At 39.9% G+C, this 72,089-nt stretch overlaps 1 protein-coding gene across 8 annotated transcripts; it reads left to right on the top strand.

Annotated features, from left to right (window-relative positions):
- Positions 1–6,259: 6,259 nt before the first annotated feature.
- Positions 6,260–46,056, top strand: SLC35B3 (solute carrier family 35 member B3). Of its 8 annotated transcripts, none has more exons than XR_012157333.1 (11): positions 7,059–7,138; positions 12,104–14,437; positions 16,382–16,663; positions 18,652–18,773; positions 21,148–21,302; positions 23,103–23,210; positions 29,137–29,234; positions 33,644–33,736; positions 34,142–34,253; positions 34,410–34,565; positions 39,124–39,199. XR_012157333.1 is itself a non-coding variant. In XM_073332079.2 (11 exons), the coding sequence occupies exons 3-11, from the start codon at positions 16,463–16,465 to the stop codon at positions 40,080–40,082; spliced, it is 1,110 nt and encodes a 369-aa protein (XP_073188180.1). In that variant the 5' UTR covers positions 7,059–7,138; positions 12,104–14,437; positions 16,382–16,462; the 3' UTR covers positions 40,083–46,056. The 8 variants fall into 8 exon arrangements, 7 of the variants coding, with proteins under 7 accessions (XP_073188186.1, XP_073188185.1, XP_073188180.1 ...); XM_073332079.2 differs by lacking the exon at positions 34,410–34,565 and adding an exon at positions 39,932–46,056 and having other exon boundaries at positions 39,124–39,193; XM_073332080.2 differs by lacking the exons at positions 7,059–7,138; positions 34,410–34,565 and adding exons at positions 7,156–7,233; positions 39,932–46,056 and having other exon boundaries at positions 39,124–39,193.
- The last annotated feature ends 26,033 nt before the right edge of the window (positions 46,057–72,089 follow it).

Here is a 72,089-nt window from a genome sequence, read left to right on the forward strand (position 1 = left end):
AACAGTGCATATGTAATGCCGACAGACCCCAGTCGTCGCAGGCAGGATCGAACCGGGGACCTCTAGAGCTTAGTGCATGAGCCTCTACCACATGAACTAAAAGACAACTCCCTGTTAGTTAAGGCTGTAGAGCAGACTCATTTTATTTCTCTCTCTCAGTGGTCTCAATACCGCTAGATGGGATAGAACACCACACCCAGGTGGTGTGTGGGTTACACACACACTTGTAATCAAAAATAAATATAAAGTGAGCACTGTACACTTTGTATTCTGTGTTGTAATTGAACTCAATATATTTGAAAATGTAGAAAACATCCAAAAATATGTAAATAAATTGTATTCTATTATTTTTTAACAGTGCGACTAATCGCAATTAATTTTTTTAATCGCTTGACAGCCCTACAACAAACCAATAGCAGCTTTGCTTTGCCTTATTTGCTACCTGTTGAATAGGGTGTGTGCAGTTGATGAGTTTATACCGTTTTATAACCAAGGAATTAGAAACACACAAGCAATGAGAAATATGAGTGAATGGTTTTGAATCTCAGTACTCTGTCATTTAATCCCTTGTAAATTACATTTTAGGTATCAATTTCTCTCCTTAAATGCAAGTAATTTAGAAACATATTTCATTCAGAAACATTCACTCACACTTTTCATTGCTTATCTGTTTCTAATCCCTCAGTTATAACATGGTATGAACCCATCAACTGCATACACTGTATTCAATGGGTAGCAAACTAACTAAAGCAAAGCAATTATTGGTTTTCTCAACCATAGGCATATACAGAATGTTCATATCAAGCCAATGATATTCACAAGTTAAGATCTGGCCCAGGCCATGTGAATTTGGCATTCTCTATCCTAACCTAATGGACAAAAATTCATATCACTAATGCCACCTTCTCCGTTAGCACCCCTGCTAGCAATTTCAGCAGGGAGACCAAGAAATGAACGTGCACAGAGACTGAGCTAACCACTTATCTCTGGAGTTGGCATTTCCAAGCCAAGAATGAGGTACACTGGTTGACAGTGTGGGAACTTGCAGAGCTTTAATACTTCCACTGCCGTTGCTGGTGCTGTACAATATCCATTTTACAGATAAAAAGAGAACTTTGCTCTCCAGAGGTGTGAATACAGTGACTTTCATAAACCCTAACTTCGTTTTAAAAAACTATAAGAGAAAATGTAATTTGCTTTCTGGCTTTATCAGTACTCTATATCTGTGTTCATATTGCAGACAGCAAAAGCATCTGTGAGATCAATAACAAACATCCTACTTGTGGTTCACACTTGGACTCCGTTTAAAGAAAACATCCTCCAGCATATGCCTATTTTACCTTACAATTTCCAGTTTGGGTAAAATGTTCAGAGTGAAAAAACAGCATGTTCCTAAAAGATAGACAAGGCACCGAAGGTTTGTTCTTATAGGACAATGAACAATCAGCCTAATTTGTACATTTTGTCTAAAGTTTACATTAAAAGAATGTTAAGATGGCAAAGTCAAACACTGAAAAGTTGGGAAATACCAGAATTTAGCTTGCCTGTGCATCCCTCCTCATCCCAGTCTCCCTCTTCTGCACCAGGCTCCTAGTTCTAATCCGAGCCTCCTGGCCTAGCCAGTCCCAGTCTCTAGCCCCCTCAAGGCTTCTCATCCCAGTCCAGCCACTCCCAGTTCCCCCACAACGTGCTCCACCAGCTCCCAGTCTGCCCCCACAGGTTTCTTCTCCCAATCTGTCACCCATCCTAGGTCTGGCTCTTGTCCCCTCTCCAATTGAGTGAGAGTTTCCTCTCCTATGCTGCATGAGTGGCAAAAGCGGGAGAATTGAGAGCATAGGCTAGTCTCCCTGCTCAGCACCTGCACCAGCACACTCTGGATAAAGCATGATCAATAAAGATTAAATCTTTGGAGTCATAGTACAAAGTGTCAGACAACCTTAACTATAGGGGTGGGGAAGAGTCACTACCAGTTCCACATAAAATACACATTGATTTATTAGACTTGTTTGATTCAAAAGAAAAAGCGCCTTTAAAACATTTTAAATATAAAAAATTAGAAAAATATTTTCCAAGCAGTACAGCAGTTAGCTACATAATTTCTAAAAACAAATTAATTTCACACATTTGAAAATGTACACCTAATCTCTTTCTCAAATCAGTTTACTATCGTAGATTGACAGCTCAGAGACATATTCTATGCAACTCTGCAGCAACTACTAAACTAGCAAACAAAAGCCTCTATACTACTATTATAGTACTTTAATAACAGTTTAGGTTGAGTCCGGTCACACAACATCCACCCAATATCTGAAAAGCATAGAAGTAAGTAAAGGGGAAAGACATGTGCGCTCTCTTCTACTTCCATAATACCTACAATGCTTTTAATAATGTACTTCAACCCTCCATAAGGCTTTTGCTTCCACCTCCAGCAGTATATACCCCAATTTCATCAATCTTGCACTTTGGTGCAAATCCTTAACAGTTCTCATGTGCTCAAATTAATTATATCAGATCAGCACATCTGTTAGACATTCCATGCATTTGGGAAGTTCTTCTGTTTTCACACTGCTGAAGTCACTAAACCTTCCCCTAGGCCAGTGCTTTTCAAGCTATCTGATGTGCGGGACCAGCAATTTTTTTTCCCCAATGTGTGCGCAGACCGGCAGATGATGGCTCGCGGACCAGCACCAGTCCACAGATCACCACTTTGAGTAGCACTGCCCTAGGCTACAAGAGTATTTGCCCAGAGTCCACATCTCTCTCTTACTGAGAGTCCATCTTGGTGCCCAACCTTACAATTATGGCTAAAAGGTCATAAAATACTCTGTAGACAAAGAATACCTACATATAACTGATAGAGCAATCAGCACACAAGAAGTAACAATGTGGACAAAGCACAGATCCGAGAGTGTTTCAGGTTTCTTCCAAAGGGGTTATAAAAAAAAAAAAAAGAGAGAGAGAGAGAGAGACAATCCCATAAAAAAATTGCCAAATGCAGGGATTTTTTTAACTCTTATTAGTCTCTCTGCATTTTTTCATTTTTCATTAAATTGGTTTTTAAAAAACTGATTATTCTAGTTGTATTAAGGCTAGCCAGCAAGGGTTTGTGCAGGTTTGAATCCCAAAGCAGAAAAACAACTAAGATGAAAGAGAAATGAAGATGTTTCTTCACCCGAATGTTGCATAGCTTTCCATGGCAAAGGAGAAGACTATGTGATCCTCTGTAAAACAATTACTAATAAACACTGTTTAAACACAAATTCAGTAATAACTTTATATGGATATTTCCTATTCATGTATTTTGTAATTCCTTGCTCTCTACCATGTTAACAGCTCTCTTAAGTTATCACAAGTCTTGTGATTTTTGGGAGTTTGCTGGAATTAGCTTAACTGGGAATCTCACCTTTCATTAAAATAAATAAATCCTAGTGCTTGCAGAGAAAAGCTTGAAAAAGTAAACCCTAAATGCTCCAACACAAGCAAACAAATAAAAAAATCCAGAATTTATTATTTTTAAATCTCATGATTTTTCAAGTCAATTTTAGTATGTTTTTTTGAATGCTTAGGGTTACCAATACTGTCTTCATGAAACTTTTAGGACTCCCTCCTGTGGAGCATTAATAACCTTGGGGACAGCATTAATTAAAATGTATTTAACGTGAGCAACACCCAAACTACCTTATATTCTCCTTAACTCCCTGGTTCCTATTAATCTATGCCCAAAACAGGCTTGCTTGATGATAAGAACATTTTCCCCCCTGCATGCATCTGGAGCTAATCCTTTAAATTTGGCATAGCTCAACAACTTCAGCCTAAACTAGCTCTTGTGTAACTAGCAACATCTTTCTTTCAGCCAGTAAAAACCAAACTTGTTTGTTTTTAAGATAAAATAGCACATTGTCACAGACCTCCTGCAGAATCCCATCTTGATATGGATTATTAATATTTACTTTGTGTATTAATTTTAAAGTAATTCTATCTAATCCATATTTCCCCATGACAGTGTTTCTAGATATCGTTTTGCTTTTTTGTGACTAAGGTAATTCTTCTAAGCAGGTATTTATCAGTTGTTTTTTTTGTTTTTGTATCCTCAAATGTATGTGCTCATTCGTTTGCCTTTTGGTACCTTCATTAAACTGCTTTTCAAAGTTTGTGCTGCTTTACTGTTTTTTGTTTCATGTAATAGCAGAGAAGTCTGATGTTCTCTGAACAGCTAATTACATCCTGTGACTTTTGTAAAAACAACCTCATGTTGGTGATCTATTATCTGTAATAGAATCCTCTGCCCCTCTTCAATGTATTCAAATCTCAAGGGGGAAAAAAAAATCTAGTTAATCATAACAAAACACTGCTTTAACTTTACTGAAAAGCGCCTGTGGCAGATAGGTCATAAGTAACTTAACATTTTCCCTCATCCTACCTTCAAAGCTCTGTAGGAGTCTCAGAGCTATTATTTATTTCTGGTGGCATCCACAGCATATTTACACACAGTAAGGGAAGACCCATTCTCACCATCAGGAGCTCACAGTTTAAAGCCAGATAAATAGAGGAAAAGTGGCACAAGATGAGTTCACTGTGTTGACTAGCTGTTCTAGTGATACCTTATGTTAATACAACATTTCAATCAGGAGATATAATCTATTCCCCATTAGCTTTAAAAAGCCACATCTGAGGCTTCTTTCCTCCTCCAGCAACACCTCTCAACTAATGAGCGTGGCTGTCTTGACTTTTTCTGCAATGTTGTAGCCATGTTGGTCTCAGGATATGAGAGAGAGAAGGTGGATGAGGTAATATCTTTTATTGGATTAACTTCTGTTGGTGACCTGAAGAGTTCCAGGGAGCTTGAAAGCTTGTCTTTGACCAGCAGAAGATGATCCAATAAAAGATATTACACCTCACCCACCTTTTCTTTCTAGGAAAAGTAGCTAAAATTAGGCAGGTTTTAGCTAAAGTGCTAGCAAAATCTGAGCTTAAACTAGACCTTTTTTCTACGATAGGTGCAGGGTTAACAGCTGCTTATCTTGTATGCTAGAATTGAGCTGAAGATGTTACTCTGCACCTATGCTAGGGGTATGTCTTTGCCAGAAAAGGGAGGTTTTACAATAGCTATAGTAAAATCCTAGTCTAGAGAAGGAAACATGGATGTAATGGTAGTTTTACAGCAGACCCTCTATTTCAGGGGTTCTCAAACTGGGAGTCTGGACCACCCAGGGGGTCACGAGGTTATTGCATGAGGGTTTGCAAGCTATCAGTCTCCACCCCAAACCCCACTTTGCCTCCAGCGTTTATAATGGTGTTAAATATATAAACAAGTGTTTTTAATTGATAAGGGGGGGGGTCGCACTCAGAGGTTTGCTATGTGAAAGGGGTCACCAGTACAAAACTTTGAGAACCACTACTTTATTTTATGAACTAATTGGGGATCACGAAATTCATAAAATGAAAATTACAATAGGTACAGTGCAGAACTTGCAGTACAGTACCCAGCTTTGCAAAATTCTCATCCTGCACAATACTGCGAAGCAATTTCTGATGTACTGAAGGAATCAGGAGGTAAAGGGCTGTGAACATGTTTCTCATCAACATCGCTTTTGTTATGGGCATAGGCTTGACCCCGCCCCCTCTTGCCCTGCCCTGCCCCCATTCCAACCCCTTCCCCAAAGTCCCCACCCCAACTCCGCCCCCTCCCTGCCCCTATTCAACTCCTTCCCCAAATCCCTGCCCGGGCCCTGCCTCTTCCCCATCTCCTCCCGAGTGCGCCACGTTCCTGCTCCTCCTCCCTCCCTCAGGGAGCTTGTTATGCCGCGAGACAGCTGTTTTGCAGCAGCAAGAGCTGGGAGGTAGGCGGAGGAGCGTGGACCTGGCACGCTCGGGGAGGAGGCTGAGGTGGGGCGAGGAGGGGAGCTTGGCTGCTGGTGGGTGAAGAGTACCCACTAATTTTTCCCCATGGGTGCTCCAGCCCCAGAGCACCCATGGAGTCGGCGCCTCTAGTTATGGGATATTCCCCATCCTCCCCTGCAGTTTGGAAGAATGGTTCATATAATTAGTGGTTTGTAAGACTGGTGTTTTTAAACTCAATTACCTAACTGGGTGCGGTAAACCCTAGGCCTTCCCACCATATATATTCACCTTGGCTCCTACATTAAACTGAACCTGTGCTGGGATTATACAAGGAGGTGGATCTCAGTTGAAAAACAAATGAACCACCCCTTGCCTCCCTAGTCCAGACAAAGGGGAGGGGGGGGGGGGAGGAGCCTTACCTGCGTGTGGAGGCACAGCCAGAGCAAAGGTCTGAGGGTCCTGCACAGGTAGGGTGACCAGATGTCCCAATTTTATAGGGACAGTCCCAATATTTGGGACTTTATCTTATATAGGCACCTATTGCCCCCCACCCTTTGTCCCGATTTTTCACACTTGCTGTCTGATCACTCTATGCACAGATAACACTGTGCGGCACAGCCAGACACGAGGCTGTGTGTCCAGGTACAGTGCTAGGGCACTCCCCCGCCATATGTGTGTGTGCGTGTGGGAGGGGGTCTCCTTACCTGGTGGGTGTTCCTATATGGGGGTTCCCCCATTTGTGAGGTCACCTCTCTTGGGGGTTCCTGTCTGGGGTTCCCCCCAGGTGTAAGGGTCTGCTCTTCTAGGGGGTGTTCCCATATAGGTCCTCTCTCTTGGATGGGGTGTCCCTAGATGGGGTGAGGGGTCTCCTGTTCTGGAGGGGTTCCTATATGGGGGCCCCTGTATGTGTGCGGTGGTCTCCTGTCCTGGGGGGGTTTCCTAGACGGGGATCTCCTCTCCCGGAGGGGGGTTTCCTCTGTGGGGGCTCCCCTGTGCGCGGGGCTCCTCTGCGGGAGGGTTTCCCGTAAGGGGAGAGTCCCCCTGTGTGCGGGGGAGGGGTGGGGGGGGCTGCTCTCCCCTGCGCCGGCCGGGGCGGGGACAATGACACGGGGCCCAGTCCCGGCAGGAGAGCGCCGAGCAGACGGATCTCATTGGCTCGATGCGCTCGGCGCGCGCACACCCCCCCCCATTCCCATCCCCCGCCATTTTCGGCGCCGAGGGGAGAGCGGCGGCAGGCGGAGGAAGACGAGAGCAGCCGCCGCCGCCGCCCCCGCCCCCTCTGCCGGGGCGCGAGCAGGTACTGCCCCCTCCCCCCCACCGGGGCGTGGGCGGGGCCAGGCTGCTTCCCGGGAGGTGGCGTGGGCCGCAGCCGCGCGCTGGGGGCCCTGAGCGGTGAGACGCGGCTGGGGAAGGGGTGCGGCCCCGCCTGGGGGGGGTGGGTCCGCTGGGCAGTTGCCCCCCCCCAGCCCCCTCGGAGCGCCGGGCGGGACGAGCCCCTGCGCAATGAGACGTGGCCGGCTCCGGGTCCCCAAGAGGGCGGGCGCGTCTCCCTGGGCGGGGCCCTTGGGCCTCCCCGCGTCGGGTCCCCGCAGCAGCAGCGTCCCCAGGTGACACCTCCCACCAAATTACTGAGCTTACTGCTGGGGGGGCTGAGCTGGGCTGGCCCTGGCGGGGGGGGTCTCTCGGTCCAGGCGTTGCACCGCCTCTGTAAAGGCTTCATCTACTCGTGAGCCACAAGTACCGCCCCCCACGTCCGAGAACTAAAAGAAATTGGAGGCAATAAGTGTTTTTGGTTTCCTTGGGTCCTTTCTGGATTTGACTCCACTTTGCATATGAGTTTCAGTGTTTCCCCTGTAAAGTCGGGCCGTTTCGTCTGCGCTGTAACCATCTTTCACATAGCAACCAGGGAGGGAAAAGAACACTTTGAAGAATGAGGAACCTGTGACTTAAAACATACACAGACAGGAGGGGAGTGAGGGGCAGGTATATTAATTGAAACTGCTTTTGAGGTTTTTTTCTATATTGGACTACAGCTATGTCTACACTAGAGACCTTACAGTTGTACCTATGCAGCTTGAGCACAGTAAGATCTCTCCTGTGTAGCTGCTCTATGCCAATGGGGGAGAGAGAGCTCCCCCCTTGACATACTTAATCCACCCCCAGCGAGCAGCAGTAGCTGTGTCCGTGGGGGTGGCTCACCTGCTGACAAAGCGCTGTGTACGCTAGCATTTATGCTCATGTAATTTATGTTGTTCAAGGGGGTGGTATATTCGCACACCTGAGCGTCATAAGTGGTAGTGTAGACATAGCCTAACTGTCAAGTTGATAGTGTCCTTTTAATGGTGTTGTAGTCATGTTGGTCCCAGGATTTTAGAGAGACAAGGTGGGTGAGGTATGTCTTGTGTTGGACAGAATTCTGTTGGTGAGAAAGAGAAGCTTTTGAGCCACACGGAGCTCTTGAACCTGGACGTGAAGAAGAGCTCTGAGTGGCTTAAAAGCTTTTCTTTCTCACCAACAGAATCATAGGGTCAGAAGGGACCAAAAGAGTAAACAGAAGATGGTCCAATAAGAGAGATTACCTCACCCACCTTGTGTCGCTACTGTCTCTCTAAGGTAGACACTTTCAAAAATGGTATGCTGCCCCTCCCTCTGATCCACCAAGACACAGAGAAGATGATAAATGTCTTCTGGCCCCCCTGCCTGCATAGATATAGGAAAAGAAACATCATTTCTATATTGATTTTTATTTTCAATAGGTGCTCCAGACATGTGGTTCTCTCTAACTACAGTTGCTAATGTTAATTATGCGCTGGAGCTTAGTTTAAGGTCTCTTATTTTTAGAAGGTTTAGCTCAGCTTTGCTTCTGGCAAAAACTTTCCTGAGGATATTTTATTTTAGCAAACCATTTGTGCAAGAGGAAGCATTTCAGTCATTTTAAATAAAATTAATTTATTTGAGCATAAGCTTTTGTGAGCTACAGCTCAGTTCATCGGATGCATACTGTGGAAAATACAGAAGATGTTTTTATACACACAAACCATGAAAAAATGGGTGTTTATCACTACAAAAGGTTTTCTCTCCCCCAGCCCACTCTCCTGCTGGTAATAGCTTACCTAAAGTGATCACTCTCCTTACAATGTGTATGATAATCAAGGTGAGCTGTAGCTCACGAAAGCTTATGCTCAGATAAATTGGTTAGTCTCTAAAGTGCCACAAGTACTCCTTTTCTTTTTGCGAATACAGACTAACACGGCTGTTACTCTGAAACCTGTTAAATAAAATTAAGAGTCAAAAAATGAAATGTTAAACATGTAGTTTGGGAAAGCTTTTACTCCGGAGAGAATTCTGTGCCAAAAAAATAAAAATTCTGCGGACAGTATTTTAAAATTCTGCGTATTTTATTTTACAATAAATGTGGAGGCTCCAGCATGGCAATAGGGAACACAGGCCTCCACAGAGGTAGGAGACCACCCTCCACTCCCAGGACACGGACTTAATGGTGTGGCTGCACCAGACCCTGACACAGCCCAAGGGTTGGTCCTGCCCCTCTGTGCCGGGTGCACCAAGATAGTGAAAGAGAGGAACACAGTCTCACATGCGTGTCTAGCCCTGATCCAGGTGTGGGGCAAGCAGGCTCAGCCTGGCAGGATCTAAGTGTGGAGGCGATGGGGGAAAATACAGGTGTGGGATGGGAGGGTTCTGTGTGGGACAATCTGGGTGTGAGGGGTGGGGGTAGATCTATGGGGGGGATCTGGATGCTCAGGGGCTTGTTGCAGGTTCCAGGTGCAGCAGGAATGGGACTCTGTGAGGGGGTCCAGGTGAAGGTGGTTTGGGCTCAGTAAGGAGGGTCAGGGTGTGAGGGTCTGGGTGCAGCTGGTTGAGGCTCAGTGGGGTGGGGGTATCTGGGTGCAGGAGGCTTAGTGGTCTGGGTGCTGGCATGGGGGTCAGGATTCAGGGGGAGGGGGTGAGACTTGATGGGGTGGGAGTCCGGATGCACAGGGAGTGGGCAGGGGGGAGCAGCTCCCTGTACAGTGACCCTTCCCTCCGCAGCTGAGGAGCAATGGGGGCAGAAAGTAGGGGTGGGGAACAGAGCTTTCTTCAGCAGGGAGAGGTTTCTCCTGGCCCCGACCAATTCTTGCAGGGGAAGAGGAAGTCCCATCCTTCCCAGTGCAGTTGGGACTAGCAGCTGAGCCTAGCACAGGGTAAAAGCCAGCAGCCGTGGCATCCCCATCTGGGGGCCTCCTCTCGCCCTCCCCCTCCCCCTGCAGTGATTTACTTCTCCATCACCTGTGCTAGGCGTCCAAAACAACACTCCTGTGCTGCTGAGGAGGGGTGCATGATTGTTCTTGGGGCTTTCCTTTGCTTCCCTGTCAGAAGTCATTTTTCTGTAGAGAAGCAAAGAATTCTGCCGGGGACATAAATTCTGCATGCACGCAGTGGTGCAGATTTCCCCCAGAAGTAAGCACCTCTTAAGTTTATAAGTGGCATTTGTAAAATTGCAGTTCTGTTGCTCATTAGTACATAAGGTGGATCAGTTACTTTGAGTATTTTGAGTAAATGATGAAGAATGACACCTCTGATATTTTGCTTAGAAAAACAGTTGCTGTGCATGTTTTTAGAGAAATATATTTCAGAAGAGTCCCGTTGTCTATAATAATAGTATTTGGTAGAGAATTTGTTTCAAATATTTACTGCATTTACTGTTTCTCATTTTAGTGTTAGGCACTGTAGAATATTCCTTTATGATAACATGTTCTCAAGCAAATAATTTAACACAGAAAAGGGAATTTTACACAATCTTCTTTTAAATACTGTATGTGAGTGGAACAAACGCTTTTTCACTGTAACTCTGGTATCCTTCGTGAAAGTTTGTTGTTTTAAAGTAGTATTTTAATCTTTAAATCCAAAACTCAGTAACAGAATACATATTGCCTTAAATTATTAGAAAATAAAATATTTTAAAAACAGCTCCTCTTCTATTTCCTTTTTGTGACCTAATTTCAGGGTTCTGTTTCTCTGCTAGTGCAATTGCTGTTAATATCTAAAGCAGTAAAGGATGTAGTTTCTGTATTGTTAGAAACATCATAGCTAGCATGAGATTTGCAGAAAATAGTCTTTCTTATGGTCCCCTGCACCTCTGAAATTCTTTAAGGCAAAATCATGCTTGTTCTAGTACTCTTTAACATCGTGCAGCACATGCCTGAATAGCAGCAGTAAGTGTGATTAGTCATAACTCTGTTTGGATTGGGCCAGACAGGAAGCTTTCTGTACAAAAGTAGACATTTATGCAGTCCACTACTGTTCGCTGAGAGACTTAAGGAAAAGAGACAAATTGAAAATTGGACTCCTTGAACTAGTCTAGTATCCTGGCTCTGTCTGGACATATCACATCCTCTGTGGTCCAGTTTGGGCAGGGAAATGAAACTAGGTGGGATTAGTTTGGCAGCTGCTGCTCTTGCTGGGAAAGAGCAATGTACACGTATGGAATCTATAGAAATGTAGGACTGGAAGAGATCTCAATAGGTCATCTAGTCCAGTTCATACACTGAGGTAGGACTAATTATTATCTAAACCATCCCTAACAGGTGTTTGTCTAACCTGTTTGTAAAGACCTCGAGTGACAGAGGTTCCACAACCTCTAGGTCCGCAGTTGTCAAACATCATTGCACTGCGACTACCTTCTGACAACAAAAATTACTGTACAACCCCAGGAGGCGAGACCGATGCCTCAGCCCGCATGAGCACTGCCACCCTGGGTGGAGGGGGCTAAAGCTCAAGCCTCACCACCCTATGCAGGGGCTGGGGGGATAAAGCCGAAGCTCAGGTCTTCAGCCCAAGCAGGGGGCCTGTAACCTGAGCCCCACCACCCAGGGCTGAAGCCCTTGGCTTGGCTTCAGCCCCAGGTGGTAGGGCTCGGGCTTTGGCCCCGGGCCCCAGCAAGTCTCACACCAGCCCTGGTGACCCCATTAAAACAGGGTTGTGACCCGCTTTGGGGTCCCAACCCACAGTTTGAGAACCCCTGCTCTTTGTAATTTGTTCCAATGCTTAACTACCCTTACAGTTAAGAAGTTTTTCCTAATGTCTAACCTAAATCTCCTTTTTTTCAATTTAAGCCCATTACTTCTTTTCCTGTCCTTCATGGATAAGAATAATAGTTACCCTCCTGTTTATAATAACCTTGTACATACTTGAAGACTGTTACCTCCCACCTCAGTATTCTTGTTTCCAGACTAAAACCCAATTTTTCAATATTTTCTTGTAGGTCACGTTTTCTTGACTTTGAATCATTCTTATTGCTCCCCTCTGGACTTCCTCCAATTCATCCACATCTTTCCTGAAGAGTGTTGCCCAGAACTGGACCCAATACTCCAGTTATCAATGCTGAGTAGAGTGGAAGAATTACTGCTTATGTCTTTCTTACAGAATTCCTGCTAATGCATCCCAGAATGTTGTTTGTTTGTTTGTTTTAGCTTAATGGTATTACATTGGTGACTCATTCAGTTTGTGATCCACTTTAATCCCCAAGATCCTTTTCTGCAGTGCTCCTTCCTAGGCAATCATTTCCCATTTTGTAAATGAGTATTCCTTCTTAAGTGTAGTATTTTGCATTTGTCCTTATTGAATTTCATCCTATATATTTCAGACCATTTCTCCAGTTTGTCAAGATCATTTTGAATTCTAATCCTGTCCCCTGAAGTGCTTGCATCCCCTCACCACTTGGTATCATCTGCAGATTTTATACGTGTACTCTCTGCCATAATCCAAATCATTTGTGAAGATATTGCATAGAACCAGACAGAGGACTGATCCCTGCAGGACCCCACTCAATATGCCCTTCCAGCTTGACTGAACCATTAATAACTACTCTGAATAGTTTTCCAAGCATTTGTGTACCCACCTGATAATAGATTCATCTAGGCTATATTTCCCTAGTTTGTTTATAAGGTCATATGAGACAGTATCATAAGCCATACTAAAGTTGAGATATCTCACATTGTTACCCGCACAATCTAGGGCACCCACTCCTACCCTTCCGTGGGCTCAGGGCATAACCGTCTTCAGGTTGGCCGGACCTTTTCTCAGCTAAAAGAGCCTTTACACAGTAAATTCTTAACTTGAATTTATTAGCACTTGATCAACAGAACACACACACCAAGCATACAATGGTCACCACTCCTGATAAAGCAGGCGATCTCTTCCTGCTGGTCAGTCGGAATCGGATAGTCTGTGGCTCCAACTTGCACAGAATGGTTGTGCAGGGTATTGAGTTTTGGCAGCTTTGATCTTGGGCTGTGTCCTGGAATTAGGTTCCAAAGAATTTCTTCTTGGAGCCCAGTTTATATAGTCAAACTTTGGTTGAGGTATAGATAAACAGGACCTATCATTTAAACTAAAGTATTACGAAATAATGTTCTTCACTAGTCTTAATACACTACCTTTTACATACTAGAGTCAATTTAAATTTTGCTAAATCAGTTATGCAACAAACAAAGGACAGAACCAATTAAAGGTCAAACAAAAGGGAAGTATAGATTTCCCAACTGAAACTGCTGATAAGAGGTTCTGCCAGACAGTGTTATCTTGCAAAGTTTTCCTTTAAACATCGTAATGTCTTTCTGTTTATCTGGTCACTGTTTCTGCTATACTTCCCTAGGGCTAGAACTCTTTCTTAACAACCTGATATTACATTGTTTTGGTGTCATTTAGGGGGAACATGACTCCTTACTTTTAGCTAATGGCCGCTGCTCCTTACTGCAGAAAGGCCTTAGACTACAACATCTACCACTTTCCCCTTATCCACAAGGCTTGTTATACTGTACTGGTGTCATGGGGGAGGGAGTGGGAAGCAAGAGAGATTGACAAAAAGAGGCTAACAAAGACAGTGGCAGTGAATATTAGTTTATAAATGCCTTCACATTAAATTGCTGCCTGGGCATGAAGTTTAGACTGAGTACTACTATATAGCACACTATTCCTCTTCTGGTGAAGGTAGTACCTCTCATAACTCATTAATTATTGGTCTGTGTAGTTAAATGAGCAGCATTGACTGACTCCTGGAGGGAGTCTCATTCAGTTTCCTTTAGCAGGATAAATGATTGCCATAAAGGAGCACTGGGAAGATGAGTTTTGGTAGATACTCTGGTGAGAAAAAATACCGTTGGGCTGGAATAACCAAAACACCAGTTTAGATCAATAAAAATGTAATTACTGACCCTGGGCTGAACTAGCTGTTGACCTGCACTTAAAAAGTACAGCAATTGACTAGGAGCAGCAATTGACCAGTGGAGTTAGCTTGAGACCAAAAAATGCAAAATTAGCCTCAAACATCAGTTATCACATATTTCACTGAAGTGAAGAAATGGATGATTTGCCTGCCCACGCCCATACTCTGCTAAATTCCTTCTCTTTGGCTGTACTCATCCAGTTATGCCTCATCCTACAATTGGAGATGAATGCATGTGACTGATAGTGGTTATAAAACTTTGGGACCACCATATTCTTGTCATGTGACCATATTTGAGACCTTGATTGTTCCTGGACAGTCACTAAGGTTTTTTTTCCTAGTCTGCACACCCTTTTTCCTGAACATTAACAGGTAATCTCAAGCAAAAGTGAGAGTTAGAAGCAAAGGGTAGAGGGGAAGATTCTTTCCAGTTTCACAGTTAGGCTCTGCATATAGAAATGGATGTGTTGAGTGTGGTGCACCTTGCCATGCAAATAAAGTAGGCTGGCCATAATCATAGTACCTCTGCACCAGTACTTTCAGTGTGATCACAGTAATGGGATCATCCCATGACAGCATATTCTGTTTTCATGCCTGTGAACATTGGTATAAGAGGGCTGGGTTTGGCCCTGTGCTGACTGCTTAACCATAGCACTGTGACACTGATGTGACAGATTTGTGCAGCATTGCTTTCTGTAGGCAGTAGAACAGGGGTGGGCAAACTACAGCCCATGGGCCGGATCCGGCCCGTCAGGGCTTTGGATCCGGCCCATGGGGCTTGCCACCCCGTGGAGTCGAAGGCCCCGCGCCGCCACTAGAAGCGGCTGGCACCATGTCCCTGCAGCCCCTGTGGGAGGCAGGGGCAGAGGGCTCCACGCGCTGCACTTGCCTGCAAGCACCACCCCCCGCAGCTCCCATTGGCCAGGAACGGGGAACTGTGGCCAAGGGGAGCTTCAAGGGAGGAACCCGCAAGCGAGGGCAGCACAGGGAACCCTCTGCCCTGTCCTCCCCCGGCGCTGCAGGGCCACTTCCAGGAGCAGCGGAGCGCAGGGTCAGGGCAGGCAGGGAGCCTGTCTTAGCCCCGCTGCATGCCGCTGCCACCCCGGAGCCACTCCAGGTAAGCGGCTCCAGGCTGGAGCCCACACCCCGAACCCCTCCTGCACCGAACCCCCTGCCCTGAGCCCCCTGCCACACCCCACCCCCTCCCGCACCCCACCCCAACCTCCTGCCCTGAGACCCCTTGTACACCCTGAACCCCAACCCCTTGCCCTGAGCCCCTTCCTGCACACTGCACCCCACTCCCACACCCTGCTTCCTGTCCCAGCCCTACATTCATGGCCGTGCATGCAATTTCCCCACCCACATGTGGCCCTTGGGCTGAAAAGTTTGTCCACCCCTGCAGTAGAAGGATTGATCCCCACTTTAAGCAAACTATTTTTGAAGGATTTTAAAGGGTATTTAACTTTTTATATGTTTCAGAAAAGTAAAATATACTAATAAAAAGTCAGGCTTAATATTTGTCCAGATCAGATTTTCCATCTCTGTGTATGTCTGAACTATGAAGGCTATACTAACAAAGCCCCATAGTGGAGACACAACCTACAGTGACAAAAGGGTTTTTTTGTCAGTGCTGAAACACCACCTCCCCAAATGACAGTAGCTAGGTCAAGGGAAGCATTCTTCCGTCAACATAATCCCCAGTGTAGGCACAGCTGTGTCAGCATAGCTACATTGGTCAGGGGTGTGCCAACAGCATTTGTAAGTGTAGACCAAGCCTCTGTATAAAGTACTCATGCACTAATTCTTAGCACTAGTGCCATAATGTTATCATTGATTCTACCTCTTGCATTAGATCTGTTATGCAGGCAGTAGTATCATAGGGGAGACACATGTACTGCACTATTGTGATTTTTAGGAATTCCCATTAAGTTTTGAAATTGAGTTGTAAAATGTTTCCATGTGCAATTTTTTGTCTGAAGCAATTTCATTAAGTTTCATATTTGTATACTGTTTTAATTTTGGGTTTCAGAGTAGCAGCCATGTTAGTCTGTATTCGCAAAAAGAAAAGGAGTACTTGTGGCACCTTAGAGGCTAACACATTTATTTGAGCATAAGCTTTCGTGAGCTACAGCTCACTTCGTTGGATGCATTCAGTGGAAATTGAATGCATCCGATGAAGTGAGCTGTAGCTCACGAAAACTTATGCTCAAATAAATGTGTTAGCCTCTAAGGTGCCACAAGTACTCCTTTTCTTTTTGTTTTAATTTTGGAATTCCATACTCAAGTGGCCTCTCTCACTTTTTTGATTTCTTTCAGCTTCCAAACAAAGGACACAAAAAGAGAGAGGAAGAAAAAGGAGAAGATTCCATTGACACTGAATGCAGCAAACTAGGAAACATGGATCTGAAATTCAACTCCTCAAGGAAATATATTTCGATCAGCGTACCTTCCAAATCGCAAGCCATGTCACCTCATATCAAATCAGTAGATGACATAATCGTTCTTGGCATGAATCTCAGCAAATTTAACAAACCCACTCAGTTTTTTATTTGTGTTTCTGGAGTTTTTATGTTTTATCTAATCTATGGATATTTACAGGTAAATTCTGTATTTATGTTTTATGCTAGTACCTCTGTTTCTTTTGTTGAACAATATTCAGCAATGTGTAGCTTGATTGGTCTAAAAATCTGTCCTAATCTATACCTTTTAAAAAAACTACATTAAAAGAACATTAAGATCAAAGTCTAACACTGAAGTTAGGGAAAAAATAGTACATGACCATATAATTAAAAACTATAATCATAATGCATCTACAAAAGAGGACCTAATTAAGGATGCTTGTGCTACCTTAATTATTTTCTTTACTTATCTTTTGAGTGCATGACTTTGCATCTTTAATTTTCTTAACAGTTGTATGTGATTTTTCTAAGTTTTTACAAAAACAAACTGAAAAAACAAAAGTTACATTGTATGGGACCATAATGACCACATGTGTCATCATCAGGGTTGAAATCTTTAGGTCTACAGTATGGACTTCTGCCACTTCAGCTAACTATTAGTAGGCTGTTATCCTTTCTGCACATTCACTAGAGGGGGATGAGATGCATGGTGTGCTAGTGGGCTTCACAGCTGTTTTCTAAACGGCAGAGGAATTTTAGGACTCCTGTATCCTGGGTTTTGTTCCCGCTTCTGTAGGTGAATGTTCTCTAGTGGTTACATACCTTTCTGCTCCTGTCTTCCATCTGCCAACCTGACTCCTGGGAGGAGGGGTTTTGTTTGTTTTTTAAATCTCCTTCCTCTGAAGCATCAGGAATGGCTACAGCTGGAGATAGGACATTGGGCAAGCTGAGACTGGGCTCTGAGGTGACACCAACCATTCTCTCTCAAGTGCTTGCCTGGCTGGTTCTTGTTCATATGCTCAGGGTCTAACTGGTTGCCATATGTGGGGTTGGGAAGGAATTTTTCCCCAGGTCAGATTGGCAGTGACTTTAGGGGTCTCTTGCTGTCCCTTGCAGTGTGGGGGTTTGGGTTACTTGCCAGGATTATCTCCTATAGCTTACTTAATTTCCCTGCCATTATGGGGTTCTCAAGCACTTGTGCTCCTTTGCCCTCCTGTTTTCTGTCTGTGGCACATAGTAGTCTAGCCTTTTATAGGCTATAATAGTTTGGTCTCATTTCAGTTGTTGGATTTAGTGTGCGGGTGCTGGGGATGGTGTAGATGGCCTGTGATATACTCTAGGTCAGACTGATGATCTAGTGGTTCCTCCTGGCTTTAAACTCTGACTGCATATTTTTAATTCCTGCTCCAAAGTGTGAAGGTGCTAGAGCTTCTCACCAAAATAACAGTAGAATTTTTTATTTTTTTTAAAACATTGGCAAAACATTTTTCCCAACCTTATTCTCATAGATAATGGGAGAACGTCTGCTGAAACTTAAATGGTCTGAAGAAACACCTGACATGGAAAGTTGCAGCCCAAATAGTTAAACTTGGCGAAGTTATTAGTAATTGAAAACAGGGCCTTATAATGGAAGGTATCAGTCTTGCTGCCAGCTCTGGCTAAAATGGATACATCTGCATAATTCTTTAGACAGTGTGTATGTTTTTCCATAACAAATGACTCCCTTGTTTTAAATGCCTGTAGATTCCTAAGAAATTAGAATTACCAGTAAATTTGTCTTTTAAATAAGTTAATGTTAACAATTTGTACTTAATCTTTTATGGGTCATTTGAGAGTGCTGTCTAGAAACAGTCAAATGAAGTAAAATGAGTAAAATGAATTGAAAACCAAGTTAAAAGCAGACACAAAGCCCTCTCTAATTTGAGATGAATGTTTATGGGCCAAATGCCAATCACTGATGAATCACTTTAATTCAGAGGAATTACACCAGCAATAAATGTGGCCTTCTTTTTTCAGTCTTTAAATGCTGCCTCTCTAATACTTCTAAGTTATGTATACTGCGTGTACTCTCTACTTATTGCTTTGCAACTTAAAAGCATGAGAATTGCATTTTCACATTGAGAAAATAGGTCTGCTAATTAAGTTTTGATTTAACAGTTGGTATGTGTGTGTTTTTTGTTTTTATAGGAACTGATATTTTCAGTGGAGGGCTTTAAGCCCTTTGGTTGGTACCTTACTTTAGTGCAATTTGGGTTTTATTCCATTTTTGGACTAATAGAACTGCAGCTTATTCAGGATAAAAGGAGACGGTAAGTGATATATCCTTTTACACATTTAACCTAGCATGAGGCAATCAGTTTGATAAATCTGACTTCCATAATTTGTGTATGAATATTGCTGTTATTTCACAGATAATTGAGTAGATTTGTATGGATAGTGATAAGATAAAATGTAGTATGATTTGATGAGTGGATTTGCAATTGAAGATATACATCACTGTTTGTTTTCAACCATATACTTGTGTCCTTTGTTCCTGTTTATTATGCCTGACTTCTGTTGTAATAGTGAAATGGAACGCTAGCACCAGTGGTTGACTTAAAAAAATTATATATATACACACACAAGTTGAAAAGTTTTAGGTATTCTTGATGCTTTGTTAGGTACCTTTTAAATTGACACTCCCATGTTAATGACTATCAGGATATGATGCTACATATTTAAGTGTCCAGGTTAATATACTATATTATTGTGCTACATACATTTATTTCAGAGGTTGCAGAACAAGTACACTAGTATTATATTGTATGCACTGTACTATGTAAGCAGAAGGCTAGTGTTTCAGGTTTAGGCCTTGATGCTGCAAGAAAGTATGGACATGCACATGCTTAATTTAAAGAACTGTAAGTATTCCTATTGAAGTCAGTGGGAGAACACACAGTGCTTAAAGCTAAGCAGATGCGTAAGTTTCTATGGGATCAGGATCTTGGGAATTTTGAAGTTGGTTGGAGATGCAGCTGTTTAGGCTAGTCCCTTTCACTTAGCTTACCTTTTTTTTTATTGTACTTTTCAGATTCATTTCATTTTTTTCAGAAGTGCATTACACACACTTACAATAATTTATTAAATATAATTTATGGAAGTATTGATAGTGACTCCATAGTTAGTTATGTTCAGATTTGCACTTAAAGCAGGACTGAAATCTGTTTCACACTTTTCTGGCTGAACTGAGTATCCAAATTTGGCACAATAACTCTTTATTAGGACAATTGTATTTTCTTTATAGTTGTTTAGGAAAATATTTACTAACTTTTTTTTTAAAGAGAATATTTAAAAATAAATCCTCTTCCAAATTTTGCTCTTTTTTCCCCCTTCAGAATTCTTTGGGTTCTGTAGTATACAACCAGAGTCTCCATATATTTCTCACTTACACACACACTCTCTCTCACATCTCAGAACAGTCCGCTTTTTGACTTTTAAAATTAAACAGGAGTTATTTTCCTCCCCAATTTTTCCCACCAATAGTGATCCTCAGCTGAGATCCAATATATTAAATTTGTGTTCATGGTATACTTTTCAGTTAAACATGCATTATATTTTACATGCTGACATTCTAAATTATAGAAAATCTATTTCTAAAATGAAGTCAGATTTATCAGGTTACACAGAACTGTTAATTTGTTAAGCTTATTTTTAAAGAGACAATATATTTGACAAAAAAGTAACCACCTGTAAAAACTGGTGAAATATTCTTATAACTATGGTACAGAATGTATTGTGAATAAGGCAAGGGTTCCAGCAAGACCACTCTTTATTCACTGCTCCCCGTAGCTGCATACAAAAAATTCAGTAAAGTTAGCTGCATGTGTTTGTGCAGCATGGCCTTTGGTGCTCACTTCAAACTTAGTGCTATAATGGTTTAAAATGTACATGTGCAAAGTGTAATTGTCAGCAGGTGATAACGCGCCACATCAAAAGCAGTATTCACCACGATACTCAAAGGCACTTCTCAGTTAGGGTATTTCAAGGCCAAATCTCAACTTTGTCTTCATCCATTTCTCCAGAGTTATAAAAAGGCACCAGAATTACTTTGTAAACAGAGGATATGTATTTTTCCCCCATTTTCTGCACATACAGAAATGGGAAAGTGTTTAGTTTAAACTTCACAAAGAAATTCATAGTCAAACAGATTTCAAAAAGTTACAAACAACTAAAAATGGAGGTGGCTGCAAGAAGAACTGTTATACAGTCATGAGAGAAAGGTGGTTAAGAACAAACAGATTCAGGAGATATGGTATTGTTCCCAGCTTCCGGTGTGTTCTTTTATAAGTCACTTAACTCCTTTGTGACTATTTCCTTTCTGTGAAATAGGGATAATTCTTGATGGGTAATGTTGAGTTAAGTCCTGTAACAGTTGTGATATGCTTTGTAATCCTTAAATAGAAGGCACTATAAAAGACTAAAGCATTATTCATTAGACCCAGTTGAAAATGGAAAATTTCACTGAAATTAACAATTACTATAAAAACTGTTGGAGATGAAATTTTAGTGAAAGTTTGACCCATTTTTTCAACCAGTTCTATTATTAGTGTACACTTTCTTCTAGCTTCTCCCAGTATGAAAGTCTCACCTATTAAAAATACAATATGCTTATAATACCAAGATTCATACATTTATATTTTGCAGAATCCCAGGGAAAACCTACATGATAATAGCCTTTCTAACTGTAGGGACTATGGGTTTATCAAATACCTCCCTTGGATATCTGAATTATCCTACTCAAGTCATCTTTAAGTGCTGTAAACTGATTCCCGTTATGATAGGAGGAGTCTTTATACAAGGTATGCACTGTTCTTACTATTAAATGTTCTTATTAGAAGATAACCACATAAGGGCCAAATCCTGTATTCCATTGACTTAATGGAAGTTTTGGGTAGAGCTGGCCAGGAAACAGTTTGGGTAGAGGCGGGGCAGGGCAGAAACTGCCCATAAAATGTAGCTTGTATCAAAACTGTTTTTTTCAGTATTGACCTTTTTAAACAAAAGGTTTTACTATAAATTAACTTAAGTTTCTAAACAATGTAATTTTGAACCCAAAAAACCCAGAACTTCTCATGTTGAAAATGCCTAAATAGGATATTTTGACAAATTTAAAAAAATCATTTGAAATGGGAAATTTGTCAAAAGAGAACTTTTCCCACAGAAAGTTTCGGTTTCAACAAATCAACAATTTTGACCTCCCAAAAAATGAAATTCCCAACCAGCTCTGGTTTGGGTTGCTCAGAGAATATAGGATTACCTCTAAAATTGTATCTAATGCTTGATATACCAGAAGAGGGATGGTGAATCTGACTGAAGCTCATAACTCTGAGCATGTAAATAAAATACATAGCATATTTCAATATTTTGATAATCCTTATAATATATATTATGAAAAATTCTCACTTGTACCTGTAGATTTGTTGCTACTCAAAGTCAGTAAGGGTACATCTGTACAGCAAGCGCCAGTGAGCCTGAGTCAAACAGATTCGGGCTCACACTGTGGCACTGAAAGAGCTGTGTAGATGTTGTGGCTCAGGCTCTGAAGCCTTGGGAGAACGGGGGAGAGTTTCTGCATGGCTATTTTTAATGCTGTTATGCGAACCCGAATCTGTCGACCCAGGCCCTGACATTTGCTGGCACTCACAGTGTAAACGTACCCTAAGATTCTCCACATGGCAAAGGACTACAGAACTGAGCCCAGAATGTAGTATTCCTATTACTGTAGTTCTGTCTTGTAGTTACAGTGGAATATTACACTTTTCAGTATTGAGACTGAAGCAATAAGAAGCCAGTTTAAAGAAGAAAATCAAATATGCAAATTTATACTAAAAAGTAAATGTGTGTGCAACTAACAACTCAGGTCTGTCTCACAATTAAATCCTCTTGTCATTTAAATTTGGAGCTTTCAGGTCTCTGTAGGTAATATTTGTATAGTGCCTTTGGATTATATAGTGCTAGGTTCTTGAAAGCTGAGAACATAGTTTAAAATGTACGTGTTAAACAGTTATTTCTGGCCGCTTATATGGTGCACACAACTCCTTGGGAAGCAATGGAATATGTTATTCAAATCACATTCTCAGGACCCCCCAAAATACAGCTGGCTGCATTGCTAAGTTCTAGACCAACAGTTCCCAAACTGGTCTGCTGAGCCTTCGCTGATGTTCTACAGATAACTGGCTGACTAAATGGTACTGGCTCTCCTTGTTTCCTCTGTGATGTTACAGATGTATTTTAGTTATCTTTAATGTAAATCTACTTTTCCGTGTAAATAATTGCTGTAGTTGCCAAAGAGGTGTATAGTCACTTTAGGGGAGGAGATGTGGCCTGTACCATTGTGAATGGTAACAGCTATTGCTCACAAGATTTCTCTGTGGAGATGTGGTATGTACTATGAAAAAGTTTTTGAGAACTGCTATTGTGGAGAGTTGCAGCCGGGCCTTCTACTCAAATATTGGGAGGGAGAACATTAGGTCCATATGTTTTGGTGGCGTACTGAATGGGAGTTTTTTTTCCTTTGTCTGCCATTCCCTCCTTAATAAAGGGGAGTTAAAATTAAGACTATTACATGGCCTTATTTTTTTGTTTGTATTTTTGTATAGGAAAACGTTATAATATTGCAGACGTGTCTGCTGCAATGTGTATGAGTCTTGGCCTAATATGGTTTACTTTAGCTGACAGCACAATCGCACCAAATTTCAACTTGACAGGTAAAGCAGCATTTATTTTACTTTATGGTTTAATCATTCTTATGTTGCCTAGAATGAGCATTGCATAAAAGCGGGAGCCTTTGGTGGTACTGCCTTGGAATGTCATAGTAAAAAGGTAAATTTTGTTATCATTTTACCAGCAGCACTACAGTTATAATAAAAGAGACACTATCATTCTAAGCTTTAGTTCTCAAGCACTTAAAACTTCCCCAGATATTACCCTTGGAGCTGAAATATCTCTGGTGGATCTCAGTGCAAAAGTAAATATATCTTGAGATGTTTCATAAAATTCCATTTGAAATACTTTAAATAGAATAAAAAGTGGTGGTTTTTTGTTTTTTGTTTTAACTTTTTCAGACTTATTTCTTGCAGCTGGTAACTAACTTTTTTCTTTACCTCATATTTGCTATAGAATTAGTCCTCAGTGAGAACTAGTGTTCTTGACATACAATTTCTTCATGTAAGTTAGAAATAGCAGAAGATATTTTAACTGATGTGATACTTCATAAATTCCTATCTAAAATTAAAAAGGAAAAAGATCACTATGCATTCATTTTTTATAAATTAGTGAAATCAAAAGGAACTTTCACTGGCCCACCAAAAAGTACAACAGATCTAACCTTGGGACTAATTTCAAGTTTCTGCCTCTTTCCCCAGAGGTACTAGAACTGTCCAAAAAAGCCAGTTTTTTTAAATAAAGACAAATTTACTTATTTTCATTACGTTCTTACTCAGAAATGGCTTAACCATTTTTGCACTGACACTCAAACTGGAAAAATGTCACCTGAAAGTTGAATAAAGTTATAAGTGACTGAAAAAGGCTCTTTAACTGGAAACAGTCAACTTTAATTCAGTGCTTCATCTACAATATCTTGAATGTATATATTTGAATAAGCAGTCATCTCAGTTTGCACTTGGTGTATTACAGGGCTTCAGACTTTGAAATCAGCATTAGCAAACTCCAACAGAAAGGTAGGGCCTCTTCAGATTCCATCTTAAAGTGGAATGGACTATAGACTTTGATATCCATCACCATTCAAATCCCTTGAGGCCAGCAAGTCTGTCAGCCTTTCTGTTACTCTACATGCTGCTACTTTAAAACTGTATATGCTTTCTAAAGAGTACACCTCTGGAAAGCATACCTCACAGTGGAACTGCACATATGTTCTTAGGGTTATGTAAACACACTGCTTCATATTTTACTAATTTACCAGTGACATTAAAACAATTTTAGTGCAAGATTGTTTGGTGTTACACATACTTAATGCCCACATCGTGCAATTTCAAGTTGTTTCATGCAGTAACCATGAATTATGTGCTATATAATAAGGCACTGGAGTTAATGTAATAGTAACATGTATGTACAATGTAGAAATTTAGAGCTGTCCATATTGAAGCTGTTTTTATTTCAAGAGATTCAGATGAGACATAGTAATTGTTTGTCAATTCATTGTGGGACCTTCATTCATTCTAGCTTTGATTGATCCTTAAACAAAATGAGCCCTTTTTTAGGGAAGAAACCTTTCCTTTTCAGAAATGTTATCCATCTAGTGTTGAGTGGTGCTCAAATAGTAGTGATGTCTAAACTCAGATGTTTATTTAGTCTTGTCATTGTTTTGCTATGTTGGCTTTATAATGCTTGTCACTTTAGTGGTATTACAACTGGAAAAAATGACTTGCTACCTATCTAAATTATAGGATCTACTGTATACATGTACATAGTGGAACAAGAGACTAGATGTGTAGTTGAACAAAGAGACATGTATTTGGAGTACAACATGTGGGTATGTTCTTTTTGGCACCCACCAAATAAGTATATCCCAGGAAAAACACATCTAGGCATACGTTCTTACTGAGGTTTTTAATGGTTAAAAGCTATTTTTAAATGACGTTCTTTAAAATCAGATTTTAAAATGTCAGATTTTTATTTTTAAATTTGTGTGAAAATATCTTTCTACAAACTGAAGGACTGAGGACCATGTTGGTCCTAACACCTTCAGTAATTTGATGCAAGTACATCTTCTGTATGTAGTCTGAGTATTATCTATATAGGACAACAAACAGCACTGCTTTTTTCCTTTTTAAGGCATTTAGGACCCATTTCAACCAAAGATCTATCTTGACACATAAGATACAAAAGGATAAAGAAAGACAGGTTTGAAGGGTTAGGGCACAGGACTGGGGCTCAAAAGAGAGTCTTCTTTCAGAAGACTGGGTCGGAGTTCTTTCCTGCTCTATTGTTTACCTGCTGTGTAAGTTGAGCAAGTTACCTCTCTGCACCTTCCTCCCATTCTGTATCTGTCCAGGTCATAGAATCTAGTCTGAATTGGGGCTTCTGCAGTTTAGAAGCTGGATATATTTTATTTTATTTTAGCTGAATGATGGCGGTAGGAGGCAGCTTAGTATATTTCCTAAAAAGTGGGCTTACTTCTGACATTACACCAGTATAAATCAAGAGTAACTCGACTGAAGCCAGTGGAATTAACCTAAGAATTTTCTCACTATGTAGTTTGATGTACCTTGTCCTTTAATAATTTTATGTAATTTTTTTCTCTGCAAAGGGACAGCAAACAGAAGAAAAGCATAGTAATGGTGCCTCTATGAAACAGAATATATATTGACATTTGAAGTGTATGCAGATCAGAGTGAAAAGAAAAGTGAACTATAGACTTAAGCTTCTTGAGGCATTCAAAACAATGACAGGTTTCAGAGTAACAGCCGTGTTAGTCTGTATTCGCAAAAAGAAAGAGTACTTGTGGCACCTGAGAGACTAACCAATTTATTTGAGCATAAGCTTTCATGAAGTGAGCTGTAGCTCACGAAAGCTTATGCTCAAATAAATTGGTTAGTCTCTCAGGTGCCACAAGTACTCTTTTTCTTTTCTCAAAACAATGTTAACTTTTTACTCTACAGTGTAACTTTAAAATGACAAATTCCTAAGAATTCATTGTCTTATCACTTCACCAAGTTGCTAGTCACTAAATAATGTCACATTTCCTCCTTTATAGTGGTTTATAATAATGCATTTTTTAGAAGCATTTACACACAAACTAGTAAGATTTTGATATGGAGCTTTTCTTTTTACATTCATGATTTAATCAAAATTCTTTAAACGTGCACATTGTCAAGGGCAAATCTATTTACATGTCACAGTTTTGCCTAAGGAAGCAAAACTATGCTGAGAGGTTAAACGGAACAAGTAATCTTTGCTGTCTGATATGAATGTTACAAACATAAAACCTGAGTGGATTTAAAGCATCAGCTGGATGAACAATTTTGCCCGTATTGTGCCATCAGAATTTTGTAAATTAGATTTAAGGCTCTTGAATAGCAGTGGAGTCCAGGATCAGCATTGCTGTACAAAAGCAGCAAATAGACTTAATGAAACATACCTCACGCAGTGTTCCATTCGTGTACTAAAGATGTTGGCAAAGGAAACAGACGTTTACTTTTCCCAGTGCAGTCTTGTACCAAGGAAGGAAATATTTTTTAAAAGTAGAATTCATATTTAGGGCTCAGTAATGGCTTTGGCATTGTCTGACTGAGTAGCGCTTGGAAGTATCATGCCTTTTAAAGGCCTAATATCTAGAGTGACTGGCTGGGAGGATGCATGGAAGCGGCACATCATGATACGTCTGTGCAACAAACTCTTCCTCCTCTGGCCACTCTACTGGCAGTACTATCTATCCACACTCCAGTGATGGGAACCTTATCATGGTTGGTCCCTGCATGGAAGGAATATGGGATACAAATTTCCTGCACACGCATCCCCTCAAGCCTACATCTGCAATGGGAGACACAGTTTAGCCCAGAGCTTAATTAATGGTGTTTGGCTGAGTAACTTTAGTGTGTTCTGCTAATCACCTGTAGTGTGGACTTTTAAAATACATTATAAAGCATTTGAATTTGAAGGTAATTTTGTTAGTTATTCATTAACTTTAAATAACCCATTTTGGAAGCAAGTGTGTTTTTTCTTAAATGCAAGGTGTGTGGTTTAGAAACTTTGTGTGGACTAAAACTTTGCACTATCTTAATATAGCAAAGAATTTTTTTTAAAATGGTGTGTGCAAAATCTCCCCTGGCCCCCCGAATCTGTGAAGTACAAAGGAAATGGTCCATTTGATTCAAATTATGTTTGCCCTGCTAGGTCTTAAGCCTTTGGACCAGGTTCAGATCTTACCGTTTACCATCATTGATTTCAGTGGAGTTATTGCTGATTTATATTGATGTAAAGTGAAATCAAAATCAGGCCCTTTGTGTTGTTTTGGGTTTGGTGTTTTTTAAGAAAACTTTTTTCAGATTCTGTCAGTAGTATGGATTGGATTTTTGTGCCTTTAAATAAAACTATCAAATTATGAGATTAAACTGGTTTATGTGCATTATCTTATTTTATACTGGTACACCCATATTGGCATTGTAATGGATTCAAGCTACAGATTGATACAGTATGTGAAAAAGTATAGTTTAAAAGTCATATAATGGGTGTGATGTAAAAATGTAGGAAATACAACTGACTCAAAACTTCCTTGACCAGCTACTATGTGCTCCTCTCACTAAGGGAGAAAAGAGTGCTTTTTATTTAAAAAAAAACAAAAACAAAAAAAATACACACACACCCTCACCCCCCCACACACACACACTCACCCCCACAAGTTATAAACACACTAATGAAGTCCCATAGGGCCTGTTTTTCCATCAATGCATTTCACTCAGGCATCAGGTGTTTCTACAGGCTTATTACTCCTGTTCTGGCTTCTGCTGCAGAATATGAAGTCTTTTTTGGCATATACAATGCCATTGTTGTAACAGTGCCCCTAGATACCTGATTGAATAGATTATAGATTCTTCCCCCTCTGCTTGCTTCCTGGTGGTTAGAAAATGGAATAGGCCCAAAATTGTAGCATGGAGGCAACTTTATAACTAAATTTAAGGAAATTAGGGACTTAAAAGGTTCTCCAATTCAAACAGTCCCAAGGATCAATCATTTCTCTTTCTGATAGGAAAAATTTATTCCTTCCTTAAAGTATTTGTACTAGTCCAACAAAATCTCTACCAGTGAAATATGAAATCTTAAGTAATGTCATGCTGATTAACCTACTTATTTCCTGTTTTTGCTCTCACCATTCAATTATGGTGGTCATGGTATAAGAAACAAAATAGAAAATGGACATTACTAACTTTTGACATCTTGTGTGCTGCTAATTAATTTAATGTTATACTTTTATCAAAGCTGGGATTCCAACATGTTTTCATACAGTATTCAGCGTTAATCCTAACTCTTGGAATGGCAGAGATACTGGTTGGTAAAATAGTGAAAGAATCAAAGTTTAGAAATTAATTGACTTGTGATGGATAAAGAGTTATTCATTTTTGTTATTGTTAAGCTGATAACATTACCTGCCATGCAGTGAGTTTATTGTGGCCAAGTAGTGCAGCATATACATAAAGGCGTACATTCATCTTGTACCTGAACAGCATCTAGGCAAATAAAGTAGTTCAGAAAACTGAAAACTTTTCACTGTGATTCCTCTTGCTTTTGTTGTTTTGTCGTTTTGTCAGTATTTCTGTGTTTTTCCTTTTTTGTGTTTGTTAAATATACTGCTTTTGCTTTTTATTTTCTTTCCAACAGGACATACCTATTTTATATAAATAATATTCAGCATTAATTTGATCTTAAAGTTTAATCATTATTACTTATTTGTAGTGCATGAGAGCCCAGATGCCTATATCAGGATTTGGTGCACTATGGTGCTGATCTGTGTAAAATAAGACAATTCCTGCCTTCTAGAACTTAAGGTCTAAACCAGTATAAGCACAGTGAAAATTGTTTGAGTTAGCATCTTACACTACACCTATCGCTACAGGGCGAGTGGAGAGTGGCATTTGTCTTATTAATTAATACTGTTTTTCCCCCTTTTCTTTGCAGGTGTGGTCCTTATATCCCTTGCTCTCTGTGCAGATGCTGTTATAGGAAACGTGCAGGAAAAAGCTATGAAGTTGCACAATGGTTCCAATTCAGAAATGGTAAATACCTGACTCTTTAATCTAGTGTTCTGTCACACAGACCAGTGGCTCTCAACTTTCCCAGACTACAGTACCCCTTTCAGGAGTCTGATTTGTCTTGTTTATCCCCCAAGTGTCACCTTACTTAAAAAGTGCTTGTTTACAAAATGTGAGAAAAATACAAAGGTATCTCAGGACACTATTACTGAAAAATTGCTTACTTCCTCATTTTACCATATAATTATAGTATAAATCAATTAGAATATAAATATTGCACTTTTCAGTGTATAGTATATAGAGCAGTATAAACTAGTCATATGAAATTTTAGTTTGTACTGACTTTAGTGCTTTTTATGTAGCCTGTTGTAAAACTAGGCAGATATCTAGATGAGTTGATGTACCCCCGGAAGACCTCTGCGTACCCTCAGAGATACTTACCCCGGTTGAGAATCACTGACAGACTATACCAATACATATGGAGTTGGAATTCTCTCATGTTTTTAAGAGATATTCTACATAAAGTCAAGATATACCGATCATGTAATGGCAAACCAAAACTTAATCTATTTATCATGCATATAAAAAGAAAGTGCTTGTGCTGCTCTACTCATTTTTTACCGTCAAAAGGTACACATGTGTGTACATTATTAAATGAAACAAGTTTTGAAGTTGCAATAATCTCTCCTGTCTATACAAAGGATTTACTTCCTATTTTTGTATAATCTTTGTTTATGCATCCTTCCTGTATAACTGAAATCAATGGAGGGTGTTCCATATAATTAATGTACTCCAGGTTTAATAAAAATATAATATGTTCCCTTAGTTTGAATTATTTTGTATTTTGTCCATTGATTTCAATGTTTTTAAAAATCCCACTCAGCACCTAAATACTTCTAAAAATCTGGCGCCATTAGCAACCATCCATATTATAGTGCTGTAGATGTAACTAAGAAAAACAACTGTGGGACTAGTAGCATAACAGTGAAATCTGAAATTGTATTGGCAAATTACATTTATAGGGGAGAGCAAGTAGACAGGGGATATCAAACCCCAAAAAACACTGGGCAGTGAGTTGACACTACTGCATAATTGCCCCAGATAATAATATGGGAAAGTAGTCCAACATTTAATATTTGTATTGCATATATACATATGCAGTTTCTAACACCTGCTGTAGTCAAGATTGTCCAGAACTGCTGAAAAAACTGATAGAATCCTAATGGACTTAACATTGTAACTGATTTAAAAAAAAAAAATCCAGAACTTGGAGTTAAACTACCTTTTCCATAAGCAGTGTAATAAAACAGACTAAACATCAAGAGTGACTGACTGCTGTTAAAGTGAAACCACAACGGTACCGACACCCTTTTTATTTAAAAAAAAAAAAAAACAACTTCTGAAATAGTTAATTTTCTAAAGAGCAGTGACAAAATCTTCAGATTGACTTGACAAATGTTATTTAGTTCCAAAAGATACAAAATGTGATGCATAAAGCTTAGAATAAAAGAACCAGCAGATGTGGCTGAAAAGTTTAAAATGATTGGAGAACTCCTCTGAATTTTGATAAAATTTACATTATATATAGATATCAATAGAGGCACATCCATTAAAACTTTACCTCATCAGAGTTTAGTAATCTATCCTCAGTACAGAACAGAGGCACTATGACTAACCCCATTAGAAATTACTTTAGAAAATAATCAGAGCTTGAAAATTAAGTGCCTTTATAATAATGAGCAGTATGGGATTTTGAAATTCTTCTGAAGCCCAGAAGCTCTTCATCACTTTTTGAAGCAGTAATCAGCTCTTTTTAAAATCCTTGTCCTCCTAAGTGCCAACAAGATTTGAGGAAAGAATGATTCGCAATTCAAAACATTGGTAAAGATTAAACAATTTTGGTAATTTTACCATTATATACACTTACTGTCTTGTTGAAGACCATAGCAGAAAGGGAAAAATAAAACCACCAGGGATATGAACAAGTTCTACCAAGTAAAAGAACCTGCAGCTAATCAAAACAACAAATGTCTAGTACTAATGAAGTGAAAGTGTGAAGTAACTTCAATGCCCGTGAGCTCAAAAAAAGAGTTGATGTTCGTTGGAATAAATACACATTAATAGCCAATCCCTTAATCTGTTAGTCAAAATGAAAATGTTAAATATGGTTCTGAGAACTCTGTGGGCTTTCTTCCCTTAGTGGAATTAATACAATTTTCATAGTAGACAACAAGGCCAGAGTAAGTGGACACATTTTTTGGAGTTAACCTAATTAAAAAATATTGCTATTGCTGGATTTTATTCAAACTGATAATTACAATGCCAAAGTCACAATTTTAATTATCAGTTTACTTCAATAGTATATTTCAGTACATATTTTATAACACAACATTTTTTCTTCAATTACATTTGCTTTTTCAAATTGTATTCAGTGAAGATAATGATTCCTATAGTTAAGATTCCCTAATACTTTGTCATAGGAACAGTGGCAGAAGGGTCTAATTACGAGAGAACACTCCCCTACAAAGCCTGGAATAGAAGCTATTATTCCATATAGTCTCCACATTGCTTTGCTGTCGAACAAATAGCTGTGAAACCCACTGGCAAAATATATGTCTATAGATGCCTGTAGTGGCAATTCCACATACAAAATAACAGCCTTCTACTTACACCAGTTACTCCATTAACTACAGTGGTAGAGTATTGTGTGATGTCTTACTGGGGCGGAATGGTCAATATGGTTGTACATGATGATGAAATTTGTTTTTCTAATTTTTTAAGTTTTTAAAGAATTCAGGAAGAGGCATCCATAAAGATGTTAAAAGAACATTAAGGTTGCAAAGTCAAGCACTCAAAAATTAGGAAATGCAAGAATTAAGTTTACCTGACCCCTTTGTACATATGCATTATAATAAAATCTTTTTGATTGCATATTGTTTTTTTCACAGGACATCTGCCTTGTTCTGTGCACACACTGGACAATGCTTTGGGAATTGTTCGAGATTGTGTAATGTATGAATTTGTTGTCCTTAGGACCTTTGCCTCATTTGTTGACAAAGTTGGTAAGTGTTTAGTGAGTGAGGCAGGGGATTATTGTGGGAAGAGAAGGGACTGTCTCATGGTCAAAACAGATTAATGCTGCCCTGGAGAATTGGATTCTGTCCCTGCTTCTGTCACCTGGTGGGCGGGGGCACGGTAGGACAGTGAATGAGCAGGCTACAGGTTGAGAAGATGGGTGCTAACAGTTCCTACCTACTCCTCAGCCCCTCCAGTTCCTGCTGTTGCCTCTGCCCTCACACACGTACATGAGTTTATTGAAGAGATACATTGTGGAGATACTAACCTCCCACTCCCGCCGCCAGTTCTACCAAATGGTTCCTAAGCTGGGCAAGTTGCTTAAATCAAACTATTCACAATGGCCACTAATTGTGTGTTACATGTTTTCTCAATGCCCAGCAGGAGACATGTAGGGCCAGATCTGAAGGAGTGCTTGAGCGCTCACAACTATAACAGAAGTAGGAGCTATGCTATAAATGCATAAAGTATTAAGTACTCTAAAAAATCAAGACCTTGATGTCTGAAATCTATCTCACAAAATTAGTGGACACTTCTGATAATTTTGGTCTAGTCTCTGTGTCTCATTTCCTGATCTGGACAATTGGGGGAAAATGCCATCTCACCTCACAGGGGTATTGTGAAGATAACTCATTTATGGCAGTAAATAACCGAGATACTATGAGATTATAGTAGAAAAGCCCATGAGGAAATTAATTCTGTATTTAGTGCAGTGTTCGGATGATGTGCAGTAAATACACAGGGTTACACACCAAATGATGAAGATAAAATGAAATGTTGAATAGCTAGCCATTTACACTGGCTATCCTTCTCACTAAATGAGGCAGGGGTTCTGTGGAAAAAATATGTGGTCATGTAAATTAAAGACTGTCATGATGCACATGCTCAAGCGGACTGAATTAAGGTTGCACAGGCAACCTTAATTCAGGCATTTCCAAATTTATGAATGCTTGGCTTTGTTAACAATGTAGTTTTGTCTGTGTAATTTATAAGTGTATTTACTTGGAGTTTTGTAAATTAAAAATAGTTAAAACAACTGCATGTATTTATAATTGTTTGAAGTTTTACTTAAACAACAAAATCCTGAATTCGAAGTAACTGCTTTCTCTTTTAGTTCTGGCCTGAGGATATTAGTAACTGACTTCCTGCATAAGAAAGATTTTATTTTCTGTGGGGTGATGGTAAAATGGAAGATCATGATCCTATTACCCACTCTAACTTTTCATATAGTTACTTGAATACTACTGTTTGAGGATGTTATGTGCTACATTTAAAATTGAGTATATTAACTCAGCATTTAATTTACTACTTTAATTGTTTAGTAGAACTAGCTAATATTTTTATTTTAACTGTTCCAGGTTCTGTATTCCTATTCAATAGGTTTTGTGTACATTTTATTGGGATTGACATGCAGTAGTGGATTAAGCCCTGCAGTAACATTTTGTTCAAAGGTAAACACAGATTAAATATTTTTATTTTAAAAAGATTAAATAGTTCTGTGTACAGAGGACTCCTCACGGTAAAGATTATTGTTAATATAGTGTGACAAGTCTTGCTGTTCTCTTAACATAATTTTCTGATCTGGAGTACAGGTAAACTTGTCCAACTTACAAATTAATCCTTTTTTTAGTCCTTGATCAATAGAGTAGGTGAATTAAAAAAAGTCCCATAGCAGAGTTCATAATTTTATTTTTCCATTATTTAATGAAAATGAAATAAGAACCTTTGCATGAATGCATTGTTGAACATCTTATTATTGCTCACGCAGTTGATTAAAGTCTATAGTTTTATTTCATTTTGCAACACCTCAGAGTTTGTTTTGCATTTTCCTAACTGGTTTTTTGTTGTTTTTGCAGCATCCAGTTCAGACCTATGGTTATGCATTCTTTTTTTCCCTGACTGGATATTTTGGAATATCCTTTGTTCTAGCGTTGATTAAAATCTTCGGTGCCCTTCTAGCTGTAACAGGTATGAACAAATTACATATTTAGTATTTTAATATAAAAAGAATCTTCTCCTATTTTCCCATTTAGGACAAAGCTTGTGAGAATTGTTATTGCTTTCTCTTGCTTCTACTCTGAGCTGATTTACCTGAGTTCATGTAGCATGACTTCTCTATTGCAGTATATTTGGAAACCAAGGTTCTTTCTAACCCAGTGCCTTCACCTAGAAGGGCTTTGTGCACAAATATATGAACACCAGGAGCCCTGCTAGATACATAAACAATACACTTGACAGATCTGTGGAATCAGAAATACACACCAAAATATAAGCAAAAAGGTAAGACTTATTTGGGACAGGGAGGAAAAAATGTTAAAATAAAATGGGGCACAGATGTGCAAGAGGCAGTATCATGCTTCCCAAACATAAAATCACAGCCTCAGAAATTCCAGGAAGCGTTTCTACATATATTCTCAATAGATTAATGTAGTGCACTCTGTTTAAGGCCTTGAACCTTCAGACTTTTATAGTTAGATGCTGTTAAGGCAATAGTAAATGTACATTGCAGGTTTGGTGCAAAAACAAATCAAGAGCAGCAAATTGTCTTTTCAACCCCTGCACTCTTGCTTGTTCATTTGCCTAGGATAACAAAATATGTTGAATTGTACATGTCAGGACTTAGAGATACAGGGCATCTTATCCTATCTGACTTATATTAGTTTTGGATTTGTAGCTTTTTTTTTGTAATATATATATACACAAAATAAGTGCCAGTCCTGTGCGCTAGGCATCCTTGACAGCCATTAAAAATACCATCTATAAATATAAGTCCAACAGTCCATCTCCTTCATTCAGAAGTTTAAACAACAACCAGTCAAGTAGAAGCAAAAAAGTCAGAATACTCTTCCCTCCCCACAACACCAACTCACCTTTCAACCTTCACCAGTTCCATTTTACTACATCCATCACAAAAGCCTTTGTAAACAGATGGGCTTTGTAGCATGCCCTGCTGGTCAACAGATAAAAGCTATTTTAAACCAAGGGAGTGTGTGAATTCCAAAGCTGAATACCCTGCCACCAGCTCTCTCTCTCTTCCAAACCAAGGAAGTTGCTATTTGATTTCTTAATAGCAGATGGAAATCTTACTGTATATCTGGAATGCAACCTGTGCTGGGAGGTATCAGACAACACCTTCTATCAAAGATGCAGATAAACTCTTTGTTTAATCTTCCAGATGCTTTGCCCAACCTTGCAGTGTTACTCCGATCTTGTTCCAGATAGTCCTTATATATGCTCCATTTTCTGCCAGATGCTTAGTATGGCACATGACTGCATTAGGTACGTCAGAAGACATAGTTATACTATGCTGTGTCATCAATATACTGAAAGTACTTAAGTAATTATTAATGCTTTTAAGAGCAACATATATGTAAAGAACAAGAGAGGTGACAAGATGGAATCCTGTGGGACTCAAGAGAGTGTTCTAAGGAAAGAAGATACCCAATACCATTCTCTGGGAATGTTCCACAAGAAAGGAAAAAAGCCACCCTAGGGTCCCCTTGTCCTGTCTGGGTACAAAGGCAAATCTTATGACATGTAGCATCAACAGTATCACTAGTCTCAGGATCAGTACTATTGATAGTATTGTCTACAGATGGCATGGACACTTGACTTCCACTCATTGGCAGGAGAGGATATGCCAGCACCACCCATGCAGTCTGTATCCATGTGCAGGTCAGTACCCAGATTGACAAGTATCAAGGCGATCTGTGGCAATGAGACATCCATGACCTAGATAGAAATTTCAGTCTCCAAACCACTGATTCCATCCCAAGTAGTATATCAAGAATATGCCCAGCTACATATGCTGAGTAGTCAGTCATCTGGGATAGTTGTGTGGTGAGCATGAAAATCTTGAGCCAACTCAGAAGATTTGCCATCTACATAAATGTTGAAGTTACTAAGCCCTTAGTGCCACAGCAGCAAGGAACCTTACTTGCTTATGCATGAACTTCGCAGTGCAGCGGGGTGATGTGCACACTAAAAATAGTTCAGTCTTCACTCAGTGTTGGAACCGACATACGGAATGTGCTAACAATGAATTTTTTTCCTCCCCTTGCTCGGAGAAGAGGAACTGCAGTTTAAAATAATGAAAAATGATCAGTGCTAAACAGATCCTACATGAAACGCTGGACACCAGTACTTTTTCCAACAGGGAAGTATTAATTTAGTCCAGTGATTTTCAACCTATGGTCCACAGAGTATGTCTAAAGATTTGAAATTCTCCATTTGATACCTCCATTTGAAATTTTTTTAGGCATCGGCAAATGTAAAAAAAGATTGAAAACCACTGATTTGGTCTATTAATGTTTTGTCTGCCTAACATACTTAATGGAGGATGATTCCACTGTCAGGAGTAATATGTTTACCTATCAATAATTTGTTTAAGCTTTACATAGTTTCTAAAATCAAATGTATTACCAGAATAGAGAGTATGACAAACCACGATTTAGGGGTTATCTGTACTAATTTACTGTGGCTTACATCTGTGTTCACTCAGCCTTCATCATTGAGCTGGTCATAATATTTTAGCACATAGTGTTACTTTAATGTAGTATCTCTAAGTGAACATTATTATCCTGTACGATCGTGACCTTACAAGTCAGCAATCATAGAAGCTGCTTGCATATCAAAGTTGTCTCTGGTTTTGAATCGGAAGGGGGAGAAAGGACCTTATTAGGATGTCTCGAAATGACTTTATCAAGTTGTCTCCAACACAAAAAGTCAGGAGAGATTTGGGTTTTTTCTTTCTATATGCCTATTTCCAAAATCCTTGTAAAATTAACGCTCCTTGTCATAATCAACTATGACACACAGTCATACCCAGAGCTGTTTAAAACAATGGAATTGTTAGAGTTTGAGAGCGTAAGATTTCATTTGGATATATTTCACAAGACTAAATTGTGTGCCTGATCCCCCTGTAGTTTATATAGATGTAATAGCTGTGTGTCAAAAACAGTTACGTCAGGCTATTTCTACCTCAAGTTACCCCTTTTTATAACGACAAACATCAGTCACGAGGGATTGGGGTGTGGGGGGGGAGCAGGAGGATACCAGGGAACTTACTTCCCTTCCCTCTGCCCCCAAAGCTGGTTTGTGTAAGGTAATGTTCTTCATTTACTGTAGTGGAAGGGAGAATATGGACAGTTTTGACTTAAAATATTAATTGTCTAATTTATTATACAGGATTTTAATCAAGTTTGCCACTCTCATAGTTTGCGTTTTGCTTTTTTAACCAAGTTCACTGTATGCATTGATTTCAAATGAGCATGGATGAGAGAAGTTGTTTCATGCCTTAAAACAGTTTTTAAAAAGTGTATTTTACTGTGTCAAAGAATGCTGGAATAGCAAAACCTTCCCAGGAATTCTTGTGCCTGACCTTGACAGTCTTGGCACTCTATTCCTTTCTACTTTGCTTGTAGCAATGGGGAAAAGTTTACCATGCCGTGGAAGAGCATCCCATTCATTACTGCCCCCTGACTACCCTATCTTTCCCCTTATTGGGCAAGAAGGGGAAAAGAGTTTAATGAAAATTGTATTTCTATTAGCAGAATGAGAAATTAGACTTAATTGGGAAAAGAGAAATCACTTAATTTAGAAGGAAGTGGTTACATAAATATTTTAATTAATAACTGATTTGGTGAAAGAACAGAAATAATAGTACTTAGAAAAACTCATGTAATTTAACCATTTTTTTAATTAATTCATCTAAACTCTTTTCTAATTAAAACTCAATTTTTTTTATTCCCTTCATTTTTCATGTAATTGAAAATCATTATTTGATGTGCATAAACTTCTTAAAATGTAAAGATAATTACCAAAAAAAGTTGAGATCAGGTGAAGATAAAGCAAAGGTACAAGAGAATACTTCTGTCCATTTTAATCCTAGTTTTAAGAGAACACTTCTGGAAAAGTTTAAGATTCACCTTACCATCTATGAGTGTTGTTGTTGAGCAGTTTCATATTTGACTACTATATAAACAGTTATGAAGTCAGAACATGGCCATGTAGACTAGATAATTCATATGATATTTCAATGCAATATATGGAAGTTGTGTTTAATTTTGGTGTAACCCAGCAGGTTATAGTTTTACCTAAATCTGTTAATAGGATTATGTCCTCATAAACTACAATTCAGATCTTCTTTAGTGACAAGATCACAGGTAGGCAAAGATTAGTGAAATAGTACAATGTGGCCTTCTGAAATCCATTGTCATGTTCAGTGTCCTCACCAGAGTTATTTCTCTGCACTGAGGCCTGCTGTTATGTAAATAGTTTCAAAACAGTTAAGATGCAAATACCTATCCCCTTCAAAATAAAACCAAAAGCAAGGATCTATGCCGGTAGATTCTGACCAAAAGAAAGATTGTAATAGTAAGTATTACAGTATATCCAAGTCCTTAACATTTTTAAACTCTTAGTTTTGTTTTAAAAAATGTACACAATCTAGTTCACAATTTCCAACTGGTAGTGGTTTCAAAGATGGTTTATCACATTCCCATGATACCTGTGATCTGGTGAGTAAAGTGAGCATTGGGATAAATGAGTCTGGTTACTTTGGGAGTCTCTGTAGTAGGAATATCTTTACTGGTTTTGCTATATTGATGCAAACCTCACTTTGGATGTGCTGCACCAGTTTCAAACCAGGAGAAGACACACCCCCTATTTGACACTGGTCGAGTCATCTACCAGTTTGCACCAGTGAAGCTCACCAATATAAATATCCCTGCTATAGATAGGCCCTTAATTACCTAGTTTATTAATACCTCCTAATAACAGCTTTAGTTGGATTATAACTAGATCTAAATTATAGTTAACCATTGTTTTTCTTCTGCAGTAACAACAGGAAGAAAGGCAATGACCATTGTGCTTTCTTTTTTGTTCTTTTCAAAGCCATTCACATTCCAGTAAGTATCAAATTGTCCTTTTATGGCTTGTGTATTTCATAAAATCAGGTTCTTGATCACTGAAATTGAATAACATTACCAGTTAACCATCAAAATGTTTGAATAGGATTTTCTTCAACTTTCAAACATTTGTAATAGAAATGGGTTGTAAATATTGGCTAGTTTGTTCATTATGTCAGAGAATAATTTCATTTTTCCCCAAAAACATTAGAAGACAAATCCATTGTACATTTTGGGGGTGGGTGGAAGGTGATGGGTTTTTGAGGGGTTGGGGTTTTTTTTTGGTAGTTTAAGAAAATCTTATGTAAAAAGGTGCTGAAGTCAGGCAATCCAAGATAATGATGGAGAAAAGAGCCCTATGTAGGAGCAGTAGTCATAAAATATAGCTCCTATAAACATGGGAATGTATTGCGGATTGAAGGTATTTTATTCATATAGGTAAGAACCATTACAATTAATTATAGCTTAGTAAATGCGGACAGGTTATGTCAAATAAATTCCCTTCTCCAGCCTACTTACCTAAGAGGAAGGAGAAAGGATAATAAAAATTAAAGATTTAAGCTAACACCTTGACTGGGTCCTACCACTTGCTTTTCTCTTATTGGAGACCATCTTTTAGATTGTCAGCTTCTTGGGGCAGAGACTTTATTTTTGTCTTGTAGAATGTGAGGCACATCATTGGCACATTACAAATAAACTGTTAATACTATAATTATTTTCCTCTTTTTCACCCTTCAGGTACGTGTGGTCAGGTTTATTAGTTGTCCTGGGTATATTTCTGAATGTTTACAGTAAAAATATGGATAAAATCAAGCTGCCTTCACTACGAGGTCTTTGCAACAAAACTGTGGAAGAGAGACAGACAAGGACGTTGTCACAAACTGTGTAGACAATGGTTTTATGCCATGTCTTGAATCTGACTTATTTTATTGGAACAGTCTTCAACTGGTTCACTTTCCAAAGGGAACATTATTAAAACCAAAAGAGCTGAAGGCTGAAATGAACAGTTTTATGTGAGCCTTCTCTTCAGAGCACTTGAATTCATCATAGGTGTTATATACCATTGTCAGAAGGCATTATCAAGCCAATGAAGGAAAGCAACGCCTGGCAGACTGCTGAAATACTGTGTTCCAAATGGGGGACAGTAGCACATTAATTTGGGCATTTTTATCATATCAGATGTGGCTGATTTGAGATTAGTGGTTCTTTGTTTTTATTGTTGGGCTGGGATTATTTAAAAGTAATACTGTATTAACACTTAATGGACGCTCATCAGCAACGGATTGACCAAATTGAAATTTTAAAGTTGGAAGAGGTAGAATACGGTATGTCATGATTTTTCATTTTAAATAAAAATTCAGTTTAAGTTCTTGATGAGATTCTCAACATTTTACATTTGTTAATATAATTGGCATTTCTATTGAAATCAAAATCTGATTAATGGTTTAAATTTGAGATTGAAAGAATCGTGATTTTTTTTCCATTCCCCCCCTTCAGCTTTTAAAAATTATTAAAGAGTGCACATAGACATTACTGTTAATCCCAGTGTAGAAAAAAAGAGTACCAAGATCTCTGTCTGCTTGCAGTACTTTCTCACTATCAGAGGAGTTGTCTGCTGTTACTGTACTGGTATAAAACAGTGAGTGAAAATTCTCTAACAGCACACAGGTTAATATATTAAACATCATTTCTCTTCACTGTCCTCAAATTAAAGCTTTAACTCCAAACATAAGTAGATGACAGTGAGATTTCTCTTCCAATGGACAGAGTGCACACACAGGGTCATATTGATCAGGAAGTGTGGGTAAATGAGAGACACAGGGATGGATTCAAGGGGCAAGCAACAAACTTAACTAACAACACCCCTCTCCATTTTATCTGCCCATACTCTCTCTCATAGCAGGTATTTAATTGGGTGCAGTGTGGAGTTAAAAGATCCCACCATAAAACCAATAATTCAGCTCACTTCTGAATACTCTCACCCCTCTCCCAGGAGCTGGCCATCCCTTTGCTGTCTGGAAAGTCTTTTCAGCAGTTAAGCATGCTCTTGCTCAGCACTGGCTACTCTCAATTTGTGATGGGAAAACATTGGATGGAAAAAAAAAAAAAGTGGGCAGAGATTGAACTATTCCAAAATCTTTTGGGTTTGTGATCTAAGCATTAGTACATAATGAAATGGCAATCATTGTTGTACATTAGTTCTCACCATGGAACTAGAAAATACAGTCCACCAGGGAAGTACGAGTTACTTTCCTGACTGTGCTTCTTATCAGCGCTTCAACTCATCCCTCCTGTTATTACCAATGTCCGGTGATATGTTCTAGATAGATGTCTCTTGACCACCTGATGGCATCCGACATCATGAGTTGCCCCGTCAGCTGAGCTTAGTGTTGACCAATTCCAGTTTCTCAACACTGACTCCTTGCTGGGGTCCCATGCGCTCAGAGCTCCGATGATCAGCATGTGAGTTTGAACCTCATAGCCCCTAGCTCCCAAGGTGTTGGCCAGAGGAGCCTATATTTCCAGCTTTCGAGATTGGGTGTCGCAGAAGGCAGTAGTCCTGTTTTCAGAGGGAACTCTGACATCCACCATGATCTTCTTCCAGTCCTCGTTGGTGATGATGATGTCCGGTCACAGTTGTCTGTCCATTCAAGGGATGGCAACATTCACAGCGACTTTCCCTACAGGTGGCGGGATGACTGACCAGGCAATCTTGGATGGCATTGTGGCACAGCTGCCAGGCTCTGGAATGGGGCTTGCCGCTACACCGGACATGGGGTAGTGTCTCGTTGGCATAGCTGCACTTCCTGCATTGCTTGTTCCAATTCCCTTGGCGGAAGTCCATTCGGCGGAATGCAGTTGAGCCAGACCCTGTGGATGAACCACCAATCAGCAAATCGGGTGAAGCTGCCCCCAGGGAGAAAAAGTGGTTGCTCGTGTCCCACTTGCACGTCACCTCAAAAGGCCTTCCTGTAGTCTGGCTTCCATTTCAGATTTTCTATGTACTGCAAGTGGAGGGAATCTTTCAAGGTCCTCCCCAGCATGGTTCTAGCTCTTGGAGTGATCATTGTGCGCTCCATGTTCTTCATCTGTGCCAGTGGCACCAGGATTCTCAGCTCGTGGTGTTCCTCACACCACATCCAGGGGCAGCCGATACACTTCTCCAGTAGCATTGTGGGCATGAATCCAGAACGAAGCAAAAAGTCTTTCCCCCCCCTTTCAAATTTGCCTTCCAGGGAGCCATTCAGGATAGCAACATCTTGCTTGGAGAGGGTCCTTCAATTCACTTCTTGATGGCATCCTGCATAGAACTTTCCACGATGTTCCTAACTGTGGCGTCTGGGCACGTCAGAAGGCATGAGTGATCATTGCAATGTCACAGATCACCCGTATGAGGGACCACCCTGCCTGTGCAAGATGTACACCAGTTCATTTCTGGTCCTCTGAGAAAGAAATATCCACGTCTTCACTAGCTGTCTGTGTTGTCTGCTTTAAGAGGTAGCTTCGCCATGGCAGATCCCCTTAAGACGAATGAAATATGGGGGATCAGGAAGGTGTTCAAGGTATTGGTCTTCTGCCATGGTGGTAGCAGGGAGGAGTCCATCCTTTCTACATCTCGTAGGATCTCTGCAATGGTATCCTTAGGTGTCTGCTGGATGCGGAAACCCATGGGCATGCTGAGATGTTGGTATGCTTGCCCATCCTTGAGGAAGATCATGGGTTCACCTTAGATCTGAAACTGTGTTGTCTAGACCAAGTCCCTTCCACTGCCATCAATATTCAGAAATGCACACTTCCTGGCATTGAAGCAGAGTGTCATCCAGTTGGCAGCCTGGCCCGTGACATCGCGCATTTGTTGGAGACTCTCAGGATTGTCTGCATAGGCCAGGATATTCACTTAATGAAACCACCTAGACCGCAGGAGATGGCTCTAATGAGCGGCTCCATGGCTAAGTTGAAAACGATGGGGCTGAGGGGACAGCCTTGCTTCACTCCACTATAGATAGGAATTTCAGGTGTCTCTACTTCCATGGAGCGAATGGTGGTGATGCAGCCATCATAAAGTTCCCGGACCGGTTGGTGAAAATTTTCAGGGCATCCCGAACTCTCGCAGTGTGGCAAAAGTGTGCTGATGGGGCATCAATCCGAAAGCATTAGCCAGGTTGAGCCACGCTGTGGCACATTGCTCCCGTGCCCTCCTGGCCATGTGAATGGCAGTTTGAAGGACAAAATTGTGTTCATAACAGCCTTCGCTTGAGATGAAGCCTTTCTGGATGGAGCTGATGGCTCCTTCGTTCACTGACCAGTCTGTGATCCTAGCTGCGAGGCAGCTGGCGTACAGTTTGTACATGGTGGAACAGAGAGAGATGAGTCTCCAGTTGCTGGGGTTGTCTTGCTCACCTTTGTTGTAGATGAGCTCCATCATAAACTTCTTCCAGGAGCTGGAAGTACAGCGGAACGGTTTGCATTTGTTGAAAATGGCATTTAATACCAGGCAACCGCGGTCTCATTTTTTCAGGAAGTAATATTGAATGCCATCTTTTCCTAGGTATGTGTTTTTGGTCTTTGTAAGTCTGGTCATTACTTCCCATGATGTAAAGTCTTGTTCCAGGTCCCCTGCGTAGTCAACCCGAGGTAGAGGATGAAGGCACCCTGGACGCTGCACTTCGTTCTGAGCTACAGGCTCAAACACACCCTTGAAGTAAGAGAATAGTCTCTCGGATGAGATTGCGCAGCAGGATGAGGACCCATCTCAAGTTTCTCTCTCATAGCCTTAGGGCAGTTTGACCGGTAGAGCTTCTGGATCCTGCTGCTTGATCGTAGCAGCAACTGATGTTCCTTCTCCTGGCTTCTCTGATGATGATGATATGGCCCAACACAGGAGTTCTGTGAGCAGTCGGTGTGTTCTCTTGAGTTCCCTTTCTCATAGATACAATTTCTGCAGACAGGTCTTTAGTGAGTCCGTCTACAAGGAGGTCTAAGTCAAAGGAGGCTGTCCTTGCCAACTCCTCCATCCAAGTGGCTTGCCATGGTGTGGCAGCTCTTGCTGAAGGCTGTTGCTCCTCTGGCTGCTCAGTCTCTGCAGGCTCATGCTGGAAAATTGCTGTGGAATTAGCCTGTTGCCTCATTTCCTCCCGGTGTTGAGAGTTCCTTTTGACCAATCTTGAGGCAGGATCTCTGGTATGACGACAGTGTCTTCCCTTACAGGTTTTAGGGCAGCACTGGTCTTTTTAGGAAGGACAGTTTTGGAGGCACCAGTACTGGCCCTTTTAGAGATGTGGTCTTGCATGGGAGTTTCTGGAACTACGCTGGTCCTTCTGTGGATGAGTTCTGTCTGGGTGGGTTTTTTTTGTTTTGTTTTTTTTGATGCAGTGAGAGACCTTCTAGGGGCAAGGTACCATTGGGTGATCTTGGAGGCCATGCTGGTCCACCTAGGTTGAGGTCCCATTGTAACTCTTCACAGTCGGCTTTAGACTTAGCTACCTTGAGTAATTTTATATAATTTGCAACCTTTGCCCTGTGTTCATCCCCTTTCTCAGATCATTTATGAATATGTTGAAGAGCATAGGTCCCTGTACAGATCCTTGAGGGACTCCGCTATTTACCTCTTTCCATTATGAAAACTGACAGTTTATTCCTACACTTACCTTTTAATCAGTTACTGATCCACGAAAGGACCTCCCCTCTTATCCCGTGACTGCTTAGGTTTAATAAGAGTCTTTGGTGTGCAACCTTGTCAAAGGCTTTCTGAAAGTCTACACCACATTAACTGGATCAACCTTGTCTACGTGCTTGTAAACACTCTCAAAGAATTCAAGTGTATCACGTTGCTAATTCTCAATTTTATTGAGAGTCTCACAATATTTGATAAAAAGAACAGGAGTACTTGTGGCACCTGAGAGACTAACAAATTTATTTGAGTATAAGCTTTTAAGAGCTACAGCCCACTTCATCAGATGCATAGAATGGAACATATAGTAAGAAGATTTCTCTTAAACTCCCAGCTACTGGACTCACAACATTAACTGGTTATGCCATACATAGGGGGCTGGATGAAAGAAGGTATGGAGGTGACTGTATGAGGGCTTGTCTACATAGTCACTTAGTTTGTGGCAAGCTGTGATGTAAATGTTCCAGGCACTAAGTGTCCGTGTGGACCCTGCTGCTGCACACTAATGGTTCCTTAGTGTGCTTTGATTTGATTTACAGCCTAGCTTGCCTCAAAATAAGTGATTATGTAGACAAGCCCTGAGGGGCTGACAAACAAGTGAATGAGACTCAAACAGTGGCAGAGAGGAGAGAGTAGAAGGCAACATGAAAATTGACAAGGGATAAGCAGGGTGGGACAGAGAGGAGCCTGAAGATGGTGACAATCTTAAATTTGATGGAATAGTGATTAAGAGCCAATCAGATAATTTGAAATAAGTTCAGATGTATTTTTTTCACCAATCACAGCTCTTGTTCCTTAAGCAGCTATTTCCCAATGAGGGCAAGTCACATGCCAAGTTTGCAAGGGAGGGGGGGAAGTTTCCAGGTATTTAATTTTTTACCAATTCTGAAAAAAAAAGAATTTTCAGTCTTCCTTAATTCAAGAACAGGTGAATGGATTCCTCTCAGATTTGTTGCAACCTTTGATGTAAAGGTTTAACCTTTGGCTGGAGACCAAGAATGGAAGAGGTGAGTCCCAAAGGAATTTCTCAGGAATTTTTGAGCAAGTGAAACCAGGGTATTGGAATCTTAACTGCAATGTTCTCTGCCTCATTATAATCTGGTGGTTAGTGTTACTGATTTACTGGATTCTGTATCTGTGCCTCAATTTTTCCATCTGTAAAATGTGAATAAAGAAATTTTAACAAAGGTCAGTAGAGTCTTCAAATGAAAATTACTATACAAGTATTAATTGTATCCTTGGTACATCCATATATTTTGAATCAGTCCAATCACAATTTCTGACTGAAATTAAAAGATACAGATTGCAGCGACTAATGTTCTTATCAGCATTTTGTCTGAAATTTCACCATTTGGTAATGGTTTGTAGTGTTAGTGGAATTAAACTGAATAACTTTCTTTATTTCATACAAGATTGAGCTAGTGGACTGCACATTAGAAAATGTATAGTTGTTTAAATAATTGCTTGCTTTAGATTATAGATGTTCTGGAATTTGCAATACATTCTCAAACTAATCTTGTTGTGGGTTTAGAGTTGCTAGAGCAAGTTAAAGGGTTGGGTTTTTGTGGGGCGGGGAGCTGGTATTTTCATAGGTGTGAATTTTAATACTCACTAATCCTCTGTATTATAACTGAGTTATGCAAGGGCAAACTTCACAAAAGTGAGAAAAGCCTATAATTTGCCACCAGTCGTGGTCTGTTTCAATTTCATGGCTTATAGTCAGAATGCTACTTATACTATGGTGTAGTGACATTAAGAGAATATTCACTTCAGTGAATTACTATTTTATAATGAGCTTTATAATGCAAGTGGATAAGAGAAATGTACACACCTTCAAGTGTTCTTTATTTAAGGCTTATTTTTTGGAACATTCCCTCCTATATGCATGCTATTCATAAAATGGTATTTTATATCAGGTCAGTAAAGCTGATTATTTGTATTGCATTAGCACCTACCCGCCTCAGTCAAGGTCCAGAACCCCATTGGGTTCAGCACTGTACAAACAGAACAAAGAGATGGCCCCTATCTGACAAAGCTGACAATCTAAGCATTAAATGAGTGAAACTATTTCCCACCTTCTCCCCACAGAACTTCCTTCCCTGAAGAGGTCTGAGATGCGTGGACTAATCCTAAAAAACATCTAGATAAAATGCGATGAAAGTGAATTCTAAACCTCAGGTGGCCTGGGTTCTGCAATCAGATCTGATAGGATTGCGCACAGCCCAGGCACACAGGTCCACTCAGACACTACTGCAGGACTGGGGCCCAATTCTCTGAAAAGAGATTACATCTGCTATGGCTTTCCCCTGTGAAGTTGCATTATTGCATTTCCTGGGCACCTTCGTATGCCAAAGGTATTAAAGTAACTGATAACCATTAACTCGTTTCTTTAGTCATCTTCCTATGTCAGTTCTGCCAAGGTATTATTCTAACATTTGTTTGTGTGTGTGTGTGTATGAACCTATAAAAATTAACTTTCAAAATATCACACATTCAGCATTTTGTGACATCATAGATTTAGTCTAGGTAACATAGTAGGTGGTGACAGTCAGTGGCTAGTTTTAATGTAAAATTTAGGGATACACACTTCTCTGATTGTTGCATCATCTCCCATCACTTCAGTGATGCCATGTCCTCCTCTTAAATCACTCTGCCATTGGGCTCCAAGTTTTAACTACTACTACTTGTCTTAGACCCTACATAATCACACAGCCCCTGCCTCTAACTTTGAAAATGTGTAAGGACACCAAGTCTAGTCTGTGTCAGTGACAACAGCTTTGATGTCCCTTTCATTCACTTTTCTCACAAGTGTTTCAATGCTCTCTTTCATAGAATCATAGGACTGGAAGGGACCTTGAGACTATTATTTATCACCTTTTATCTTCTAGATGTTTGCAACTTAATTGCTTAATTATTTGCTCCATTATCTTTCTGGATACAGAAGTTAAAGTGACTGGTCTGTAATTCCCTGAGTTGTCCTTATTTCCCTTTTTATAGAGTGGCACTATATTTGCCCCTTTTAATCTCTCCTGCCTTCCATGACTTTTCAAAGATAATCGCGAATGGCTCTGATATCTCCTCAGTCAGCTTGAGAATTCTAGGATGCATTTCATCAGGCCATGGTGACTTGAAGACATCTAATTTGTGTAAATAAAGTAATTTCATGTTTTCCTTCATGCTTGAATGCCCTCCCCAAACCTGTTCACCAATCCATGTCCTTAGTCTCATGCAGTCTTTCCATAAAATCTCACTTCTGCCATTTTGCCTGAGACAGAAAGGTAGGAGTACCCATAGAGATGAGTGCCTGCCTCACTGATCGGTGTTGTTTGTTTCCTTCTTCCTTTGCTCCCATGCACAAACCATGCTGTGTGTTTGACCATTCCTTATTTAGACATGGCATTTTTTTTTCCTTAGCCATGACCATGTTTATATTTGTACAGCCTGGGGAGCTGGAAAAATAAAGCCAAACTTTACTAGTTGGGGCAGAAATTAAATGAAGTGGTTCTTATAGTGTAGGTAATTGCTCAGTTTGTTAGATGAAAGACTTAGACTCATTTTCCTAATACTATATGTTAATTTTAATATTTATATAGTTCCTTCTACTTGACTACCCAAGTGGTTTACCATCATGTTTAGTCTCTCAGTATCATGGTGAGGCAGAAATAAACCTTTATTTTACTGCTGAGGAGGCAGAGAGGTTGTGACTTGCCCAAAGTTGCCTGTTTTATGGTGAACTGGGACTAGAACTAATACATGACTCCCCATTCCTATGACAACTTAAAGATTGGCCTTGGAGAGATTTGGACATCATTAGCTCAATCCTATTGGATCTAGATATTAAAAGGATTTCTACATTACATGCAACTTTTGAGTTCAACATGGAATAACTGCCTCAATTTTTAGTTTCTATGTTTGTCACAAGCTTTTCCCCCCCCCCCCCATACACATACAGATTTTATTTCTTTTAACACTATGGAAACAAAAAGAAGAGGGTGGGATACTGGCTGTCACAGGAGAAAGCACAGAACTTTTTGGTCCCTAAATAACCTAGGAAATCTGACACTTAGAGCCTCATAGGAAGCTTTCAGGACTAAGCCATATTTTTGTACAGCACATGGATGGTACACAAGTAAGTTATATTAAAGCTAAAGATGCAGATAGGGACTAGCAGGATTTTCAAAAGCACATAAGCATGTTAGGCTCTTCTGAAAAAATAAATCCTCACTATGCAGCTTTAGGTGCTAATTACCTTTGAAAATCTAGCCTTTACTCTCCTGATTGAGTCCATAGAGGACTCCAGTTCTTGCTCCAAGAAATATACAATCCAAAAATATATCAAAAGGCACTGTGTTTTCCTCCTTCGACCTCCTAGTAAGACACCAAATCTGGATCATTTTTACATAGAAATTTTTTCATATTTTGAAAATGGGAAGTTATAGTTGAGGAATTCTCTGGATGCCTTAATACACAATTCAAAATTAGCTCCTGGATAGACAGAAATTCTGCCCTCAGTCACATCTGTATAGCCCCATTGTGCAGGTGTAATCAAGGGCAAAATTTGGATGTAAGTGTTCATGCTTCTTCGTGGGAGGAAGTGTAACTTTGCTGTTGTGCTGCATCACCATTCATGATAAAAATCCTCACCTTTGAGAGCTAAATACCTAGGGAATAGGTGATTTCAAAGGCAGCTAATCCCTGTTATGAATCATACCCAGTCCTCCTCCTGTCCCACAATCCACACCCTTAATAAATGAGTGAGTCCTAGCTATACCAGCTCAATAATCAAACTCCATTTTTCCTGGGATTAAAACAACCTCAAATTAACAAATCAGACATGCCTGCTTGTGGTGAGAATAGCTATTACTTAGTACTTTTGGCTCTCCAGGCATATGGGTAAAGCAGAGCTGGATTAACAAAGTCTGAGAGAGTTAATCTTGCACTGCAGAAACAATCCTAACATCAGCTGTTTCTTTGCAGATTTTTTAATAACTTGGAAAATGTACTCTGCACAAATGTTGTTTCTAAATAGCAGTGCTATTAGTAAATAGAGAAAACATTAGCTCTTTATACCTATGGGTTAAAATTATACACATCTGCCACTCAGTTTTGTATCAGAAAGATACAGCAGAACATCTTGTACCAGAGTCCTTTTTTGCTGCATATGTTGGAAAGAATGTAGTTTCTCCATAAGTAATAGGACAGCTAAATTACAGTTGTAAAGGCACTTCTCCAAATCCCTTTTTAAAAAAAAACTTTTCAGTCAAGCTTACAAGCCTGATCCCTTTATTTAACATTCATATATAGAGGTACCTAGAGCTTTGGTGGGAGAATGAAGATTCCAGGCCAATGGTGTCAAATTTCCAGCCCACTTGATGTATTTTTGTGGTTCTGCTACTGACATCAGTGGGAGCTCCACTATGGACAGAGGCCCACAGTTAAAAATGGAATTTGGCCCTGAATGAGTTGGATCCTTCTGTTCTAGGCACACAGGCTTCCCTGGGGAAAGCTGTGATGGTGCATACAAATAATCCTTGACTATAGGGGAAGGAGAGGAAGTAGTAACAGAAGAACCATGAAGTATTACAAAAATAAGAGGATTAGGGTCACGTTTATACAGCTATAGCTACTACAGCTATAGCTAGTTCAGTACAATCCCCTTTCCAAGCTAAGGGCAGCAAGTGGTGGATTCTTGGCCTCTTTCAGCTTATCCTCACTGCAGGAGGATACAACGTTATGCCTTTGGCATGCACACATTAGAAGGATGAGTCAGCATTTCATCACTGATGCTTTGAGTATGTGGGGCAATAAGGAAGAGTTTTTGCCCTTTTGCATGAAACAGCAGGAAGTGGGTCAGTTTCTTCAGCCTTCCCACTCCGATTCAACTCAAATCTCACGTCTTCCAATGCTCGGTTCATTTTGGCAATGCTTTAAAGCCACACTTTAAAAATCTAATCACTGCCACTTTCATTCACAATTTTTTTTAAACTAATTGGGATTTGTGCAGACCAGGATTCTTAGTAAATCTGTAGTTATTAGCCTTTTATCCTCTTCTTGGTGTATTATTGAGATGCACTTATAAAGTGTTCTCTGCTTATCTTCCTCCATTTTCTCCCTTCTATTAATCTCTCACTTCAGCTGGAGTGGTGACCTGTTATTTCCTCAGCCTTCTGTAATAAATAATGGCAGATGTCTAAAGCCTCATCACAACAGCAAATAGGGTGGTATATAACATCTGCTCAAAATTGCCACAGCAGGGAGGGCTGGCAGTCCATCCATTACCTAAGTTATTTGAGGCAAAAAGCTTTATTTTTGTCCTCTGATATGATGAGGCTGCAACTAAAAAGAGATTTTGGATCCTAAATCAGTTACACATTAGACGATGCTGTGGTCAGCACTGCAAATACCTTTACAATCTGGACCAGAGAGACCACTTGTCAGTAGACAGGCCATTCATCTAGTTTTAATCCAGAGACTCCTGCTTGTCTAAGATTTGTCCCCCTTTCAGTACCGAGACAAAAACAGGTGTGGTTTTGTCTGATATCGGATGGAGAAATGCCATTTTGAAGATCATCCCATACTCTGCCGCCATGACCTCGTGCACCGATCCCAGTATTCTGGGAATGCATGAGTAGCCACCCCACTTGTCAGGTAAAGAACTAATTAGGGTAACTAACTAGCTGGACACCACCTGGACTATTAATAGAATTATTCCCAGAACATTCATGTGAGATAGGGAAGTGTTATACCATTATACAGATGGAAAACTAAAGCATTGAGATTAAGTGACTTGGCCAAGATGCTTTAGGAAGTCTAAGGCAAAGCAAGGAATTGAATCCATCTCTCTTGAGTACTAGTCCGGTCTAAAAACTACAAAAGCATCTTTCCACAAGGGGTAAGGAGCTATTTGTATAAGGGTGGTATAATCTAGCTCCTGTGCTAACACAGGCAAGTTCTCACTGGTTCTTTTCAAGCTATTAATACTGAACTATCAAAAGACCAATATACTGACAAGTTGCATCTCATATTAACCAGTATTCTAGAAATAAGATACGCCTTGCTTAGTCAGAGCAATGTGCAACTTTTTATATACATTACCCTAATGATGGATCAATACAATTCATCTCGCTGACCAGTTCTAGCGAATGTGATTCCATTATGGTTCACATATTAAACCCATCTACATTTTTCCGTCTCTAGATGAATAGGAATCAATTGTGTGTAGACATAATGCCCTTGCTGATGCTTTCTTTGTAATATGTGGAATAACTAGAGTTGAGCAAGTACTTGATAAATTATTTTAACTGAATTTTGCCTGTTTGCCCACGGAGTACTGGTATCCAAAGGCAAATTATGGTTTACTAGAATTTCTTATTCAGAAATATTTTAATTACACCTCTTACAGATTGTTTTTAAACTATGGATTGATTACTAATAGTTCTGAACAGTTGATGCTGTTGTGATTGGTTCAGCTAAGTCAACTGGTTTTGTTTCCCAAGTCAATGTCATTTTTTAAATTCTGTTTCAGAGAACACTTGTATCTATAGCTTTGATACCCTGTAGTAAGCATGGTACATAGGTGCTGGAACTAGGGGTGCTTTGAAGTGGTTTCTATCCTATCCAGGGTTTACAGTTTTGTTCAGTGGCTCTCAGCACCTCCACTATAAAAATTGTTCCAGCACCCTGCGGTGCTAGGAATGCAGTACTCATGTCAAGTTCCTTCCTCCCCTGAACTCTAGGGTAGAGATAGGGGGTTTTTCATGCAGGTCCCCACAGCTTATTTTTACCAGCTTAGGTTAAAACTTCTCCAAGGTACAAACTATTTTACCTTTTGCCCTTGGACTTTATTGCTGCCACCACCAAGTGTCTAACAAATATATAACGGGGAAAGAGCCTGCTTGGAAACTTCTTTTCCCCCAAAAATCCTCTCAAACCCTACACCCCCTTTCCTGGGGAAGGCTTGATAAAAATCCTCACCACTTTGCATAGGTGAACACAGACCCAAACCCTTGGATCTTAAGAACAATGAAAAAACAATCAGGTTCTTAAAAGAAGAATTTTAATCGAAGTAAAAGTAAAAGAAACACCTCTGTAAAATCAGGATGGTAAATACCTTACAGGGTAATCAGATTCAAAACAGAGAATCCCTCTAGGCAAAACCTTAAGGTACAAAAAGACACAAAAACAGGAATATACATTCCATCCAGCACAGCTTATTTTATCAGACATTTAAACAAAACAGAATCTCACTCATATCTAGCTAGATTACTTACTAAATTCTAAGACTCCATTCCTTTTCTGTTCCTGGCAAAAGAATCACACAGACAGAGAAAACCTTTGTTTCTCCCCCCTCCAGCTTTGAAAGTATCTTGTCTCCTCATTGGTCATTTTGGTCAGGTGCCAGTGAGGTTATCCTAGCTTCTTAACCCTTTACAGGTAAAAGGGTTTTTCCTCTGCCCAGGAGGGATTTTAAAGGTGTTTACCCTTACCTTTATATTTATGACAACTCAGATAAAGGATTTGATAATATTAGAGCTGGTTGGAAAATGGTTTTTTTCCCCTATGGAAAATTTCAACTTCTCTTCAAAACACTGAAAAATGGTCATCTAAAAGCAAAAAAAAAAAAGTGAAAAAAATTTGTTTTCTGACAAAATACTGACATTTCTTAAAAGCACAAGCACTTTCCTCAAAAATTTTAGTTTAGTCAAAACCTGCTTTATGTAAAAAAAAGTATTTATGGGAAATTTTCAAATAGTCCTATATAACATGTAATCATGTCTTTCTGCAGAGGACAGGCAGTCAGCCAGCTTTGGTTTGTCTTGGTATATGCTACTCTGATTAGCAATGGGGAGGGACCACAGCATGGGAACCAGTCAACCATTAAGGGAGGGAACTGAAGTCAGTGTGAGGAGTGGAACTTCTCCCTCATCCTACTCACAGATTTCACCCATGACCATTAAATTCCATTCAATCTGATGTTTCCATACACTTCTAGCATGTACATACAAATGTAGCTTGCAGATTTGCAAGGAGCTCAGTGATGGCAAATCTTTGCAGATTTAATCAGAAATAGCATGCTTCCCAAACTAACATAAAACCCATTCACACAAGTAAGTAGCATGCAATGCAAGTCTGTTCATTTCATTGCATTGAAGATTGGTATTCTAAGACTTCTATTTTCCTTTCAACGTAAGGAGGAATTACAAGTTACACCACCCAACCCCCTATCTTTGTGATTTCCTGTTGAAAGGAAAGAGCTGGTATTATTATGCAGCCCAGGAAGAACATCTGTCCTAAAGAAAAGTAAAATAATTAAAATACTTCTCTTAGTAGATGAAGTACAGGAGTCCTATTACCAGCTCATATGTTTAATATGCAGACAACAATCTTTTTATGCAGCAGAACCAACCATCACTTTTAAAGAGAAACATTTTGGATATAAATTGAGGCCCATGGAAATTATTGAAAAACAAAAATGGTACAGGTTATTGTGGAGGCACTGGTCGCTTCTCCATAAGTAAGGTTGAATTCTGTTTTGAATTTAAAGCAGGGATTCTGCATCTTTGCTTTGTATGAAAAAGACAGTGTATCCTCCCCAGTTTTACAGCACTTTCTAATACAATTTGATTTTTTTTTTGAGAATTTATAAAGAACCCCGTTAGTTTATTTCTTTAGAGGTTCCGTGGCTTCATACCAGCATGGGTTTCAGTATTTGATAGACAACCCATGGCACTGCCACCTCTAGTTCAGTGCAGCACTGCCAGGGGAACTGAGTCAGGAGCTCTGGGGAAGCCCTTAAAAGCACAAAGACATTGAGATTTCGGGACTGGGCTCTCACTTTACATAGCACCAGACTAGTACAGCCCACTGTACCAGTAAGTCAACTGCAAATTAAAGAGTCAAATTCAGCCCATTTTGCCTGATGTGCATTGCTCTTGCAATGCAAACCAGGTGTAACCCCAATTTAACTGGCTACTGTGCACTGTCTTGCCTGTGCTACTGGCGGTCTTGTGAATTTGTCCTGAAAAGTTAGAATTTTTTTAAATGACTTAAGATTGATAGAGTAGATCTTCAAATAGTTAGAAATATTACATGATAGCATTCTCTTTGGGTTTCTTGTTGAGTGTTTATGAAACGTTTAATAATTTAATATACCTAAGGAAATTGCCAGGCAAAAAACTAGTTAAAATGGAAGTAAGGTTGAGATTACGCTTGATATTTTGGAATTTAGGAGTTACAGAATGTTACAGGGATATTGTAGGTATCCCAAAACAAAGCACTACAAACTCCAATAACCTTAACTCTGCCCTCTAGTGAATGAGGGAGGAACGGAAAATATGAAAAAAAATCTCTCCTTAAAAAAATCAGTTTAATCTAATCTGGGACTTAAATACTAAAATGCTTTCATCATATTTGTGTAGTTATAGCTATCTTTTCAAGACAGATTCACCAGTATAGCAAATCAACACATCACTACAGGGCAGAGGTAAGGTTGTTTGGGTGCCTTAACTACATGTTTTACTTTAATTTCATTCAAATGCAAACATTCTGCATTTCCTAGGTTTATAATGCTTAGTATTGGGATAATATATACCCTTAATTTTAAGTTGCATGGAAATCCTTTAACAGCAACAACTGCAATACTTATTACAGAAGTGCCGAGCAGCCTCCATGTGGTAGTCCCTATACAACCCCACAGTAAAAGCCAGAAATGCTTATAATGTAAATAAACAGACACAAATGAAGGGTGGAAGAGAAGGAAATATTATCCGTATTTTACAGATGAGGCATAGAGCTAAAACGTTGCCCAAGGTCACACAGGAAATCTGTGGCAGAGCTGGGAATTGGGTCCTGAACTCCCCAGACCCAGTCTGGCACCTTAACATGACTGCCCTTCCTCTTCTTCTTTACTCTTATATTGTGGTGTCATTTAGTTCGCTCTTTTATGCTATAGTTTTAGGACACAGTACTGCATGCTTTATTCCCATCAGCAGAAAGAGGGATGTGAGAATTTCATTAGCTTGATAACCACTCTGGGTCTAGGTGATTTAAAATGAAAAATGTAATTTAAAAATACCTTCCAGGGCTGCCCTGGTGGCCCAGAAATAGTGCTCTGAATGGCCATGCCAGAGACCCCAATTCATTTCACAGCCTTTCAGTCCCCCAGCTGCCACGTGTACTGAGTGGAGTCCCATGCGCTCTTCCGCAGCAGGCAGAAGGGTGGCTGTGACAAGAACTGAGCAATTACTTTTTAAAGAAAAATGCATGGATAAATTCTGGCTTGGGTAGTGACTACTCCAGCGGTCATGACCTCTAGGCTGAGAATCCATGCCCTCGTGAATGAGTTATGGGTTAGAATGGTCATGGAAACAATGGATTTTATATTTTATAGAAAGCAAGTTTCAGAGTTCTAATCCCGTATATTCAAAGTAATGCTGATTCTACAAGTTCCACTCATCCAGTCAGGGAACAAAAATGTATCATATGACCTATGCACCCACTCAAAACATCTAGACCACCTAATACTTGCACCTAACCACTTGCAAATGAGCTTCAGACCATGAATTCTTCAGATATTTGGGCAAATAATTTTGAGTAAATACATTTAAGAAAATTATGTTGCATTTGTTTACAATTCACAAACAGAAAAAGAGGTGAAATTGATCAAAAAAATGTTACTAATTATTTGCCTAGCTCTAGCTGTGATGTGGGGCCTTGAGGGAGGGAATAATTTATTTTAATGTGGGATTATGCAAATTCATGTTACAACTTCTCATTTCAAGAGAGAATCTCAACACTAATATGTGCCTATAACCGTGAATCTTCTTTAATAGCTGCCTGTCTTCCTTGTGCTGCATAAAACATAACCAAGTTCCCTTTTTAAATCCATATTTTGAAAAACAAAGTTCGTGGCCTCACAGACTTCATTGTCATTAAAAAGGCTTGTAAACATAACACGAATACAGACATTCGCTTCAAACTGTAAATTATGTTTGATTATGTAAGGGGAGAGTTTCAAAACACAAAGGACTGTTTAGGCCCCCAACTCGCATTGGCTTTCAGTGGGAGAACTGTGCACCTAATCTCCCCTCATGCCTTTGAAAATCCCCCAGTAAAATACAACTGGTCTAATGGGCCATGATAAATGGCAATAGAAACATGGGGTTAGTTACAGTGTGTTAGTCAGTAGGAAAAAATGGAGGCAAAAATAATTACTTACGTTTTTATTCTGATACAGCTAAGAGGTCCCAAACATGATTGGGGCCCCATTGTGCTGGGTGCTGTACACATGATGGAAAGGTGGCACTGCCCCAGACAGTCTATGTCAGGGGTAGTGAATAGACAGATCGCGGGCCAAATCCAAACCACCAGATGTTTTTGAACAGACCATGAAATCTTTTTATTTGATCATCATCATTGCAGTATGAAAAATATTTCTCTGGGAGTCTGGACCTTGACCAAGATTTTTGGACCTTGACAAAAAGTAACTGACTACCCCTGGCTTATGGTCTAAGTAACAAACAGACTTAAAATAGACCTAGTCTCTCTTACACAGCTGGTTGAAAAATTTGTAATGAAACGTTTTTCCATCAGAAAATGCCGATTCATCAAAACCAAAATAGTTTGCGGTTTTGACAGATTTCCATCTTTTTTTTCAAATTGGGAGAACAAAATTTGAAATTTTCAAAACATCCCATTTCAACATTTTTAAAAGCTTTGAATCTGTAGTTTTAAAAAAAGGGTCAGAACTGAAATGAAACCTTTCGAAATCATCATAACATTTTGATTGACCCAATATGATTTTTTTCTCCCACATAGTCAATTCATGGAGATTTTCATCCCAAAATTTGATATCAGAACGTGTTTCAATCTCAAAAATTCTAGCAGGACAGGAAAACATTTCCTGCCCTGCTTTATCTTACTTCTCTCTTTCTAATACAATACTGCTGGATTAATAATGAAAATAATCAAAGTCTTTTAGTTAGAACATAAGATCTGTAGGGTAGGGACTATCTCTGTTACAGTGCCAGTAAAATGGGGCTGTAGCCACTAGGTGCAATACAAATAGCAAATATTTCTCACACACACACACACACACACCTCTCCCCCTCAGTACTTTTCATCTGTAGACCTCAAAATGCTTTACAAAACAATGTAAGTGTTTGTACACATTTTACAAATGGGGAAACAGAGGCACGGAAAAATGAAATGAACCTACCCAAAATCCCAGAGCGGATCAGTGGTAAAATTTGGAATAAGTCACCGAACTGCTGGACCAGTGCCTTAAGGAAGCATCAGTCCCATCTCAATAAATGTGCATGATCTCTATCTTTCCCCCAATCATATTGCATTTTTAAAGGGTCATTTTTAGTGGCAGATTAGCAGCATGAGAAAGATTAGGAGGGAAATGTTTGATGGTCTCATTTTTGTGGATCCTTCATTAGTGCTAAATTTTATTTAAAAAAAATAACTTTACCAAGAGTGACAAAAATACAGCATCTAGTTTGCTGAGATAACATGCCACTCAGGACCAGTTTTTAAACGTACACCTACCTTCCTTTTCCCTCTTCCAGGCTGTTATGAACACCCTGCTCCATGGTGTTTTTTGCACAGAAGTGATCATGCAGTACACTAACTTCTGGCAAAGTGCAAGACAGATCCTCAGCTGGTATAAATTGTTATTGAGCTGTGACAATTTACACCAGCTGAAGGTCTATCCAAGTTTTGCCATCAACTTCACTGGGAGCAGGAGCAGACCCTTTATTTCAGGTTATAATCTAGCCCTCCATTGTTAAAGTACAGAGCAGCAGCAAACTTCCCAGCATTCCTTTGCCCTATTCTGTGTCAATTTAGAGGCAGCACTTGTGTGTTTGTGCCGTAAACATTCATCACCTATTCGGTTCAGTTGCCTTGTCGGCCACACACACAAATACACATACTCGCACAGAGCGACAGAAAAATTAGCTCCATACACTTCATTCATGTCAGAACTCAACAACTTTAACAGAGCAAATATTCTGCAGTCACTCATGAAAAGAAATTTTTAATAATAAATATCTAACAATTAATGGGCTGGTAGCTGCTGTTGTCTTCAGGGCATAATATCTAATTTCCTTGCAATGTTTCATATCCTTACTTTTCACGCTGCAACAGTCTATCATTAAAACCGAATGCAGGTTTCTATCACTTTTATTTATTTTTCAAATCAACTTATAAATCAGTGCCAGGCCTTGTTACAGATGAGTTCCAATAAATTATCGGCTGTGGACAAATTCTGAATGTTAAACATTCTCTGTTTCCTCCCTCTCTCTTCCACTTACTGTGCTCTTATGCAGCCCCCTGGGCCTACTGCCACAATACTGGCAGGATTTTTCCTGTGAAGTAGAAAAGAACCTTGCTACTTAATTACATCCTCTTTTAATAATGTAAATAGGTATTTATATTTCAGAAAAATATAAATACATAAAGGAGCAGTTTTACACTAGATGCAACAATATTAACCTTTCTGAACTTTACTGATATTCCTTCTTGCTAACAGAGATCCATTTTTAACTCCCAACTCTTTCTTTATAAGGTATCTTAATTCTGTTACCAAAATGTCCTTTCACCTCCTGAGAAGCATCTCACAAGCGTTGACATGGGCTAATGACAATTTTTACTCAACTGATTCATCACTTTTAAATTGGATTGTTGCACCTCACGATTTACTGCTCTTAGTGACATGGGGTTGCCCATTGAAGTTTATTCACAGTTTTGCCACTAGGTTGAAGAATGTACAGTAAACAATCTCTCTTTATCCTAATGAGAAACTGATCTTCATTGGGAAAATGGGCTTTAAAAATATCCTGGATTGCAAAAGCCTAAAGCAGTCACATGACAAAGCAGTAAATTACCATGATCACTCAATCTGGAGTTTGTATTCAAGCATGTGACCTTATGATCACAAACAATACAGATCAAGGTACCAAACACATTTGAGGGCGACACTAAGTACCCCGTATTCACACCCTACACACTATTGTAATAGTCTTTGTACAAAATAGGCCTTGTGAGGTATCATTTGAAAACTAATAACTCACGGATCATTAATATTCTTGCATGATATATGGATGCAAATGTGTATTAAGAGTTATGAATACATGCTGGAATTATGACTGTAATGCATGTGTAAACCAAGTATATTGGTAGGCTGGTTGTGAGTTACAATGGCAAAGCATTGTGAGACACACAAGGTTACAAAGCAGATGGTGACAACTGCTCACTGGGTCTAAATTGCGCCACCCCCTCCCCCAAACACTGATATGGCTGAGACAACATGAACTGAAAAACCAGAGATATTGACTTAAAATCCATTTTATAATGCTCAGCTCCCTCTTTCCCTCTACTTTTTTCACACTTCCTTTCTCCATCATACCTCCTGGCTGTTCTAAACTTATTTCTGTTCCTTCTGCTGTACAAATCTGCATTAATTCTCCTGCCAGACATGTTATGTGTTCCAAACGCTACAGCCTGGAAAACTTTGTTATGTTTTACTTTTAAAGATGCATATGGGATCTAACCTGTTGACTCAAGCATAAAAGGAGCAGAGGAAAATAAGCCAATTTGTTTGTTTCTTTAAAAAAAAGACACTGGTTATTTCAACAGGTGATATTTCTGGGCACTCCATCATAAAAAAGTGGCAGTATCCTCATGGTTAAATAAGTGTGCTTATAAGAATATCTACCCTACTTGTTAGTTGGCAGACAACCCCAAATTCAAAGGTTATCAAGTCTACAACTGAGAAATATTGGATTTTTATTTGAACTGTTACATCTCAGCATAGTATGATGACAGCTGATGTAGAAGAATACATAAGGCTCAGTCAGGAGACATTTCAGAAAAATGCCACCCACCTTTCTTTGACTGTACCGTATGGAATTGTTTCTGTGATAAGACTTTCTATGTTGGACAAAAAAGGCAGAAAAAACTATGGAGTGATTCAGCTGAAAAGTCAAATTAACCTCAGGAAGGAAACTGGAAAAATTTCAAGGCAAAGTTGCAAACAGGACAAAATTATTTATTTAGAGGAGGGCTCTAAATGACTACACTAACAAGTCTAGAGTATGTAGCAGTTGTATATGCTGTTTTATGCTCTTTCAGTTTCAATCAAACTTGCTCATCTGTTTATCATACACTGCCCACTACTGGCACTCACTCTAAGGGCAGGTCTACACTATGGGGTTACATTGACCTAAGTTACGCAACTCCAGCTACGTGAATAACGAAGCTGAGTCGACGTACCTTAGGTTGACTTATTACAGTGTCTACACTGCACTGGGTCGACGGGAGAAACTCCCCCATCTACTTACCTTATGCTTCTCGTTCCAGTGGAGTACCGGCAGAAGACCAATCGGCGGTCGATTTAGCAGGTCTTCACTAGACCCGCTAAATCGACCCCGGTAGCTCAATTGCCGCAGCATCAATCGACTGTAAGTGGAAACAAGCCCTAAGAAAATACAGTCCAGATAAAGTCAGTGATCAAAAGAACACAGTGAATTTGAACAAACATTGAAACCCTGAGAGGGCACCAGCACCTTCCTGAGAGGCCTGTCAATGAGAAAATGTTATGTATTCTAGAAGGTGATAGCTCTTCTATTTGACCTCTAATAGATCCTAATGTGACAACATTAGCATAGAAGGATTTGACTACTAAAGTCACTCCTTTTGTAACTCCAGTCTCTGCCTCTTCCTCAATGCTATGTCTATCATCCACCATACTCTGGCAAGATAGACTCCCACCCACCTTCCCACAAATTCCTCCTCAAACACACTGTCCTGAAGCTAGTTAGTCTTAATCCACCACCTTGAGCAGTACTAATATTCATATAAAAAGGTAACTATGCATCTGATTTGTTGTTTCTCATGTCTCAGATTATAACCTCCTCAAGGCAGGTGTCTTGCTTACTCCATGTTCTGTGTAGCTCTGCGTAGTTCAGTCGTGCAGAACATATACACAAATAAGCATAGATGGACCACAGGGTCTCCCTATCTCAAGATATAACCGTTTCTAGAGAACAGGTATAGATAATTCACAGTATCACTCACTAATCCACTCATATAGACGGCGGACAAAAGGGTTTAAAGTTACCAATGACTACTTAACCAGACAGTAAAAAAAAAGCTGCTGGATAAACTTCCCTGTGCTGTTCTGACCTAATAAATTTAATTGAGCCCATTTACGCTGTTAATATGATATGAAAAGCTGTCAAGAATATGGAGTGAGCTGGGAGAGCACAGCTCACAGTTTTTCTTTGGATGCGTATTTTAACTGTGGTCCCAAAGATGAAAGGCAATTGCTTTTTCATAACCCTGCCTAGATGAACTACAAATAGAAAGGGAGAAAAACCTTTTTCCATTCTTTCCAGCAGAGACTTTTTGGATTTATTTCCCTCAAGTGCATGGCTTCTTTAATAGAACGGATAAGAGGGCGTAATTGAAGTTTTATACATTTAAATTCTGCAATGGGTACGGTAAGAATGTTTGTTTTAACTGCTATGCACTAAACCCCTAAGAGGAGTCAGCTGGCACAGGAACCAAGTAGCAGGGCATTAGGGAACATGGGAAATACATGCAAAGGATCATCAGAGGGATGCTGGCACTCATTCTCGGCAGCAGTCCCAATGTTTTCTGCCACCCTCCTACTAAAACACCTCCTCAACATTAGGCAGATGATTGCCTACTACAGTGTGGATTTTAGGGGCAAGTTCTCCTCATTGCAACTGTGCAATATGCCCTTGACTTCAATGGAGCCACACCAATTTTACATCAGCAGAAGATAGGGTCCACTATGGAAAGGGTAGAAAACGTCACGGATAAATATGTTGCCAGCCAACTATGGTCCACAGCTACTAGCGTGTTTAAGCTCCCTTCTGTAGGCACAGGCCTTTTCTTTTCAGAAGTACAATCCTTGCATGTGCTCCTGTGAAAACTCCTGACCTATTTATATTGCCCCATAGCCTTGGTGTGAAGAGGTCTCAAACTGGTAAGTGACAAAAAGCCTGTAACACCCAACAGTCCAACTTTTCTTCTGCTCTGACAAAAGATCAGCATTTTCAAAGTGGATGTTTAGAGTTAGGTGCTCAATCCATATTTAGGCACATAAATACAAGTGGCCTGATTTCTAGTTCCATGTGCTCAGTATCTTTGAAAATAAGGCCACTTAAATTGATATTTATGCATTCACATTTAAATCAGATTTTTAAAATTGTGCCCTATATGAACATTTAATCAATCAATTCTTTTCCCAATCGTCAGTACTGTCTATGTATATTTGTGTTGCAGGTGTAGCTATGTTTTCTAGTAGTAGTTCAGGAAGATGAGAGAATCAGGACTCCTGGGTTCCTTCCCCAGCTCTCCAACTGACTCAAAGTGAGGTTTAGAGCTAATCACTCTACCAGTTTCCGCGTTCAAGCATCTAGACACTACGTCCTACAAGATGTTAGACAGATAGGGGCTAATACTGACTTCACAGGAGTGCAGTGAGGCACAATTAATTTGCAGAGTGCTTTGAGTTGCTTGAATGGAATGCACTGTAGAAGTATATATTGTTATTATTTCAAATGAAACCCTTTCATTGTTCTAATGAACATGGCCTGTGTCTGGCGAAGACCGCTTTCAAATCTTTCTAGATGAGAGTTCTATTAAAATGCAGACAAATAGGTCACACTATTCTTGGAGCATAACTCTTTAGCATGTTAATGACAAATTCACAGTAGTGGCCCCTACGTGCTCTAGAGAAATACAGGGTTTGGTCAGCACTTAAAAAAATGCAATAATAAAATGTGTCACTCAGGTAAGATTAAGATTGTTACAAGAGATAAGATCAAGGAGTTGGCTTACACAAATTCACCCTTCAGGGTACCAAATATGGGTGCACTATAATCTGGCCATTAGTATAGTTGTGATACTAAGCATGCCTGTATTCACACCCTGCATACTTTGTACAAAGATTATTACAATAAATATGCCTTGTGATGTTTCATTTGAAAAAATATAACTCACTGATCATTAATATTCTTGTGTGATATATGTACACAAGTGGTATTAAGAGTTATGTATATATTATGGAATTAGATCATTGTGAAATATATGTATTAACACCATTTAAGGAATTATGGATACTCAGATATTAGGCTGTACTGTCTGTCCAGACAGGAGGAAATGTTATAATAGTATTTGTATGGAACACATTTCACATACAGACACAGGGCTACATTTAAAAAAAAGTTCAGGACCAAATTTCCTAGTGCTCAGTGCCCATTTAGGCACCAAAATAAAGCCAGGCTTCCAAAAGTTCCCAACACCCAGCAGCTCCCTTTATAGTACCAATGGGCAGATTTTCAAAAGAACTCAACACTCCATGTGCTGATCACATCTAAACATTTGGAGGCAGATCCTCAGCTGTTGTGGGTTGAAGTAGTTTTGCAATAGAACTATGACAATGTACATCCACTGAGGATCTGCCCTCAGTCCCTAAAGTAGCTGAGCAGTTTTGAAAATCTGACCATAAGAGTGGGGGCTGGGTCCTGCTGAAAATTCTGGCCACAGGACAGACATCATATCAAAGCCAGGAGTCTGTGTTGTATACAGGAGAAGAGAAAAATTACATTCCTGACTCTATTCAAAATAGCACAATTAGAGGGAAGTTGTGCTTACGGATCCCAGTGAAGTCAGTGGGAAACCTCTCCTTAACTTCAGTGGGCTTTGGGTCAGACCCTAAGTTAGGAAATCATATTTCACTAAGAACGAAGGTAGTTTGAGTGCAGAATTTTTAATATTCCTATGAATTAGTCCCTCTTCCTTAAAAAAAAATACTTCCTTTATTTCCCTGTCATTTGTGTTTTAGACCTTACTCTTCAAAACACTCCCAGTGATTTGCTCTGCTATCCATGCCTTCTTACAGTCCCCTTGATCAAAAAGGCGGTGAATGTGCCGATTACCTGATATTAAAGGGGGGCCTTAGAGAAGTTTCTCCTTCAATTTAATTTATTTACACTTAATTATAAAAAGTAAATATTTAAAATATGTCTATTAACCAGCAAGTCTTTCAAAACTTCACACCACTTAGATGAAGACAGCACTTGGGTCAGCCTACTATAGAGGCAAGAGATGGAATGAAAGTATCACATTTTAGCATGCTACTTTAGCATTAACATATAGGTATTGAAGGCTCCAGTCTCACTTACTTTACTCTTACAACCCTTTATTTCCGTACAAGACAATGTGTATTGGCTACACAATGTTCTAACAGAATATCCAAACTGTGTAACCACACCACACTGCAGGCCATGTATTTAATAGGTCAGTCAGGGAACCCTATTAAGAGAACACTTTGCCAAAGCATTTAACACTATATTAGGTTTCAGAATAGCAGCTGTGTTAGTATGTATCCACAAAAAGAAAAGGAGGACGTGTGGCACCTTAGAGACTAAATAAATGTGTTAGTCTCTAAGGTGCCACAAGTCCTTTTCTTTTAACACTATATTAGTTATTAAAATAAAAAGGCATGCAGGGAAGTCAGATTATTGGGGCGAGACTCTTGCTAGGCATCAGTTGGTATCAATAGGTTGGTTCCGGTCCTCTGAACTGATGAGTACCTCCTATGAGGCACTCAGCTCTCTGCCTTTTTTATTACATATACAGTGAGTCAGTTCTTCGGTGCCCCAAAACATGGGCAGAGACAGATGCAAATGAGTTCAATACTATGCTGATGCTCTTTTATCATTTCCTTCTGCTTCAGGCTGTGTCTATATTAGAGAACTGAAGTGTTAGTAAGTGAATGGGTGGGACAGCACCTGTGTAGGCACCAGTAGGGCAGCCGTTCCCGCACTAACAAGTCCTGCTTGGGTTGCAGTTTAGCCCCACATTAAACAGTTGTGCTGGGCAGCACCATTACACTCCCTCTGATTATCAGCACTGCTCCCAACAGCTCTCTGGAGGAATGGCTTCTAGGAGATTCTGAAAGGCCTTTGAGGAGAACCAGGGTAAGCCTAAGAAGAGGAGCTCAAACTCCGGCGATCCACTCTGGAAATTCCCCAGTTTGCCCAGGTACCAGTGCAATTTCCAAGGCCGCTGCTGAAAACGGACTCCAGGAGGAATGCTCAGCTCTCATTTCTTGCTTGGCAAGCAAGGTTTCTGCTGGAGCTTTTGAAAAGCCGTAGCAAGGTTTCTGAGGTAGCTGCAGCCAGGCAGTAGCAGAGTTCAGCAGGGACGACAGGTTGCATGTTTAGTATCTGAGAGCTAAGGTGAGCATAACATGAGAACACAGTGGGACTTCCAGCAATGTAGGCACCGCGGTTACACAATGCGAGGCTTTTGTACCTGATGCTGCTATTAGGAGGGGCTGTCAACCTACCTCCCAAATTAGAAATTTTCTGTGCACACACATTCAAAGTGATGGAGGGAATGGGAGATGGAGCAGTGAACTGTTGCCATTATTTAATTAATTAGGAGTCATTTGGTGCTGCCGGGTGTTCAATAAGATCTTTATTAGGGTGTATCTTGTTTCGATGGGGCTAGAATTATTATGGCATCAACTGCTAAAGTGCTCCTTTGTGTGTTTTGTAATGCAGAGATTATACATTTGATGATCTCGTGCGTCTCTTTCTCCCAGTTAATAATTGATTTGGATTAGTCATAGTGAAGTAGTTTACAGTGTGAATTGTTGTTTTAATCATATTAAAGAACAGTATAACTGATGTGCTAGTTATACAGATACATTTTTCAAGATTCAGCTTTACTATACACAAACAGGCAGACCTTCTGCAGTTGCAAACCAACAGAACTATTGCTTCACAGGTCCAGAAAGTGCATCTCCTTGGGATTCTGATTTCCTCTTGCAAAGGAATGAGACACCTGAAGAATGTAAATGACGCCCAGCCTGCTTGACCCTTGAGCACTAGAGTTCAGAAAATAAACCAGAAAGACCACCTAAGTAGCGAGTGGTGCATTGTGAGAGGACTGTTTGCACTGTTAGGATCACTAAGCAAGTGATTTGTCCATGTGGACTGTGCACCAGTAGGTAGTGGAGAATCACATAGTGGTTACCTTTGCTTAAAGGCAAGCCTAACCAAAATGTGTATGTGATCACCTGTGTGCATTGGTAGGAGCAATTTTGTGTTAGGACACATTGGGTATTACCAGTGTACTGGGGAAGGGGGGGGGCCAAACAGTAGTTAACACACCAAAATTTCCCTAGACTAGACAAAGCCAAAGAGTGGACGAGGCCTTAGTCACCCGCATCTTTTGCGGTGATAGAAAACAGCCTAATTTCTTGTCACTTCTCCCAATTTATACAGGCATCATTCCATTAATTTGAATGGAGTTCATCTTGCTTCACACTAGTGTAAGAAATAATCAGGCCTCAGCTCTTGAGAGCATCCAGATCAATACATTTCCTGCTTGTTATCTATAATTGGATTTCTCCCCAACTAAATGCCCAAGACAGTAAAGAAGAGGTTTAAACATTTGAGAAGCTTGGCCTGAGACTGAACATTTCTACAGTGATATACTATTTTTGCTTTGAAAGGGAAATATAGTTTATATTATACTTACAGAGGCCTGTAACCTATCAAACCAATTTTTACCTATCAAACCAATTTTTATATTGTTTCCAGTTATTTTGAGGTCCAATCTTACATTCCACAGACTGCCACATTTATGCACCTACACAAGAGATCTGATTTTCAAGAGTGTTGTCCACACAGCAGCTCCCACAGAACTGAATAGAAACTACTTTACTCAGCACTTTTGAAAGACAGGTCACTGTTCAGGAGCCTAAATAAGGCTTTAAAAGCCTCCTTTGAGGTTCCCATTTTACTAGATCTTTGCTATGCTGTATTGCACTGCTTTGTCACTTTCACTTCTATTTCTTATTAGAGAAAAAGGGGAAGGAGGACAACCAGAACCAATATATCATTCAAATTGGAGATGGAAGTGGCCTATTGCATCAAATCCGGTCCATACCCTATTCAGGATTTTTCAATATCTTAAGCTTTTGGAAAGAAGGGGATGGGGGGCAGTTCCACCATTCTCCCTAAGGAGATTACACCACACACTGCTGTGTTAGGATTTTGTTCATTTTCCTTTGCTCAGTTTTTTTAATAGTTATGGCCTTTGGGTTGCAAGAAATTCTTCTTCTACTTTCACATTTACATCCTTCCTACGCATGCAGGCAGCTATCCTGTCTCCCCTTACCCATTGTTTTAGCTTGAATCTGAACAAAATCAAGTGCTATCTGCAGAAGAACGGACTCACCAGTGATGCACTCTCTCATAGCTGCATATGACATAACAGGCTCTCCTCATCTGATGTCCCCCACTAACAGGCACTCCAGTACTCTAGTGGTCAGCATCTCTTAACTTAGCCCTCCAGCCAGGTCACTTTGAAGTCTCACCCCTTCTGGGTGACCAGTGTCCAATACAACTAGTTATCAACACAGCATCTTCTGCTCCACCAGAGCTCCTCTGCAGCCCCACTCCTCTCTCAGAGTAGACGATTCCCAGGTTTCTCCCCAACAGACAAAAAATCCAACCAAAACAACCTCCACCCATCCAGGCTTTACCTTTCAGTCCCACTGAGTTCTCCTTGGGTTTCTGTTGCAGAACACCAAGCCATGAAGCTACTTCCCTAGAGCCTAGCCCCTTTTTCAGGGCCTGCTATAAGGACTAGTAGCCCCTCTCCCACAACTTGCTTGACCCTAGGGGGGAGGGAGGAAGAGATCTCTCTCTGTCTCTCTGACCTTATAGCTTTCACTTCCTTCCTTTCTGAAGAACACCCAGTTTCTCCCCAGCTGAGCATGATAACAAATCAAGCCTGATTCACTCTCCCAGTGCAGGCCATTGGGCTAAATCAGCACTCAGACTCCAGTTAACCCTTTGTTCACTTGTGTGAAGCTTACACCTCACCACACTCTCTATAAAAGGTTGTTTTTAAGCCAAAGGGGTTGATCCTTAGCTGGTGTAAATTATACGAGCTACAGTGACCGAAGCGATGACAATCTACACCCATTGACAAATTTCTGCCCCAAAGAACTTCCAGCCAATATTTCCACATGTAATTCCCTTATTTTCCCTCTCCTTAATGACAGTTATTGCACACACGTAATGGTCCCGATCCGCAATTGTGCCAGAGCTTCCACTGGGCGATGGGGTGAGAGAAGAAAAAGTCCCTGTTAAGCCAGCTTTGTGCTCAACCAAGCAAGCAAGGCAGCCAGGGGCTGCTTCAGCCCCTGTTGCCAATTAAAGCAGCCAGCCCTAAGGCTCTGTAAATGCCCTGGTTTGGGACAGCCCTCTTCCCCCAGTAGCCCATTAACACCTGCAAGGAAAGCCAAAGTATAGCACTCCCAAGTCAAATCCCTATGCTCTGTGGTATGGGGAGGGGGCATTTAGGGCAGTCTTAAGGCCCTTTCGTGCTATCTCAGTAGAACAAATAGCCCTTTACATAGGCAAGACACTGGCCGTGTGTTTTGTCTGTAGAAAAGAGTGGACTTGCCTATCTGCAGTGTGGAACATACATATTATCATGTAATGTTGTCAAGGTTTCTCTGCCCACATTATTATCTTAAATGTGTTCTGTTTTTTCTTATTTACACTAGGAATTCCTGTCAGTATGCTTTTTAAAGCCAAATTTCACTGAAAGATCCATTTCTTCCCAATGTATGAATCAATTTACTTCTTAGCATAAACAAAGCAATACACAGAGCACTGCCTCTGTCATCACTTGTGCACAGTTGTTTTTATGACGGCCAGGTCATGTTTTTAAAGGAACTGCTTTGTGCCCCATTCTCCACCCTTTGAAGTCAATGGGAGTTTTGCCATTGACTTTGATCAAAGCAGGATTGGGTTCAGAGTTTATACAGTCCATTAGTAAAGTTTGTAAAGTATTTTGGAGTTCATCTGGATGAAAGCTGCCATACAATGTAAGATCATATCACTGTGGAAAAAGCAGCATAATCAAAGTAACTAAGAGTATTTATAGGAATTACTGGCTGAAATTTTATGGCATATGTTTTGCAGGTCCGATTAGGTCCCTTCTGTCCTTAAAAATAACTATACTATAGTTCTCAAAATATATTTGCTTCTGCATTTCCCTTATAAGGGAAACAAAAACCAAAAAAATTCTGCTCTAAATAGAGATTAATTATAGTTTGAATAATTATTTTCAAAAAGAGATAAATTATCATTTAAACCAGGTAAGTAACTATTTCAATATCCATCTCCTCCTAAATCAGCCATCCAATGACTTCATATTATTATACACAAAACCTCTCCACTGTCTCTAATATGAATACATCCAGATCTGTACAACTACAAGGCATCTAGCTGTACATTTTTTAGAAAATGATTAAATGAGTCATTAAAGAAAAATCAAAATACCTTTGGCTACAAAAATAAAATAGCGTTTGCCTGACCAGAGCTTTGAGCGGTTAGAGAGCTCAGCATTAGACTAGCCAGGAGTCAGATTCCATGGAAAGGAATTTCCTGATTTTCACTTTGTGGGCCTGATCCAAAACCCGTTTAAGGCAATCGAAAGACTTCCATTAACTTCAATGGGCTTTGGATCAAGCTTTTTGTCTGGATAAATGGCTGCTGTTTTACACTTCAGCTGAAACAGTAACCCTGCCAGTTATCTTCCTCCCACACACACCCAAAAAGCAATTTAACGCTCCAGCAGCAGTTGCCTATTAATCGGACGAGAAAAAAGGTAGCCTGGGAGGGTGGGTTTAAAGGAGGAATGTGGCACTATTATGTATTGCTTGCAAAGTAAACAAGCAACATCAGTACAGTCATTTTCTAATTACGAGCTGTTTCATAAACTGTAAATGCTAACATGGGAAAGGTAAATCACAGCAATTTAATTAATAAAACAGTTTAGACAATTAAACCCATATGTGCAGTTCCCGGGGCATAACATCAATAATAGAAGCTCGCAGGCATATTTTGGAAATTTTATGCAATCATTTGCAGATCTTGTAGTCAATAATTGGTACAAACTGCTTTACCCCTTTCCTGCCTTGTCTGGAGTTTATTATTAATGATTATTTTTATTTGTTTTATTACTACTAATAAGTTGCCTGGTTATTTTCATTTTAGGTGTGTTTTAAATGCTGTTTCTGTGGCAAGCACAGTGTGAGTGTGTGTGTTGTTCCTTATGTGCAGGGAAGATATGTAGAACAGTGGTTTCCAAACTGTGGTCTGTAGACTCCTAGGGGTCTGCAGACTATGTCTAACGGGTCCACAAAGGTTATCTTTACCACAGAACAGTGGCTTTTGACCTGTGGTCCACAGACCCCTGGGGATCCGCAGACTATGTCTGAGATTTCCAAAGGGGACTGCACCTCCATTTGAATTTTTTTTAGGGGTCCACAAATGAAAAAAAGGTTGAGAACGACTGACATAGAGACTCGGATGGATGAACTCCATCCCAGAACAGTGGTAGAGTCTTTCTTATCTAGAGATTTAGGGTAAAATTTTGAAAAAGCTGTAAAGACTTCAATGGAAATTAGGCTCCTAAGTGCCAGCGTCACTTTTGAAAATGAGACTTGGGCTATGAAGTCACTGAAGCACTTTTGAAAATTTTCCCTCTAGGAATTGTTTATTTGTTTGGTTGGGTTTATTTTTTTTTAACTCTCAAGATCAGGGGAAGGATGGGGGCGGGGGGTTACAAAATACCTAGAGCAAATGACTATGCCAGGATAGAACACAAGCTTTTCTTGTGCTAAAGTAAGACTCATATGTAGGGGATTTGTAGGAAAGAAGAAACTAGAAGATCATCGTCCCCTGCTCCCTGAAATAAAAAGGGATGTCATTTTAAAGGATGAATTTTGGAGGTAGCAGCTGAAGATGAATAAAATAAATATCTGCCTTTCTTAAGTAAAAATACAAGCCCCCTTGTCCTTTCCTTTCCTTTTTCATTATGGTCTTTGGGTACATTTCTGTCACGGAGAGACAGGCCTGGTCAACACTATAAAGTTGTACGTTTTTAATTATACCAGGGTGGTTAAAGTGGTACAATATCCCTAGTGTGGATACAATTATAACAGTATGGAAGTTCTTACACTGATATCACTTATTCCTGTATGGGAAGGGGAACAAGCTACACTAGTATAAGGCTATGGCTACGGTACAGAGCCATTGTCGACATAGCTGTGTCTGCATAAATATGGCAGCATAATCCCCAGAGGAGAAA

This window comes from Lepidochelys kempii, chromosome 2, assembly GCF_965140285.1.
Source record: "Lepidochelys kempii isolate rLepKem1 chromosome 2, rLepKem1.hap1, whole genome shotgun sequence".
Lineage (NCBI taxonomy): Eukaryota > Metazoa > Chordata > Testudines > Cheloniidae > Lepidochelys > Lepidochelys kempii.

Excerpts from the sequence above, each read along its gene's own strand:
- SLC35B3 (XM_073332085.2), top strand. The coding sequence starts at position 16,463 with ATGGATCTGAAATTCAACTCCTCAAGGAAATATATTTCGATCAGCGTA. Across the intron at positions 21,303-23,102 it reads AGGAGGAGTCTTTATACAAG|GAAAACGTTATAATATTGCA; the intron begins GTATGCACTGTT and ends ATTTTTGTATAG. Across the intron at positions 29,235-33,643 it reads ATGGTTCCAATTCAGAAATG|GTTCTGTATTCCTATTCAAT; the intron begins GTAAATACCTGA and ends TAACTGTTCCAG.